Source organism: Lolium rigidum, chromosome 6, assembly GCF_022539505.1.
Source record: "Lolium rigidum isolate FL_2022 chromosome 6, APGP_CSIRO_Lrig_0.1, whole genome shotgun sequence".
Classification (NCBI taxonomy): domain Eukaryota; kingdom Viridiplantae; phylum Streptophyta; class Magnoliopsida; order Poales; family Poaceae; genus Lolium; species Lolium rigidum.
This window is the reverse complement of record NC_061513.1, coordinates 162,362,931-162,435,019: the sequence shown is the minus strand read 5'-3', so window position 1 is coordinate 162,435,019 and position 72,089 is coordinate 162,362,931. Positions and strand designations below refer to the sequence as shown.

The 72,089-nt window shown below is 41.8% G+C and overlaps 2 protein-coding genes across 3 annotated transcripts; both read left to right on the top strand.

Annotated features, from left to right (window-relative positions):
* Positions 1–45,195: 45,195 nt before the first annotated feature.
* Positions 45,196–47,350, top strand: LOC124665533 (cytochrome P450 72A397-like). Its single transcript, XM_047202936.1, has 4 exons — positions 45,196–45,717; positions 46,089–46,333; positions 46,416–46,800; positions 46,925–47,350. The coding sequence occupies exons 1-4, from the start codon at positions 45,196–45,198 to the stop codon at positions 47,348–47,350; spliced, it is 1,578 nt and encodes a 525-aa protein (XP_047058892.1).
* A 2,333-nt stretch (positions 47,351–49,683) lies between these two features.
* LOC124667266 (cytochrome P450 72A15-like) lies at positions 49,684–53,275 on the top strand. Of its 2 annotated transcripts, XM_047204569.1 has the most exons (5): positions 49,684–50,242; positions 50,361–50,605; positions 51,589–51,973; positions 52,084–52,480; positions 52,938–53,275. In XM_047204569.1, the coding sequence occupies exons 1-5, from the start codon at positions 49,718–49,720 to the stop codon at positions 53,114–53,116; spliced, it is 1,731 nt and encodes a 576-aa protein (XP_047060525.1). In that variant the 5' UTR covers positions 49,684–49,717; the 3' UTR covers positions 53,117–53,275. The 2 variants fall into 2 exon arrangements, with proteins under 2 accessions (XP_047060525.1, XP_047060526.1); XM_047204570.1 differs by lacking the exon at positions 52,938–53,275 and having other exon boundaries at positions 52,084–52,682.
* The last annotated feature ends 18,814 nt before the right edge of the window (positions 53,276–72,089 follow it).

The following is a 72,089-nucleotide window of genomic DNA, read 5'->3' as shown; positions in this document are numbered from 1 at the left end:
AATAATGATTAAACGATTAAATTTTTATTAATAATAAAAGTTTCATATTATATTTTTATTGGATAGAGTTTATTTTTAGGAGCATTTTAATATCTCATTTGTATTTTTCTGAGTTTTAACGAATTTCCTAAATATTTGTAAAGTTTCAGTAATTTATAGAATTTGAAATAAAATAGAAAATACTAGACACACCCGGTTAATCTACCCACCCAGTCACTGACTGATGGGGCTGCTGCCAGATCAGCTGCCACAACGGCTTGACCAAGTCAACACCACGGTGGGGTCTCTGGCCACGTCGTCTCGCCGGTCAAACACCGCCGGTCGGGTCAGCGAACGACGGCGACGATGATTTAGGCCACGAGAGGATGGCCAAATGGTTCCGTTAGACGCGTCTTGACGCGCTGAGGACAATGGTGGTCTCGCTGCCAAGAAATGGTCACCGGAGGAACTCCATCGAACCTTACTGCGGGGGCGCTCGCCGGCCAATTTGCTAGATGGAGCTACGAGCTATTAAACGACGTAATTTAAGGACCTAAAGATGTGTGAGATCGACCTGAAGCCGATGAACTGCTCGATGAAGCTCGGGATGGTCGAAGATGACGGTAAGGTCGAGTTTTCCGGCGAACCCGAGCGGAAGGGAACGCCGAAATTCACCTTACTGAGAACGCCGCCTCTCGATTCCTTGATGCTGGTTGATCTACACGACATGGCGGATCCCCCCGTACACACCACGGACTCCGGGGTGGCCTCTATCGACGGTGGCGTCTTGAACTCCGGCGAGGTGCTGCGGATGATTGTGGGCGAATGAGAGGGAACGAGAGATCAAGAAGGGTCGGAGGTGGTCTAGGGTTTCCTGGAAGTGATCCTTGTGCTTTTACAGCTCGAGAGGTAGTCAGCAACGTCGACACGACGACGGTGACTGGACGGGATGCACAACGATGTCGGTGCTGCTTCTGGGCACGAATCTTGGTGGGTTCGGATAAGCACGGACGTGAGAGGGTTAGGATGAGGCTCTGGGATGATTGGCGACATCCGGCCATCCTTATTGACGGTGTGGCCGGCGCCGACTAGCATCGCCGTGGTGGCAAGCGGACGGAAGTGGAAGAAGAAGCTTTTCTTCTCCTATTTTTTTCATGAAGGGTTACGGTGGCTGGACTGACTTGTGGTGGTGTTGGGCTCAGGTTGGGCTGCACTTGGTGGGCTGCGGCGCTGGGCTGCACCCTGGGCTACGTCGGCTGGTAAGCCAGGTAAGGTTTTCTCCTCTTTTCTATTTTTTCCATTTTTTGTTTTATATTTTCTGCTTTCAATTTCATTTGTTGAATTCAAATTCAATTCTGCTTTGCAGGAGTTCCAACCTATTTTAATTAGGACTTAATAGAAATGGTAATTACATGGTCTTGTTGTTCTAAATAAATATTTAACATATTAAGTTTTATTGCAATTTTAATTAAGCATGATTTAATGTACTCATTTTAATTTCTTTTTCTTGTGGAATCAAAACTGTTTGAATTATTAGAGTTGAGAATTCCTACTCCAAGTATTTTAGAGATTGTTATTAGGTCTTGGTTTCTTATTTGAGAATTTGTTAACTTACATATGATTTTATGTGATCACCCTTTTATTAAGGTCTTGTAATGATTATCATTACCCTATTTCAAGGTGAGCTCTAGTAATATATTTTAATAACACCTTGAAATATCTAGAGTAGGTATTACTCCCATCATGGTTTGGTTTTTAGTTTATGAGTATAGGTGGTTGATATAAGTGGTTAATCAACACACATGGGTTTTGATTATAGAACTAGCACTAGGTGTTTTCTTATATTTAATAATTGAAGCATAAGATATAACTAGTGAGCAATTCTAGATTCTAATTATATTTACCTAATGGCACATGGTTTGGAACTCAAATGTGAACTAGGTTTATAGTTGTGATCACCCAAGTGATGCACCAACTAGGATTGAGGTATGGTTTAGGGTTTTACTTGTGATCTCCCTATAATTTCATGTGGTGAATGATATCTACTTATCATATAGGTTTGGGCTTATGGTTTATTCTCCTATTTCTCCATAGCATGTTCATGGCATTATCATGAGCAACTTATTATCAATGGTTTCTACTCCTAATTCTTTAGAGTATATGATCATTACCCAATTTGTAATGATCAAAGGTTTGCTTCCTAAAGTATCTCTCATGAACTAGGTTTCTCACTTTCCAAGATCAAGTATTGTCTTGCTCAACTAGTTATAGAACTTCTTTTATAGTTTCTTGAATGGACATAGTTATGGTTGTCTCAATAGATTATATCCCAGGAGAATGCCTGAGGTATTACTTAGATTTCTTTCCAAGGTATGATGATATAATCATATTTATAAATGGATAGCTATCTCCCTAAAATTCAAGTGTTGCCCCAACTACTTGAGTGTAACACCATAGCTTGATCTCTCTCATATAGGAATAGTTATTCTAGGATTTATGGTGTATTCCTAATATTTCTTTAGGTATCTAGGCTAAGACTCCACTTGGCTATCTTGGTTGGATTAGTCTCCTCCTTACTTTATCAATTCATGGGTATGATCTTCTTCCATTTGATATTAGGTTATCTCACCACTCCAAAGTGAGATGGTTTGTATCCTATTACTTTAGTTCAAGAATTGTCCTTGGTTCTTAAATAGGTAAAGCTAGGATTGGTATGAATGGTCTCTCTTATTTGGGAAGGACTTTAATACTAACCTAGAGTTAGGCTCCATAGAGATGATGTGATCATCAATATCTCTAATTATCATAGATGGTTCTTTCTATAGGAATGTCTTGAATATTATCCTAGGTTTCTTCTTAAAGATGATGATTTGAATACATGGATGTGTATCCAAGGTTTTAGCTAATGGTTTGACATTGCTTCTCTAATAAATAATATAGAAGTCTCACTTCTCTAGGTTTGATTTATGATAATTTGGGATAGAGAAGAATATATATATCTAGAGTTGATCTCCTTGTCATGTTTCCAAGAATTAAGTGGAATGAATACCATGAGGTTCATGGTAGGAACATAGATTGGTTTAAGACATGGAAAAGATAAGTCCAAAATGGTTTCTCCATTTTTACTGTTACTTGGTTTCCAATTAAATGGATGTTCATATGTTATGGCAAGGAATACCATGTTATGATCTTTAATAAGATCAAGTAGTTGATCCTTGATTAATATTTTCTTGTGTTGGTTTTAATTCCATTTGATCTAACCCCTTAGATCAAATCATATCGACCCTTAACAATGTTTTAGCAAAGTCACATTGAGGTTTATAGCACTCGACTTGATGAGCTACTTCAATTCCACCAAGGTCAAGTGAAACTTCAGTTACTCTAACTGTTTTACTTTAAAGCGCGAAAATTCCCCAGATTTTCTATGCCTGAATGCAATGCACACATCTGTTTCCTCTATTTTTGTAACCCCAAATACTGGGATATTACAGTCTCTACCCCTTAAACTAAACTTCGTCCTCGAAGTTTGAACTCTCTCACATTTCGGAGTGTGGATCTGACTTGTGCAGACTACGACTTTTCTCGAACTCCGTATTGATCTTACTAGCTATAATTGAATATATCCCTTGTCCATATTCTTCCTGAAATCTAATAGTGTCTGTCTCTGAACCATGGCTTCTTACTTTAATTCTTTGATTTCTTCCAACTCTATAAGCTTGTTTCCTTTCTTTTAAAGGATTCAATAATTGAGACTTCTTTTGGTGCTGCTAGTCTTAACTGAGGACTAATTTGATAACATGCTCCTAATTGGTAAAAATAGGTCTTTGTTTTCTCCTACTCTCAAAACTGCAATAATGGTAATTGGTAAGGTACTTACGATGGAAATGGTTGTGATGGTTTATTTCCCTAAGAATGGATGAGACTCATTTAGTCCATCTAATCATGGTTTATAGTTGATACCTATAACTATTTTGGGTTCTTCGGGTCCCATGAAAGGAATCATTCTATTAGTCTTTGATTTTGGTATAGTTAAACTCCTTCAGTCTTTGACCTTCTTGGGCTATATTTGATCTCCGGTATTTCCTTCGTCCAACTTCATTAACATTACCTTACTTGAGCCTTCATACTTGTGAGTAAATATTACTCACTTTCTCAAATTATAGTCAAATTATTATTTCCTCGAGGTATGAACCTCGGCTTACAGTCCGACATCCTTCTGAAAGTAGTGTTCAACAATCTTATGAAAATAAGATCGAACTTCCTCTTAGTTCAGACCTTCTTCTTCTATCTTACTCAAAGTATTGAGTCATTATACATCCAACTCAATCTTTACTCTACCCCTTGGAGTTTTCTTATGGTCTTCAACTCCTATTCTTCCAACCATTGGGCTTATGGTTAGAATATTGGTCTAGGTCTAGCTTATGGTTTATACTTTTCTAAAAGTCTCACGAAGAATCTTTGTGGTGTATCCACACAATCGTGGACAACCAACCTGAATCCTTCGACTGAATGATTATATGTCATAATTATTTGGCTGATAAAGTTTTATTTGTTAACCACCTCTTGGTACAAATAATCTAGTTACAGACTACTTGATACCAACTGTGGCTCGTTGTTATCTAAAAATGGACTCTATTATAGGTTTTGATCAATTGGACGAGACATCCTCTACTTTATCTCGCCGTATTGATCCTATACCAACTGTGGTCTTCTGATACCAACTTTGGTTTTCTTATATCTGCTATTGTTTCATATGTCATCTTTCTTCATTCAGGGTTTATTTTGCAAGAAAACCACTAGCTGACACTATGAATATAGTATCCTAAGTGATTTCCCATGCATTCCCTCTTCCATAATGACTATGATTCTACTTATACTTTTCCATAATCACCAGATTTCTCATCTTCATGCTTCTTATGTACTAAAGTACTCCTCTGTTGAGGTAAAGCATGAATTACTGATTGTACTTCGTTCAGAGTATTGTGGTTACTTCCCATAACTTTGCTTCCTTTTTCTGATGAACCTTCATCTTGTCTTCAGAATCTTCAGAATTCGTCACTTCCTCACACGAATACCATTACCCTCTAGATCTATAGCATCAAGTATGAACTTGATATTGCAACATGCACTTGCATATCAAAGTCAAGCTTCATGTATGGATCTAGTAAAACAATGAAAATCCAATAAAATCCAAGAAGATTCAGCTTTGTGCATATAATACACACCATCATAAGCCTGAATATAATAGTTGAGTAAGACATCTCTGAACATCAGACTGAGATGTGTAGTATATAACACCACATAAGATAGGTTTATATCGTGATACTTAGCACGTATATATGGCATTCTACTATTTTTCTTGACTTGTACCTTAATTGCAAAATTTGCAATGATATAAACTTGAACAAATTAGTCCAGAATGGTTGTGGTTGGCCTAATTTCCTTTGGAAGTATTAGCTTTTACTTCAATTTTGTTGAGGACTACTTCACATGATACCTCTAGATTCTAACATCGCTAATCTAAACACATACTAATAGAGTATATCTCCTATACTTCCAAGTGTTTCTATCAATGCCTACAGATTGTAGACTAGGGTTTTAGTCGGAAGTAGAGGGCAAGTAGATCTTGAAAGTTTCAGCCGAAAAGTACTCGACGATGTAAAAACTAGGGTTGCGTAGAATAATGAATTGATCCCCTCTTTGTCTCTCGACCCCCCCTTATATAGGAGGTGGAGTCGAGGGATTCATAATACACAAGTTACAGAGTCCGGGTGGGTTTCCAACCCGTCCCGCAAGATTACAAGTGGTACTTCCTAATACAACTCTAGCTTTCCTTAATAATAACCTGGGCTTCCGAATCTTCTTATTCTTCGAGTTATGGGCCTTCAGTAAACCCCGGGTACCATCTTCGGCAGGCCCATTGGGGATGCCTATGTCACCAGCCCACCGCGTGTCTCGCACGAGCTGGCCGCCTGACAAGGGGTCCCACCCGTCAGCGAGTCATAAAACCCGAAACGGTATGGATCAATCTGGGACGCATGATTAGAATAGGATCGGACGGTGCACATGCATCATCGTCTCCGACGAGAGAGGGTACTGGCCGCGACGAGGGTAGAGGGTTGGCGGCTCACCGGCGCTCCGGCGATCGTCGGCGGGGTGCTGCAGCGACGTTGTGGACGATGGCGATCCTCCTGGTACAAGTGGCGGCTCCTGGGGCGGCGGCAATCTCCTTCTTCTTCCGCGGCGGCTCCGCAGGACTCCGGCGATCAATTGGCTAGCTACCGATGAAATTGGGAAGAGGGAGAGCTCGAGGAGTGGTTCTGAGATGAGAGAATGAGAGTGGCGTGGAGAATTGAGGCGAGGGAGGCCTCCTTTTATAGCGGTGTCGAGGTCTGAGGTGCGCGGGTTAGGTCGAGCATGGCGACGGCGATACAGTGGCGGGGTGAGCTGGGTGACGATGCAGCAGTGTTGGCGACGTCATGGCGAGCACGGCGCGCGTGATGGCACAGAAAATGGTGCGCTGACGCGAGCGGGAGGGCGACGTGAACGCTCAGTACCGTGGCGGAAGTATTCGACGGTGATGACGGCGACCGTCCTCTCCGGCGCAGGCGAGCGTGTCTGGGAGGTTACTGGGATACTGTTGCGTGTGTGTGCGAAGGGAGGGGTCAAGTGGAGGTCAGCAGTGACGAGGGGCGACGATGCTCTGGCGCGCTCTGGACATGCACACGTCGGCGTCCTGGCGCGCACTGGACGTCACGGGCACGTCGTGTGCTAGCTGCTGCTGGCTTCTCCTCGGTCGATGGCTGTGTCCAACGGGTTCAGGGGAGTGAGAGGGAGGTCCAGGACATGGTGGTGCATGGCTGAAATGAGTGGAGAGGGAAATGGCATGGAGGTGCCATGATCACCACGGCATGGCCGTGGTACATGATGATATCATGCACCAACAATGTCTCTGGTGCTTGGCAACGTCTACTGGGTGCAGGAGAGAGCTGGTGATGACATAGGGTTGATGGTTTAGGCAAAAATCCGTTGGTTAAAAGCATGTAGGGAGTTGGCAGATTAGTGCATGCCAAGTGCTCGATGAAATGGCCGCAAGAACAAATTATTTGAATTTGCCAAACTTTTTGGTGGATGTGATTCAATTAATATTTGGCACATGTTGGTGGTGGTGGTGTGCAAAATGCAGCTGGTTTGAGAAAATCCAAAATTGACATAATCTAGAATCTGATTTGATGTTGCATCTTGGCTTGCTTAAATTAAGCAATTGGAAAAGAAATAGTCAAAGTGGTCAACATCAAAAGTGTTCAACTTTATGAGGTCATGGATGAGGTGCAAAGAGTTGGGAGAGTTTGGTTTAGAAATCTCTTAATACAGGGGCTCAAAGTGGGTACCCTGATGTGAATGTCAAAATTGACCATTATCACATTTTGCAAGGTTTTGAATTTTCCTTTTACTTGATTTGGGTTTCTTTGATTCAAAGGGTATTATTTTGAGTTTAGTGATGTTTCCAAACCATTGTCACAAGTTAATATGGCCTAGGTTAAAGATTTGCAAAAATAGCCATAGGCTCATATGTGAGGTTATTTGCATTTTCTCTTTTTCTCCTTTGCTTCCCTTTGATCTTAAAGGATCATGGTTTAGGGTTTTAGAGGTATTGTCAAGCACTTCAAACACATATCATGGCACAACACAAGAATCAAGCATGAACACTATGCATAGCACATTATCCAATTTAAGTTTTTGTTGGTTCCAAATTTTGGTTAATAGAAACTCCTTCTCTTTATTGATTTGAAATTTTTGGGATGTTACAAACCCTTCCCCCTTACAAAAGATCTCGTCCCGAGATCTTAAAGAAAACTAGGAACTAAAGAGATCTGGGAATTCAGTCTTCATATCCTCTTCTCGCTCCCAAGTGGCTTCTTCTTCAGTATGATTGCTCCACTGAATCTTCAGGAACTTGATACTTCTGGTGCGGTTGGTTCGAAATGCCTCCTTCAAGATACGAATGGGCACTTCCCGATAGGTCAAGTCCTTGTTGATATCCACCGATCGTTGATCGATGTTTTTGAACACCTCTGTCTTTTCGGGAACCTCCAAACACTTCCGAAGTAACGATATGTGAAACACATCATGCACAGCTGACATTTCCTCTGGCAGTTCAAGCTGATATGATACTTCTCCTCGGCAACTCAGAACTTTTAAGGGTCCGACATATCTAGGTGCAAGCTTTCCTCTGAGTTGGAATCTCTGCATTCCTTTGAGGGGTAATACTTTGAGATACACAAAGTCTCCGATATTGAAAGTCATTTCTCGGTGTCTCTTGTCGGCATAACTCTTCTGTCTCGATTGGCAGTTTTGAGGTATTCACGGATCTTGTGAACCTTCTCTTCAGCTTCTCGGAGAATTTCTGGTCCAAAGATTTGACTATCTCCGACTTCTGACTAGTTCAGAGGGGTTCGCCACTTCCTTCCGTGCAAGGCTTCAAAGGGGGCCATTTGCAAACTGGCTTGATAACTGTTGTTGTATGAGAATTCTGCGTAAGGCAGGCAGTCTTCCCATTTAGATCCATATTCTAGCACACAGGCTCTCAATATATCTTCAAGTATTTGGTTGACTCTTTCGGTCTGTCCATCAGTCTGCGGGTGATAAGCTGTACTGAAATTCAGACGGGTTCCTAGTCCTTCGTGTACCTTCTGCCAGAATCTTGAGGTGAATTGGGATCCTCTATCGGATACAATTGACTTTGGTCTTCCATGTAGGCTCACTATTCGGGAGATGTATAACTCTGCTAACTTAGGGCCTTGGTATGTGGTCTTGACTGGTATGAAATGGGCTACCTTGGTTAATCTATCGACCACTACCCAAATAGAATCATTTCCTCTACTTGACTTGGGCAATCCAGTGATGAAGTCCATTCCTAGAGAATCCCATTTCCATTCTGGGATTTGTAATGGCTGAAGTAATCCTGCGGGTCGCTGATGTTCTGCTTTGACTCTTTGACAGATATCACACTTGGCTATGTAACTTCCAATTTCTCTCTTCATTCCATGCCACCAAAATTGTTCCTTCAAGTCTTGGTACATATTGGTTCCTCCGGGGTGAATGGAATACAGGGTATCATGAGCTTCCTTCAAAATGACTTGTTTCAACTCCGAATCTGCTGGCACACATAGGCGTCCGTTGTACCAAAGAACTCCTTCTTCATCTTCGGTAAATCCAGGTGCCTTTCCTGCAGCTATTTGGCTCTTGATTCCATCAATGCTGGCATTTCCTTTATGTGCTTCCTTTATCTGACTAATCAAGGTGGGCTGGAGCTCAACGCTCGCTAGGAATCCTTCACTAACTAGTTCTAGTCTAAACTGCTCAAATTCTTGATGCAAACTAGGCTGTTCTTCTGCGATCATGGAGTTCAACTGACTTGGCTATCTACTCAGGGCATCCGCTACCACATTGGCCTTGCCGGGGTGGTAGTGAATTTCCATGTCATAATCCTTGATTAACTCAATCCATCTTCTCTGCCTCATATTCAGCTCCTTCTGGGTGAAAATATACTTCAAGCTCTTGTGATCCGAATAGATCTTGCATTGATTACCCATGAGGTAATGACGCCATACTTTCAAGGCTAACACTACTGCTGCTAATTCTAAATCATGGGTTGGGTAGTTTTGCTCATGTTGCTTCAGTTGCCTAGACAGATATGATATCACTTTGCCTTCTTGCATCAACACACATCCAAGACCAATTTTGGATGCGTCACAATAGACGTCAAATGGCTTGGTGATATCGGGCATGATCAGTATTGGGGATGTGGTTAATCTACTCTTGAGTTTCTGGAAACTCTCTTCACATTTATCAGTCCATTCAAACTTCTTGTCCTTCTTCAACAGTTGGGTCATTGGTCTTGCTATGCTAGAGAATCCTTCAACAAACCTGCGGTAATATCTCGGTAATCCAAGAAATGCACGGACTCCAGTCTGAGTGGTTGGGGCTTTCCATTCCTCAACGGTCTTGATCTTCGCGGGATCTACGGCAATTCCTCCTGCAGACAAGATGTGTCCCAGGAATCCTACTTCCTTTAACCAAAACTCACATTTGCTGAACTTGGCATACAACTGATGCTTCCTAAGGGTATCCAGGATAACTTCCAAATGTTGCTCATGTTCTTCTTCTGATTTGGAGTAGATTAGGATGTCGTCGATGAAGACAACGACGAACTTATCCAAAAAGTTCATAAAGATCTTATTCATGAGATTCATGAAATAAGCTGGGGCATGGGGTTAATCCAAATGACATGACATTGTACTCATACAATCCATATCTGGTGGTAAAGTCAGTCTTGGGGATATTCGTTGCACGAATCTTCAGTTGATGGTAACCAGTCCTAAGATCAATCTTAGAGAACACTTTGGCACCGGTCAGCTGGTCAAACAGGTCTTCTATCTTTGGCAAGGGGTATTTATTCTTGATGGTGACATCATTCAACTTACGGTAATCCGTACATAAACGAGTGGCACCGTCCTTATCCACAAACAAAACTGGGGATCTCCAAGGCGACGCACTTGGTCGAATCAAACCTTTGTACAGCATGTCATCCAGTTGCTTCTTCAGTTCCACTAACTTGGCTGGGTTCATACTATAGGGTCTCTGAGCTATGGGTCATGTTCCAGGTATTAACTCAATGATAAATTCGATACCCCGATCTGGGGGCATACCGGGTAGATCATCAGGAAACACATCGGGGTATCTACAGACTACCCTGATCTGATCCAAGGTTGGCTTGGCTAAACTCTGGTTGCTGGTGAACTTTCTGGGCAGCCTTTCAGACACGTGTTCTACTAACACTCCGGTGCTACTAGTCATGGTCATGGCCTTCTTGGCACAATCAATCAATCCATGATGTTTCGACATCCAATCCATACCCAGTACTACTTCCAAACCTTTTGTTCCCAGAACAATCAAATTTGCATAAAAATCTATTTCATGTATTCTGATAGGCACATCTTTGCAAATTTTTCTAGCTTTTGTAGTTGAACCAGGTATTTGAACTATCATAACATGTTTCAAACTGATTGGTTGAATCTTACTACTGCATGCAAAATCTTCAGTAACAAACGAATGTGATGCTCCAGAATCAAACAACACTCTTGCAGGTACTGAGTTAACAGAGAACATACCCAGCACGACATCGGGTGCTTCCTGGGCTTCTTCAGCATTCATGTGGAAGAGGCGGCCGCTGCGGTTGTTCCGGTTGCCTGGGGTAAACTTCCTTCCGGTTGAGACACGGCGTTGCTGCTGAGCAGGTGCAGAGGTATTGGGGACAGTCTTGGCAAGCTTCTTGGGGCACTCATTGGAGTAGTGACCCACAATTCCACATTCATAACAATTCACAGTTGACTTGTCCTTTGGGATGACGGGGACAACGTTGCTCCCAGTCCTTGGAGCAGTGTTGGTGTTGTTGTGGTTGCCGGGGGCTCTCGCATCGGGGCATGGTTGAAGTGATTGTTGTTGTTGTGGGTGTTGTTGTTGTGGCCTCCTGGCCTTGGGTGTCCTCCATTCCGATTGGGGAAACTCGGACGTGACAGCGGCACATGGGGCTTGTTGTTTCTTGGGGCAAATTCTCCACTTGAGCTGGGGCGATACCTTCGGGTATTGCTGGGCCCACTTTGGTTCATCATGCGGCGCTTGCGGTTCTCATTGGCTTGGTGCATCTTCCCTTCCATTTGGATGGCAGAGTCCACAAGGGCTTCCATATCCGCGAACGGGATGTTCACAAGTACGGTCTGCATCTCATCGTGCAGTCCATTCAGGAATCTCTCCTTCTTCTTCTCGTTGGTGTCGGTTTCATCCGGGGCGTACCTTGATAGAGTGAGGAATCTGTCGCGGTATTCCACCACGGACATCCTTCCTTGTTTGAGTTCCCTGAACTCGTCCCTCATCTTCTTGATTAGGCCCGGGGACACATGGTACTTGCTGAACTTGAGTTTGAAGTCCTCCCAAGTCATCATCTGTCCCGCATTCATTGCGCAGGCACTTGTCCACCAGGCTCTAGCAGGTCCTGACAGGTAGTGGGTGGCGAACAGTACTTTCTCTGCGGCTTCTACTCCCGCAACCTCTAAGTTGTTCTCCATTGTTTGGAGCCAGTCATCAGCATCTAGTGGCTCTTTAGTCTTGCTGAACATGGGAGGGTTAGTGTTCTGAAAATTCTTTAGCTTGGACCCAGGATGGTCATGGTTTCCATGGCCTTGGTTGTTCTGAGCTAGTTGTTGCAGTGCAGCAAGGTTGACTTGTCGTTCAGCTCTCTCAGCTTCTCTATCGGCCATCATCATTTGTAACATTTGCATCATTGCATCCTGGTTGGTGCTGCGGGTTGGAGGGGCCATCTGAACATTGAGATAGATCATGAGATAAGGGGGGATTTTCTATGCCTTGTTTTGGGTAAGTTTAGAAGTTTAAAACTTGAGTACTTGTCAGGTGGAAATCGAACAACACTTTCATTCATTTCAAACAACACACATTACAAGCTAACACATTAATGGTTTTAAGAACCATTTCTCCATTCTACGATACAAGGGATCCTGATACAAACTCACACCTACGCACGTGAACAAGTGAAACTACTCATCATCAACATCTATCGGGATGTAGTCATCTTCTCCGGCCTCCATGAACTGCTAGTCTTACACATCACTGTTCTCATCTTCTTCGAAGTCATCATCATCACTCAGGTAGGCTGCTCCCCCCTGAATGTCGTCACCTTCTTCTTCTTCCAGTTCCCACAATTGAGTCTCCTGGGCTTGGACAGTCTCTTCCAAGGATGCTATCTTCGCGCAGAGACGAGCGATGGTGGAGTCCTTCTTGGCTCGCTGCTGGCGGAGTGTCTTGCGATCCTTGGCAAGCATCTTGATGGTCTCGGTCTGCTGAGACAGGTGGAGATGAGTCTGGTTGGCGTAGACGCGGGAGTTGTCCAGCTCCTTGCGGGTCTCGTGCAGCATAAAGTCCAGGTGCTCCACGTGATACTTCAGCTCGGGGTGTGGCTGCAGGTCCATGGGTCCTCCAATGGAGTCATGCCTCGCAAAGTGAACAAAGCGAGTCCCCTGGATCTGAGTCACATTTTGCCCACACAGACGGGCAAGTGCTTCCTGTAGGGCTCTAGCTAGTCCATCTAGCCAGTTGTTCTCCTTGATGGAAAAATGGATCCTCACTGACATAGGAGGCTCCATCTTGCCTATCAGATCTGTAACGATGATCCACTGCAACTCTCCTCTAGGCTGATCATTGACTTGAGTCCCAAAGAACTCCGGGTGCGGGCGCTCGAGATGCTCAGACAAAGCATCCAAGTCCCTCTCAAAAATCAGGCTCCCGCCATTGCCCAGCTGGTAAAACTTGGTGTTGTTGACTTGCTCCATCTGTAAGTGAATTGGATGAGTAAGTTAGAGAAGGGCAGGTGTGTCAAACTTTTATGTAGAATTACAAGGAAAAGTAGAGCATGAATTTCCCATTTTGAAAAGATCTCAAGGGTAAGAGTGTGAATAAGTTTTTCATAAGTATTCACTTCACTTGTTTTTGGAAACTAAGTTTTTCAGACATCCATTCTAATTAGGGTCTCCTAAGGTCAAACAATGGCTCTGATACCAACTTGTCAACACCCGGATTTTTAAGTCCAGATGTCTATTGTGCCATACATCGCAATCCCAGGAAGGTTGTTTTCTCGAGACATAATAAGTTCATATCACAGCACATCATTCATTACAACACCATAATAGTCTTACATCAAAAGGATCACATGATCCAGTCTCATTACAACAATTGATCTAAGGATCAATTCCATCACACATAGCGGAAGTACGTTGTAGAGTCCATCTATTCCACATGCAACGCTTGACGTCAGGAGATGATCCTATTTGTCATAGGCGTCATGCTATCCATCATCCGGATATTGTTGCTTCTCTTCATAGTCTGGCCATTTGAATAGCCAGGGACACAGCCATGAGTACTTTAAAGTACTCGCAAACTAATACTAGTGTAAGTACTAACAATTTTACTAAGAGAGTTCTAAGCTCTAGGTTCATTTCCATAAAGATTTTAGTTCACAAGCATTTAGTAAACAAAGACTCTTCATTTGCCTAACTTGACTCAAGTGGGAACATTAGTGTCATTCCCACAATTCTGTTGTGATCAAGTCAAATTCACCTTTCAGATTCACCATTCACTTTTAGAAATTATCTGACAACGGAACCGTATGGCCATCCAACTGTCCATAACCGTGGACACGGCTATTCGAATAGGTTTACACTCTGCAGAGGTTGCACACTTGTGCCACAACATTTGATTACATCCGTCAGGGATAGCCCTGAATATTCATAACTCAGTATGCGGATCATCAACCATTAACCTTTCACTTACATATCCTAGTATAGGCACCTCCCCCATGAGCTTGGCCTCCCAGTGATAGCAATCTGCTAGCCTGGGAACTGCACAGGGCTTGGGTAGGACATTCAACTCTTTTCATGTCATTTTACTTTCAACGGAGGCAGCCTCGGCATAACCTCTATGACGCTTGTTCAGAGGGAACCCATACTAAGACACATAAACTTCCAGCTAAAGACTTACCCATAATCAGGTATTGTGGGGGTACTCTAAAATTGGAATGGTATCGCATCCGAACCCCATCATCAGTTTTTATCAAAATCTCCATGTCATTCAAGTCACCTTCACCATCAAAATCTTTCAATAGAATGACTCATCATTCCAAGGTTTTCAAAGTTAAAAGATTCACATGTTCCCATCTAGAGTAGTCAATTTTAGTTTTAGCACTAGCAACTAATCATGAGGGGTGCTAACTAACTCGGTAGCTCTTTAGGCTAACTTTTATGTTCTTGTACTACTCCATATCTAGACTCAAGTTAACTATAAAAGTAAACCTTGATAGTCAAAGTAAAATCTTTGTAAGATAAAAACTGGGACTTGGTAAGTAAAACACAAAGTAGTATGATATTGGTGCCTTGCTCAAGTAGAGCTTGCATTAGGGTAGCTTGCAAGAGTATAGCTTGCCTTGATTGGTACAATGATCAAAGTTTTCTTCTTCTTCCTCGTAGAAGACCTCCTCCTCTTGGTAGTCCTCGGTACTAGCGTCTATAAACGGATACGAGGTATACAATCACCAAACAATGCTTAAGTACTAGACTTAACACACAAATGGCTCACTCAAGCTATCCTACCATCACAACAATGTTACATGGTGGTTAGCTTTGTTTCTTTATAAGAGAACAATTTCCTCTCATTGAAATATGGATTAGGGTTTCTATTTTTCTTTTGAGAAATAAATTCCTATCATTGAATCTTAGTAAGATTTAATCTCCTGAATTAATAAGTGTGAGATCATGTTGACCAAGGTCAACACTTCACATTTACCATTTGGGAAAATGATTTAAATGAGACTCATCATCTCATGCAATTTAACTACTACTTTAGGAACAATTTAATATCACTAAGTAATGCAATAAGAGGTTCTATAAATAAGATCTTTTCCTCATATTGTATTACTTGGGACAAAGATTTAAATGAGAGATCAACTCTCATACTATTTCATTAATTAAATGGGATAATTTAAATGGACTAGAAATGGCCACATAGCCACTATTTTGCTCTAGCCCATGATCATGTGAACAACTATGCTATGTTTTTGCATATTCAATTAGAGTATGTGAAATGTGAATTATGAGAGTTGGAATCAACAATCATTTATGGTTGATTTTAATAATTGTTTGAAAATTGAAAAGTTGTTGACTTGTTATTTTTGCTACATGAGCTCTACAAGGAATCTAGATTTGAAACCAGTGTAGTTGGTTAGAGTTTTTCCTAAGCTTTCCAACAATACCAAATTCATAAATTTTGGTTCAGTAGATTTTGTTTTATTAAAATTTGAAAATGGCACCAGTATTGAATTAAAACTAAATGGATTAATTCGAATTTGAACTGTTGGGCCTGCGCGGGAAACGAAGCTGGGCCAAGGGGAGAAAAAGAAACGGGCCGGCCCACTGCGTGTCTCGCACAACCAGGCCGCCTGACAAGGGGTCCCACCCGTCAGCGAGTCATAACACCCGAAACGGTATGGATCAATCTGGGACGCAGGATTAGAATAGGATCGGACGGTGCACATGCATCATCGTCTCCGACGAGAGAGGGTACTGGCCGCGGCGAGGGTAGAGGGTTGGCCGCTCACCGGTGCTCCGGCGATCGTTGGCGGGGTGCTGCAGCGACGTTGTGGAGGACGGCGATCCTCCTGGTACAAGTGGCGGCTCCTGGGGCAGCGGCAATCTCCTTCTTCTTCCGCGGCGGCTCCGCAGGACTCCGGCGATCAATTGGCTAGCTACCGATGAAATTGGGAAGAGGGAGAGCTCGAGGAGTGGTTCTGAGATGGGAGAATGAGAGTGGTGTGGAGAATTGAGGCGAGGGAGGCCTCCTTTTATAGCGGTGTCGAGGTCTGAGGCGCGCGGGTTAGGTCGAGCATGGCGACGGCGATACAGTGGCGGGGTGAGCTGGGCGACGATGCAGCAGTGTTGGCGACGTCATGGCGAGCACGTCGCGCGTGATGGCACAGAAAATGGTGCGCTGACGCGAGCGGGAGGGTGACGTGAACGCTCAGTACCGTGGCGGAAGTCTTCGACGGTGACGATGGCGACCGTCCTCTCCGGCGCAGGAGAGCGTGTCTAGGAGGTTGCTGTGATACTGTTGTGTGCGTGTGCGAAGGGAGGGGTCAAGTGGAGGTCAGCAGTGACGAGGGTGACGACGCTCTGGCGCGCTCTGGACGTGCACACATCGGCGTCCTGGCGTGCACTGGACATCACGGGCACGTCGTGTGCTGGCTGCTGCTGGCTTCTCCTCGGTCGATGGCTGTGTCCAACGGGTTCAGGGGAGTGAGAGGGAGGTCCGGGACATGGTGGTGCATGGTAGAAATGAGTGGAGAGGGAAATGGCACGGAGGTGCCATGATCACCACGACATGGCCGTGGTACATGATGATAACATGCACCAACAATGTCTCTGGTGCTTGGCAGCGTCTACTGGGTGCAGGAGAGAGCTGGTGATGACATAGGGTTGAGGGTTTAGGCAAAAATCCGTTGGTTAATAGCATGTAGGGAGTTGGTTAATAGCATGTAGGGAGTTGGTAGATTAGTGCATATCAAGTGCTCGATGAAATGGCCGCAAGAACAAATTATTTGAATTTTGCCAAACTTTTTGGTGGATGTGATTCAATTAATATTTGGCACATGTTGGTGGTGGTGGTGTGCAAAATGCAGCTGGTTTGAGAAAATCCAAAATTGACATAATCTAGAATCTGATTTGATGTTGTATCTTGGCTTGCTTAAATTAAGCAATTGGAAAAGAACCAGTCAAAGAGGTCAACATCAAAAGTGTTCAACTTGATGAGGTCTTGGATGAGGTGCAAAGAGTTAGGAGAGTTTGGTTTAGAAACCTCTTAATACAGGGGCTCAAAGTGGGTACCCTGATGTGAATGTCAAAATTGACCATTATCACATGTTGCAAGGTTTTGAATTTTCCTTTGATTTGATTTGGGTTTCTTTGATTCAAAAGGTATTCTTTTGAGTTTAGTGATGTTTCCAAACCATTGGCACAAGTTAATATGGCCTAGGTTAAAGATTTGCAAAAATAGCCATAGGCTCATATGTGAGGTTATTTGCATTTTCTCTTTTTCTCCTTTGCTTCCCTTTGATCTTAAAGGATCATGTTTAGGGTTTTAGAGGTATTGTCAAGCACTTCGAACACATATCATGGCACAACACAAGAATCAAGCATGAACACTATGCATAGCACATTATCCAATTTAAGTTTTTGTTGGTTCCAAATTTTGGTTAATAGAAACTCCTTCTCTTTATTGATTTGAAATTTTTGGGATGTTACAGGTTTAGGTTAGAAGCAATTTAGGGTTCACTCATAAAAATAAAGAAACTAGAATTCCTATTGGATTTAGGGTTTTAGTGTTCACATGAAATTATGAAACCATAATGTTATTTAAAATGGAACTAGGGCTTCATAATTAATATTTAGTTTTTAGGTTAATAACTTCATTATCAAGTGGAAGTTATTAATAACTTTGAAATAAAAATAATATTATTTTGACATTTTATTATTTTTAATGAATTAATAATTAAGATAATTATTAATTAGGTTTAAATCCTTCTAATAAGGATTTAACAAAATAACAAATAAAGAAAATTAGTTTTAATGTTTTATTTATATAACTTATTGGTTTTTATTTATTTTAGGAAGTTTTCCTAATTATTGAATTTTAATTGAATTAAGAATAAAAGAAAAGGCTTAATTAATAATGATTAAACAATTAAAATTTTATTAATAATAAAAATTTCATATTATATTTTTATTGGATAGAGTTTATTTTTAGGAGCATTTTAATACCTCATTTGTATTTTTCTGAGTTATAACGAATTTCCTAAATATTTGTAAAATTTCAGTAATTTATAGAATTTGAAATAAAATAGAAAATACTAGACACACCCGGTTAATCTACCCACCCAGTCACAGACTGGTGGGGCTGCTGCCGAGTCGAGCTGCCACAACGGCTTGACCAAGTCAACACCACGGTGGGGTCTCTGGCCATGTCGTCTCGCCGGTCAAACACCGCCGGTCGGGTCAGCGAACGACAGCGACGATGATTTAGGCCACGGGAGGATGGCCAAATGGTTCCGTTAGACGCGCCTTGACGCGCTGAGGACAATGGTGGTCTCGCCGCCAAGAAATGGTCACCGGAGGAACTCCATCGAACCTTACTGCGGTGGCGCTCGCCGGCCAATTTGCTAGATGGAGCTACGAGCTATTAAACGACGTAATTTAAGGACCTAAAGATGCGTGAGATCGACCTGAAGCCGATGAACTGCTCGATGAAGCTCGGGATGGTCGAAGATGACGGTAAGGTCGAGTTTTCCGGCGAACCCGAGCAGAAGGGAACGCCCAAATTCACCTTACTGAGAACTCCGCCTCTCGATTCCTTGATGCTGGTTGATCTACACGACAGGGCGGATCCCCTCGTACACACCACGGACTCCGGGGTGGCCTCTATCGACGGTGGCGTCATGAACTCCGGCGAGGTGCTGCGGATGATTGTGGGCGAATGAGAGGGAACGAGAGATCAAGAAGGGTCGGAGGTGGTCTAGGGTTTCCTGGAAGTGATCCTTGTGCTTTTATAGCTCGAGAGGTAGTCAGCAACGTCGACACGACGACGGTGACTGGACGGGATGCACGATTATGTCGGTGCTGCTTCTGGGCACGAATCTTGGTGGGTTCGGATAAGCACGGACGTGAGAGGGTTAGGATGAGGCTCTGGGATGATTGGCGACGTCCGGCCATCCTTATTGACGGCGTGGCTGGCGCCGACTAGCATCGCCGTGGTGGCAAGCGGACGGAAGTGGAAGAAGAAGCTTTTCTTCTTCTATTTTTTTCATGAAGGGTTACGGTGGCTGGACTGACTTGTGGTGGTGTTGGGCTCGGGTTGGGCTGCACTTGGTGGGCTGCGGCGCTGGGCTGCACCCTGGGCTACGTCGGCTGGTAAGCCAGGTAAGGTTTTCTCCTCTTTTCTATTTTTTCCATTTTTGTTTTATATTTTCTGCTTTCAATTTCATTTGTTGAATTCAAATTCAATTCTGCTTTGCAGGAGTTTCTACCTATTTTAATTAGGACTTAATAGAAATGGTAATTACATGGTCTTGTTGTTCTAAATAAATATTTAACATATTAAGTTTTATTGCAATTTTAATTAAGCATGATTTAATGCACTCATTTTAATTTCTTTTTCTTGTGGAATCAAATCTGTTTGAATTATTAGAGTTGAGAATTCCGACTCCAAGTATTTTAGAGATTGTTATTAGGTCTTGGTTTCTTATTTGAGAATTTGTTAACTTACATATGATTTTATGTGATCACCCTTTTATTAAGGTCTTGTAATGATTATCATTACCCTATTTCAAGGTGAGCTCTAGTATTATATTTTAATAACACCTTGAAATATCTAGAGTAGATATTACTCCCATCATGGTTTGGTTTTTAGTTTATGAGTATAGGTGGTTGATATAAGTGGTTAATCAACACACATGGGTTTTGATTATAGAACTAGCACTAGGTGTTTTCTTATATTTAATAATTGAAGCATAAGATATAACTAGTGAGCAATTCTAGATTCTAATTATATTTACCTAATGGCACATGGTTTGGAACTCAAATGTGAACTAGGTTTATAGTTGTGATCACCCAAGTGATGCACCAACTAGGATTGAGGTATGGTTTTGGGTTTTACTTGTGATATCCCTATAATTTCATGTGGTGAATGATATCTACTTATCATATAGGTTTGGGCTTATGGTTTATTCTCCTATTTCTCCATAGCATGTTCATGGCATTATCATGAGCAACTTATTCTCAATGGTTTCTACTCCTAATTCTTTAGAGTATATGATCATTACCCAATTTGTAATGATCAAAGGTTTGCTTCCTAAAGTATCTCTCATGAACTAGGTTTCTCACTTTCCAAGATCAAGTATTGTCTTGCTCAACTAGTTATAGAACTTCTTTTATAGTTTCTTGAATGGACATAGTTATGGTTGTCTCTATAGATTATATCCCAGGAGAATGCCTGAGGTATTACTTAGATTTCTTTCCAAGGTATGATGATATAATCATATTTATAAATGGATAGCTATCTCCCTAAAATTCAAGTGTTGCCCCAACTACTTGAGTGTAACACCATAGCTTGATCTCTCTCATATAGGAATAGTTATTCTAGCATTTATGGTGTATTCCTAATATTTCTTTAGGTATCTAGGCTAAGACTCCACTTGGCTATCTTGGTTGGATTAGTCTCCTCCTTAATTTATCAATTCATGGGTATGATATTCTTCCATTTGATATTAGGTTATCTCACCACTCCAAAGTGAGATGGTTTGTATCCTATTACTTTAGTTCAAGAATTGTCCTTGGTTCTTAAATAGGTAAAGCTAGGATTGGTATGAATGGTCTCTCTTATTTGGGAAGGACTTTAATACTAACCTAGAGTTAGGCTCCATAGAGATGATGTGATCATCAATATCTCTAATTATCATAGATGGGTTCTTTCTCTAGGAATGTCTTGAATATTATCCTAGGTTTCTTCTTAAAGATGATGATTTGAATACATGGATGTGTATCCAAGGTTTTAGCTAATGGTTTGCCATTGCTTCTCTAATAAATAATATAGAAGTCTCACTTCTCTAGGTTTGATTTATGATAATTTGGGATAGAGAAGAATATATATATCTAGAGTTGATCTCCTTGTCATGTTTCGAAGAATTAAGTGGAATGAATACCATGAGGTTCATGGTAGGAACATAGATTGGTTTAAGACATGGAAAAGATAAGTCCAAAATGGTTTCTCCATTTTTACTCTTACTTGGTTTCCAATTAAATGGATGTTCATATGTTATGGCAAGGAATACCATGTTACGATCTTTAATAAGATCAAGTAGTTGATCCTTGATTAATATTTTCTTGTGTTGGTTTTAATTCCATTTGATCTAACCCCTTAGATCAAATCATATCGACTCCTTAACAATGTTTTAGCAAAGTCACATTGAGGTTTATAGCACTCGACTTGATGAGCTACTTCAATTCCACCAAGGTCAAGTGAAACTTCAGTTACTCTAACTCGTTTTACTTTAAAGCGCGAAAATTCCCAGATTTTCTATGCCCGAATGCAATGCACACATCTGTTTCCTCTATTTTTGTAACCCCAAATACTGGGATATTACAGTCTCTACCCCTTAAACTAAACTTCGTCCTCGAAGTTTGAACTCTCTCACATTTCGGAGTGTGGATCTGACTTGTGCAGACTACGACTTTTCTCGAACTCCGTATTGATCTTACTGGCTATAATTGAATATATCCCTTGTCCATATTCTTCCTGAAATCTAATAGTGTCTATCTCTGAACCATGGCTTCTTACTTTAATTCTTTGATTTCTTCCAACTCTATAAGCTTGTTTCCTTTCTTTTAAAGGATTCAATAATTAAGACTTCTTTTGGTGCTGCTAGTCTTAACTGAGGACTAATTTGATAACATGCTCCTAATTGGTAAAAATAGGTCTTTGTTTTCTCCTACTCTCAAAACTGCAATAATGGTAATTGGTAAGGTACTTACGATGGAAATGGTTGTGATGGTTTATTTCCCTAAGAATGGATGAGACTCATTTAGTCCATCTAATCATGGTTTATAGTTGATACCTATAACTATTTTGGGTTCTTCAGGTCCCATGAAAGGAATCATTCTATTAGTCTTTGATTTTGGTATAGTTAAACTCCTTCAGTCTTTGACCTTCTTGGGCTATATTTGATCTCCGGTATTTCCTTCGTCCAACTTCATTAACATTACCTTACTTGAGCCTTCATACTTGTGAGTAAATATTACTCACTTTCTCAAATTATAGTCAAATTATTATTTCCTCGAGGTATGAACCTCGGCTTCTGGTCTGACATCCTTCTGAAAGTAGTGTTCAACAATCTTATGAAAATAAGATCGAACTTCCTCTTAGTTCAGACCTTCTTCTTCTATCTTACTCAAAGTATTGAGTCATTATACATCCAACTCAATCTTTACTCTACCCCTTGGAGTTTTCTTATGGTCTTCAACTCCTATTCTTCCAACCATTGGGCTTATGGTTAGAATATTGGTCTAGGTCTAGCTTATGGTTTATACTTTTCTAAAAGTCTCACGAAGAATCTTTGTGGTGTATCCGCACAATCGTGGACAACCAACCTGAATCCTTCGACTGAATGTTTATATGTCATAATTATTTGGCTGATAAATTTTTATTTGTTAACCACCTCTTGGTACAAATAATCTAGTTACAGACTACTTGATACCAACTGTGGCTCGTTGTTATCTAAAAATGGACTCTATTATAGGTTTTGATCAATTGGACGAGACATCCTCTACTTTATCTCGCCGTATTGATCCTATACCAACTGTGGTCTTCTGATACCAACTTTGGTTTTCTTATATCTGCTATTGTTTCATATGTCATCTTTCTTCATTCAGGGTTTATTTTGCAAGAAAACCACTAGCTGACACTATGAATATAGTATCCTAAGTGATTTTCCATGCATTCCCTCTTCCATAATGACTATGATTCTACTTCTACTTTTCCATAATCACCAGATTTCTCATCTTCATGCTTCTTATGTACTAAAATACTCCTCTGTTGAGGTAAAGCATGAATTACTGATTGTACTTCCTTCAGAGTATTGTGGTTACTCCCATAACTTTGCTTCCTTTTTCTGATGAACCTTCATCTTCTCTTCAGAATCTTCAGAATTCGTCACTTCCTCACACGAATACCATTACCCTCTAGATCTATAGCATCAAGTAAGAACTTGATATTGCAACATGCACTTGCATATCAAAGTCAAGCTTCATGTATGGATCTAGTAAAACAATGAAAATCCAATAAAATCCAAGAAGATTCAGCTTTGTGCATATAATACACACCATCATAAGCCTGAATATAATAGTTGAGTAAGACATCTCTGAACATCAGACTGAGATGTGTAGTATATAACACCAGATAAGATAGGTTTATATCGTGATACTTAGCACGTATATATGGCATTCTACTATTTGTCTTGACTTTTACCTTAATTGCAAATTTGCAAAGAGATAAACTTGAACAAATTGGTCCAGAATGGTTGTGGTTGGCCTAATTTCCTTTGGAAGTATTAGCTTTTACTTCAATTTTGTTGAGGACTACTTCACATGATACCTCTAGATTCTAACATCGCTAATCTAAACACATACTAATAGAGTATATCTCCTATACTTCCAAGTGTTTCTATCATAAGACTATGGTCATGATGTGCTTGTCACACTTCCCATTGTTTTGGAACACAAATCTTGCGCTATTATTGAACACCTGACTTTGTATTGTACGCACCTTAATTATTTATGATGTTCTAATCCATCACATCATGACTCTCAAGTGAATCCTATATGATTACTATCTCTACCATGTAAGTAGACATATTTTTATTCCTATCACTCTTTCTTACCTCCTATGATTGACTCATCATGGTCTATATTACCTCATATAACTTATATTTATCACTTACTATGAGTTGTTTCACAAGCTTGGATAAATTTTTACTTATCCATTACTTGTCTTGGTATACATCTTCTATTAAGACATCCTCCTTATATACGTATTTTCATTACTTGATATTACTCCTATTACAGGTCTAGATAATTCTTACTTAACCATAACATGTGTTGGTACACATCTTCCAATAGGATATCTTCCTTATGGTTGTATCCTCTCTTTGGACTACCATGTATTGTATACCAACTCTGGTCTACTCATATATTATTTTTAGGATCTTAATGGTGTGCTACTTACTTGGAATTAGCTAACTAACTTTACTTAGGAAAGATATGTAAGAAAGGATGACTCAAGTGTGTCAGGATTATTCTCAAGTGAATATCCATCTCAAGTCATAAGAAGGATTTGGTTTATCTAAGACAACTACCTATAGACACTACCAATCCTATAGGTCTCCTTTAAAGGGTTTTAATCCTAGGGTCAAAGCATTGGCTCTGATACCAACTGTGGTGACCCGGCATACCACTGCATGGTGTAGTATGCAAGTCTGATATAACACCAATGAAACACCGTTCCACTAGTACTATATCGCTCAGAGTGGTACAACAGAAACATATGCGGGTCCAACGCATGTCTATAGATTTACAACACTGACTCTTTACAAAATATCCACACAGCCTCCTACTTTACAATGAGGTAAACTGCAAATAAACTCCAGAAGAGCGACTCATAGTCTAATCTTATCACGAACTCTATTTATCGAGGTTTTGACCAGCTATAGAGGCTATGACTATATTCTAGCTAAATAGGAGCTAGGATCAGGGAGCTAATTCCCTTCTACTGCTAATCTAGGTTTTCTCCATGGTGGATGTGGTATATGACTCTTCCGGCAGGTTCCTGTCCCTTGAAGTAGTTGTTGACTCCTCGGTTCTCGAGTTAAACTGTAGCTCCTCCTTCGGTTCCTCCATATCTAAGCAGGGGATTTAAGAGTGGGATGAGTACGAGCGTACTCAACAAGTTCATTATAGGAAAGAGGTGTTTAATGCACTAGCTACAGCATTAGACCAAAAAGTCTAATACCAATGCAGGTTTTCATAACCATTTCTTCAAAAGGTTGCTTTTATTCCGAAGAGCTATGTCCGTCAGCCTTTACCTGTTTACTAGAACTTGATGGAGTTCCTTTCCGGCAGCATTCGCAGTTCCATAACCCAGAACAGGGAGTGACATGTCACGATTTGTTACACTCTGCAGAGGTGTGTTGCTTTACCCATAATAGATCTTAACCTTGGTGCCAACCGGGCGCGCAACCCGTCCACACTTCCTTTGGTGTGAGGCCCGGTATAAGGTCTTAGTCAATCATACTCCTCCGCTACCTGGCACACCCACCCTTTGTTGCAATTCCGACCTTGGGTTCTCGCCGCCGACGTATCCATAGGATACCATCCGACCTCAACTACTATCGAGCATCCCGGCCCGATACCTTCGCCGGTCGTTGCAACCCATCATAGACCGCATTACCGTGGGGACTTAGGGCTCCCCAACCACTCCGCTTGTCCCTCGGGATTCAAGTGACTACGGTAAGCGCATCCGTTGATGTACAAGAGGTGGAAGTACAATTGACTACTCCGTCCCACTCCAGATCTTATGGTTAACACGAGTTTTACGGCACAAGAATCACTGGACGACATTCGTTGTTAATCCTAGATGGATATAGACCCATTGCAATGGAACCTCCACCATATCAACACATACCATGGTTCCATTGCCCACCACATAGTCATATTTATAGTTATGAAAATAGTACTTTTGCTTTTTATGCAAGAGTGATAAGTATAGTACTTTGCAAGTAATTTGGTAAAAATACTCAAATGACATGAGCAAGCGATGAACTTGCCTTTCTTGACTGCAAGATTATGTAGGCAAGGTCTTCGATACGCAATAACTCCAAAGTATGAAATAGCATCATCGTCCGATAAGGATGATGTTTAAAAGATTGGCAAGGATGCCATAATGCATAAGTATGAGATGCAATCGCTCTAAGCGTGACCTAACCCCGATGATTTAGGATTAGTGAGTGGTAATGATTAGTTCAGGGTGTGTTGCACTTTTAGAGTGATTCACAAAAAATGTTCTTATTAAGGTTGATTACTTGGTATCATAAACAAGTAATGCAATATATCACAGCAATAATATTAATAACACACAATAATAAGATTTGGTACAATCCTAACATGTAAGGAACAGTTGTTAGTTTTAGTACTATATGGCATGGTTAATGTTTATTTATCATATACTTCAAAAGAATAACTTTTGAAGAACATGTTCCTTAATAAAGAACAAGTATGATTTATAGGGTTGTGGAGTTCTATGGTTTAATATGGGTTCCAACTAGTTTCTGGAGTAAGGATTAGGTGGATCATAACAAAGTTGGATTCATCAATAGCTAGAACTTGTAGGGTTGAGTTAAGCCTAAGCATCTTAAGCAATTAATTGCACATGGGTGCTATCAAGGTTGGTTATATCTTACTGGTGATACATGGCTATTGTCTATAGGTCCTATTAGGCAGGGTTGATGGCTTTTCCTTATTTACCTCAAAAGAATAACTTTTGAAGAACATACTTGTTAAATAATAAGAAGTGTTTCAATTAAGGTTGAGGTTGTCTAGGGTTTGCTATTGGATCCACTAAGTAGGAAATAATTGGCTCCTAAATAGGATGGTTCATAATTATGAAGTACTTGTTGTAGGGTTTAGTGGACTATGGTTATGTAATGATAAATATTGGACATAGTTGCTATTGGATTTCATCACAATGGTGTGATGCTAATTAAGGTTAATTAAGGATGAGATCCTTGGTAATAGGGACTAGGGTTGATCCTACTTGATCAACTAGATCTGATGAAGATGAACACATGGGATACCCATCTGTTAGTGATAGGTCTTCTACATTTTATGTGGACATGACAAGTATTTAGTTGCTATTATGGTTCTCTGAATGGAAATAAAATATCATATTCACATGTTCTAACCTAGGGTTTAGGTTAGAAGCAATTTAGGGTTCACTCATAAAAATAAAGGAACTAGAATTCCTATTGGATTTAGGGTTTTAATGTTCACATGAAATTATGAAACCATAATGTTATTTAAAATGGAACTAGGGCTTCATAATTACTATTTAGTTCTTAGGTTAATAACTTCATTATCAAGAGGAAGTTATTAATAACTTTGAAATAAAAATAATGTTGGATTTGACATTTTATTATTTTTAATGAATTAATAATTAAGATAATTATTAATTAGGTTTAAATCCTTCTAATAAGGATTTAACAAAATAACAAATACAGAAAATTAGTTTTAATGTTTTCTTTATATTATTTATTGGTTTTTATTTATTTTAGGAAGTTTTCCTAATTGTTCATTTTTTAATTGAATTAAGAATAAAAGAAAAGGCTTAATTAATAATGATTAAACAATTAAATTTTTATTAATAATAAAAATTTCATATTATATTTTTATTGGATAGATTTTATTTTTAGGAGCATTTTAATATCTCATTTGTATTTTTCTGAGTTATAGAATTTCCTAAATATTTGTAAAGTTTCAGTAATTTATAGAATTTGAAATAAAATAGAAAATACTAGACACACCCGGTTAATCCACCCACCCAATCACTGACTGGTGGGGCTGCTGCCAGGTCAGCTGCCACGATGGCTTGACCAAGTCAACACCACGGTGGGGTCTCTGGCCACGTCGTCTCGCCGGTCAGGTCAGCGAACGACGGTGACGACGATTTAGGCCACGGGAGGATGGCCAAATGGTTCTATTAGACGCGTCTTGACGCGCTGAGGACGATGGTGGTCTCGCCGCCAAGAAATGGTCACTGGAGGAACTCCGGCGAACCTTACTACGGCGGCGCTCACCGGCCAATTTGCTAGATGGAGCTACAGGCTATTAAACGACGTAATTTAAGGACCTAAAAATGCGTGAGATCCACCTGAAGCCGATGAACTTCTCGACGAAGCCCGGGATGGTCGGAGATGATGGCAAGGTCGAGTTTTCCGGCGAACCCGAGCGGAAGGGAACGCCCAAATTCGCCTTACTGAGAACGCCGCCTCTCGATTCCTTGATGCTGTTGATCTACACGACGTGGCGGATCCCCTCGTACACACCACGGACTCCGGGGTGGCCTCTATCGACGGTGGCGTCATGAACTCTGAAGGAGATATGCCCTAGAGGCAATAATAAAGTGGTTATTATTTATATCTTTATGTTTATGATAAATGTTTATATATCATGCTTTAATTGTATTAACCGAAACATTAGTACATGTGTGATATGTAGACAACAAGAAGTCCCTAGTATGCCTCTTAAACTAGCTTGTTGATTAATGGATGATTAGTTTCATAATCATGAACATTGGATGTTATTAATAACAAGGTTATATCATTATATGAATGATGTAATGGACACACCCAATTAAGCGTAGCATAAGATCTCGTCATTAAGTTATTTGCTATAAGCTTTCGATACATAGTTACCTAGTCCTTATGACCATGAGATCATGTAAATCACTTATACCGGAAAGGTACTTTGATTACATCAAACGCCACTGCGTAAATGGGTGGTTATAAAAGTGGGATTAAGTATCCGGAAAGTATGAGTTGAGGCATATGGATCAACAGTGGGATTTGTCCATCCCGATGACGGATAGATATACTCTGGGCCCTCTCGGTGGAATGTCGTCTAATGTCTTGCAAGCATATGAATAAGTTCATAAGAGACCACATACCACGGTACGAGTAAAGAGTACTTGTCGGGAGACGAGGTTGAACAAGGTATAGAGTGATACCGATGATCAAACCTCGGACAAGTAAAAATATCGCGTGACAAAGGGAATTGGTATCGTATGTGAATGGTTCATTCGATCACTGAAGTCATCGTTGAATATGTGGGAGCCATTATGGATCTCCGGATCCCGCTATTGGTTATTGGTCGGAGTGAGTACTCAACCATGTCCGCATAGTTCACGAACCGTAGGGTGACACACTTAAAGTTGGATGTTGAAATGGTAGAACTTGAATATGGAATGGAGTTCGAATATTTGTTCGGAGTCCCGGATGAGATCCCGGACATCACGAGGAGTTCCGGAATGGTCCGGAGAATAAGATTCATATATAGGAAGTCATATTCCAAGTTTGGAAATGATCCGGTGCATTTATGGCAGGTTCTAGAAAAGTCCGGAAGAAATCACCATGGAAAGTAGAGTCCCGGAGGGACTCCACCTTGCATGGCCAGCCAACCCTAAAGGGGAGGACTCCAAGGTGGACTCCCCTAGGGTGGCCGGCCAACCCCCCTCATGGAAGGGGGAATCCCACCCCAAGTGGGATTCCCACCTTGGGTAGGTTTCCCTACATATGGGAGGTTTCATTGTTGGGGTCTTATTCGAAGACTTGGATACCAACACTTGGGGATTTCCACCTATATAATGAGGAGGAGAGGGAGGGGCTACTCACTCTTGGCCGCACCACCTAGGGCTGCCCTTGGCCGGCGCCCTAGCCTCCCCTCTCTCCCCAAACCCTAGCGGTATCTCTCCTCCACCACATCCCGCACGCTTAAGCGAAGCTCCGCCGGATTTCTCCACCACCACCGACACCACGCCGTCGTGCCTGTCGGATTCAAGAGGAGCTACTACTTCCGCTGCCCGCTGGAACGGGGAGGTGGACGTCGTCTTCATCAACAACCGAACGTGTGACCGAGTACGGAGGTGCTGCCCGTTCGTGGCGCCGGAAGCGATCGTGATCAAGATCTTCTACGCGCTTTTGCAAGCGGCAAGTGAACGTCTACCGCAGCAACAAGAGCCTCATCTTGTAGGCTTTGGAATCTCTTCAAGGGTGAGACTCGATTTCCCCTCGTTGCTACCGTCTTCTAGATTGCATCTTGGCTTGGATTGCGTGTTCGCGGTAGGAAATTTTTTGTTTTCTATGCAACGTTATCCTTCAGTGGTATCAGAGCCGTGTCTATGCATAGATGGTTGCACGAGTAGAACACAATGGTTTTGTGGGCGTTGATGCTCTTGTTATCTTTAGTTTGAGTACTTTGTATCTTTGTGGCATAGTGGGATGAAGCGGCCCGGACTAACTTTACATGACCGCGTTCATGAGACTTGTTCCTCGTTCAACATGCAACTTGTATTGCATAAGAGGCTTTGCGGGTGTCTGTCTCTCCTACTATAGTGAAGATTCAACTTACTCTTCTATTGACAACACTAGTATCACCGTTGTGGTTCATGTTCGTAGGTAGATTAGATCTTACTCGAAAACCCTAAACCACGTAAAATATGCAAACCAAATTAGAGACGTCTAACTTGTTTTTGCAGGGTTTGGTGATGTGATATGGCCATGATGTGATGATGAATATGTATGAGATGATCATTATTGTATTGTGGCAACCGGTAGGAGCCTTATGGTTGTCTTTAATTTCATGTTGAGTAGTTTTTCAAAGTAGTTGTAATAGTTGCTACATGAGGTGAACAACCATGAAGACGGCGCCATGAACCTTGACGCTACGCCGACGATGATGGAGATCATGCCCGTTGATGATGGAGATCATGTCCGTGCTTTAGAGATGAAGATCGAAGGCGCAAAGACAAAAGGGTCATATCATATCACATATGAACTGCATGTGATGTTAATCCTTTTATGCATCTTATTTTGCTTAGATCGCGACGGTAGCATTATAAGATGATCCCTCACACTAATATCAAGATAATAAAGTGTTCTCCCCTAGTATGCACCGTTGCACAGTTCGTCGTTTCAAAGCATCTCGTGATGATCGGATGTGATAGACTCAACGTTCACATACAACGGGTGTAAGCCATGTTGCACACGCGGAATACTTGGGTTTGCTTGACGAGCCTAGCATGTACAGACATGGCCTCTGGACAACGGAAACCGAAAGGTTGAACACGAATCATATGGATGATATGATCAACATGTTGATGTTTACCATTGAAGCTACATCATCTCACGTGATGATCGGTTTTGGTGTAGTGGATTTGGATCGTGTACCACTTAACAACTATGAGGGATGTTGTATTAAGTGGGAGTTCATTAGTAATTAGATTAAAACATGAACTAATTATCATAAACATAGTCCGAGTAGTATTTTGAATTAATTTTGTAGTATTGGCATCCGTTTTCTACCATGCGCTAGTCTTGTAATTGAGATAGTAATACTCGTTAAAATCTGACAAGAAACTTTACGGATTGGTACCGTATTGTTAAAGAATCAAGAATTGATTAAGTCCTATTGCAAACTTTTAGTAAACCTCACATTGTTGATTCAAAGAGCTATGGTTTCAATTAGTACCTAAAGTTATCTTGTCTCCGTGAAACTTGAAGTTCAAATCTGTTTGAAAAGTAAGGAGCTGAAAATTTAGTTTTCGAAATAATCAAGGTATGAGATATATGTGATATCTAAGACCTTATTGCAAGATGATAGAATATATTTTGGTGAGACTACATAAACTCATAAGTTTTATGGGAATGTACGAAGGTTGAAGACGCAAGGCGTCCCAATCCTCCAACTATTGGGGCACTAACGATATTCGCATATCCATGAAGTGATTGTCCTTAGTATGCACCGTTGCTAAGACTCGTCGTTTCGAAGCATCACGTGATGATCGGGTGTTATAGATTCTACGTGTGCTTACAACGGGTACAAGCCAGATTTGCACATGCGAATACTAAGGTTAAACTTTATGAGCCTAGCATGTACAGACATGGTCTCAGAAAGTTGTCATGAATTAATGGATAAAATTATGAGTGAAATTGTTCATCGTATTACAAAGTTACTAATAGTAAAATCTGGAACACTTGTCATATGATGATTAACTTCAAAATAAGAACCTCAAGGTTATTGGTATTAGACCAACAAACCTAGAAGTTATTGATGTTGAAGTGTTTTTCTGAATAATGAGGAAAGCTAAAAGAGAAACTGCAAAAGATATTTTGGCAAAAAGAAAAGAAAAGACTAGAAAGTCTAGCTCGGGTGTATGTAAATGATATACATGTTATGGTTGTATTCCTAGTTAAGTCACACTAAGAAATTCTTGGGTATTAGTACTATATTGGTTGGTATGAAGTGTCATACAAAACAACGCAATACAAGAATACAATGGCCTAAGTGATCTGACAAGGAATATGATAGGAATGCACGACTGGAACAAAATAAAGTGTTATTATGTTCGTCGTTAGCATTCTATCTAGCCCTTAGAATTTATAATAAAGAACTTAATAATTGTTATTTTGCTCTGGTCAAATGAAAACTATGAGTTGTTCAAATTATGACATTACTCCATATACGATGGATAAGTTATTATAAATCTTAAATGGTGAAACACACATACATAACACTGACGCTAAAATGCCATAAGGCAAATGATTTGAATTCCACTTATTTGTGGAACCGCCATTTAGGTCATGTTAGAAAGGAACGCATGAAGGAACTCCATGCAAATGGATTTTTGGAGTCATTTGATTTTTGAATCATTTGGCGCTTGCAAATCTTTTCTAAAGAGAATGATTAAAATACCGTTCATAGGCCAAAAGTTGAACGGGCAACTAACTTAGTGGAAAAATACATGATGATGTATGTGGTTCATCGGGCATAGTTGTGTGCGGGAGATTCTTCTACTTCATGAAAACTTTCAACAATGAATTGAGTATATATATGTGGATATATTCAATAAGGAAGAAGTTTGAAACATTTGAATGGATTCAAATAAATTTCGAGTATGAAGTGGAAATCATCGTAATAGAAATCAAATATCTATGATTGGATCATGGTGAAAATATTTGAATTATGAGTTTTAGCGAACATCTAAGAGAGTTATGAAATTGTTCTACAACTTACGTTTCTTGGAGTATCATAGTGATGATGAAGTATCCAAGAGATATATCCAAACTTTGTTGGATCAATGATGAGATAAATTATTGATGCCATTATATTTTTGTGGATTATGCTTTAGTGACTACCGCTTTTACATCGAATAGAGCATCATCATGATCCGTTGAAATGACACCATACAAGTTATGGCATGGGTATAAACCCTAATAGTCAACCAAAATCGGATGAATGTCTTTGTTGGTTATCCCAGAGATTTAATTGGGAATTCTTCCCACGAGACAAAGACAAAAGTGTTTGTCAATGTTTCTTATTTCCGAGAAATTGTTTCGAGTGAAGTATTTGAGTGGGAGGACAATATAATGTGATAAGGTTTATGAACCTGAGCATAATGATCGAGTAGCGCAAGCATCGGAATTGGTTTCGGAAGCGGCCACGACGATCATGGCTCTCATGACTACAAAGTGTTTTAGCCATGGAGATCGAAGTACATATTGAACCTTGTAGGTATGGTTTACTTTCTGATCAAATAAATGATTTGTGGACAAAGGATTGATTTTGAACAATGATAAACCAACTACAAAACAAAGAAGTTATGATGGGCCCTGACTCCGTTAAAATGGCCATGCGCCATGAAATCCAAGATAGATGAATACTTTATGAAAGTAAATGGATCTATGAAATTGATAGACTTGGATGAAATATCCTTGAAGAAAGCTTGACTTATCGAAAAATTGTTTACGACAAAGTTCAAAGAGTTGAATACGATAAGATTAGATCTTTCGTAGCAATGCTTATAGTCTATGTGGATTATTCTAGTAATCACTACATATTTCTTTTATGAGATATGCTAGTAGGATGGCAAAATACACTACTTAACGAAGTATGTATACAAGATACAACCAAGAGTTTTGCTGGTCCGTGGAATACTAGATAGGTATACAAGCTTCAATTGGATGAAGTAAGTATCACGGAGTTGGAATCTTCACCGGATGAAATAGTCAAAGAGTTTTTGATTTCATCGAGAGACGATGAAGAGGCTTGCATTTGCAAGAAATTAAGTGGGAGCGCTAAGACACATTTATAATACTTTATGTAGGTGACATATAGTTGGTTATAAATGATGTAATTATATACTTGATTAAAAAGGTTTCATTGAGAATTAACTTCAATGAAAGGATATGGACTGAAACAAATTTAGTGTCAAGATCTATGAAGATATATTGAAACACATAAATAAGTTTAAGTCAAAGTACATATGATGGATATTGAAGTAGTTCAATATAGAAATATTAAGAAAATGTTCTTGTCATGTGAAGGTTTAACAAGACTTGAGTGTATCCGACACTCAATGAGTAAAAACACATGAGTGATTATAGATCACGAATAATATGTACACAATCAGATATCATGTGCTATAAAGTGTTATGAGCATATACCGGAATGATTCATATGATGATCATTGGACGACAGTAAGAATATCCTTGAGTACTTTAGAAGAACTAAGGATATATATATATTTTTTGTATGAAGAAATGACAAACAAATCGTCTGTAAGGTGTTACACCGATATTGGTTTTGTCACATATAAAATATAATTTCAATCTCAAATTAGACTAAGTGTTGTTTAAAAGGTAGCACAATGAGCTAGAAGTTGTCTATGCTAGATTTAGAAGAGTTCTAAATATTGTGACGGATTCTACAAAAGAAGGCACAGTATGTCATTATTTTGACAATGACAAAGGATGTTAAGTCAAGAGGTTCTTTGAGAACTTGGTGTAGTTCCGATAGAGTCAGAACTTTGAAGCTATATTGTGTGTGACAATATTAGTGACATATTTCGGACAACGGAATTAAGGTTCCACCAGAAGATCAAACATATTTAATGCCAACTCATTTGGAAATGAGTGATGCGTTGAGACGCAAATGAATTACAAATTACATACGTTTCGAGCGTGTCGGATCCGATGACTAAAAACCTCTCCCGTGAGCAATACATGATAAAGTACCGGAAGGCCAAGGTGTTATATCTTTACAAATGTAAACTAGATTATTGACTCTAGTGCAAGTGGGAGATCGAAGGAGATATGCCCTAGAGGCAATAATAAAGTGGTTATTATTTATATCTTTATGTTTATGATAAATGTTTATATATCATGCTTTAATTGTATTAACCGAAACATTAGTACATGTGTGATATGTAGACAACAAGAAGTCCCTAGTATGCCTCTTAAACTAGCTTGTTGATTAATGGATGATTAGTTTCATAATCATGAACATTGGATGTTATTAATAACAAGGTTATATCATTATATGAATGATGTAATGGACACACCCAATTAAGCGTAGCATAAGATCTCGTCATTAAGTTATTTGCTATAAGCTTTCGATACATAGTTACCTAGTCCTTATGACCATGAGATCATGTAAATCACTTATACCGGAAAGGTACTTTGATTACATCAAACGCCACTCGCGTAAATGGGTGGTTATAAAGGTGGGATTAAGTATCCGGAAAGTATGAGTTGAGGCATATGGATCAACAGTGGGATTTGTCCATCCCGATGACGGATAGATATACTCTGGGCCCTCTCGGTGGAATGTCGTCTAATGTCTTGCAAGCATATGAATAAGTTCATAAGAGACCACATACCACGGTACGAGTAAAGAGTACTTGTCGGAGACGAGGTTGAACAAGGTATAGAGTGATACCGATGATCAAACCTCGGACAAGTAAAAATATCGCGTGACAAAGGGAATTGGTATCGTATGTGAATGGTTCATTCGATCACCGAAGTCATCGTTGAATATGTGGGAGCCATTATGGATCTCCGGATCCCGCTATTGGTTATTGGTCGGAGTGAGTACTCAACCATGTCCGCATAGTTCACGAACCGTAGGGTGACACACTTAAAGTTGGATGTTGAAATGGTAGAACTTGAATATGGAATGGAGTTCGAATATTTGTTCGGAGTCCCGGATGAGATCCCGGACATCACGAGGAGTTCGGAATGGTCCGGAGAATAAGATTCATATATAGGAAGTCATATTCCAAGTTTGGAAATGATCCGGTGCATTTATGGCAGGTTCTAGAAAAGTCCGGAAGAAATCACCATGGAAAGTAGAGTCCCGGAGGGACTCCACCTTGCATGGCCAGCCAACCCTAAAGGGGAGGAGTCCAAGGTGGACTCCCCTAGGGTGGCCGGCCAACCCCCTCATGGAAGGGGGAATCCCACCCCAAGTGGGATTCCCACCTTGGGTAGGTTTCCCTACATATGGGAGGTTTCATTGTTGGGGTCTTATTCGAAGACTTGGATACCAACACTTGGGGATTTCCACCTATATAATGAGGAGGAGAGGGAGGGGCTACTCACTCTTGGCCACACCACCTAGGGCTGCCCTTGGCCGGCGCCCTAGCCTCCCCCTCTCTCCCCAAACCCTAGCGGTATCTCTCCTCCACCACATCCCGCACGCTTAAGCGAAGCTCCGCCGGATTTCTCCACCACCACCGACACCACGCCGTCGTGCTGTCGGATTCAAGAGGAGCTACTACTTCCGCTGCCCGCTGGAACGGGGAGGTGGACGTCGTCTTCATCAACAACCGAACGTGTGACCGAGTACGGAGGTGCTGCCCGTTCGTGGCGCCGGAAGCGATCGTGATCAAGATCTTCTACGCGCTTTTGCAAGCGGCAAGTAAACGTCTACCGCAGCAACAAGAGCCTCATCTTGTAGGCTTTGGAATCTCTTCAAGGGTGAGACTCGATATCCCCTCGTTGCTACCGTCTTCTAGATTGCATCTTGGCTTGGATTGCGTGTTCGCGGTAGGAAATTTTTTGTTTTCTATGCAACGTTATCCTTCAAACTCCGGCGAGGTGCTGCGGATGATTGTGGGCGAATGAGAGGGAACGAGAGATCAAGAAGGGTCGGAGGTGGTCTAGGGTTTCCTGGAAGTGATCCTTTTGCTTTTATAGCTCGAGAGGTAGTCAGCAACGTCGACACGACAACGGTGACTGGACGGGATGCACGACGATGTTGGTGCTGCTTCTGGGCACGAATCTTGGCGGGTTCGGATAAGCACTGACGTGAGAGGGTTAGGATGAGGCTCTGGGATGATTGGTGACGTCCGGCCATCCTTATCGACGGCGCGGCCGGCGCCGACTGGCATCGCCGCGGTGGCAAGCGGACGGAGGTGGAAGAAGAAGCTTTTCTTCTTCTATTTTTTTTTCACGAAGGGTTACGGTGGCTGGACTGACTTGTGGTGGTGTTGGGCTCGGGTTGGGCTGCACTTGGTGGGCTGCGGCGCTGGGCTGCACCCTGGGCTATGTCGGCTGGTAAGCCAGGTAAGGTTTTCTCCTCTTTTCTATTTTTTCCATTTTTTGTTTTATATTTTCTGCTTTCAATTTCATTTGTTGAATTCAAATTCAATTCTGCTTTGCAGGAGTTTCTACCTATTTTAATTAGGACTTAATAGAAATGGTAATTACATGGTCTTGTTGTTCTAAATAAATATTTAACATAATAATTTTTATTGCAATTTTAATTAAGCATGATTTAATGCACTCATTTTAATTTCTTTTTCTTGTGGAATCAAATCTGTTTGAATTATTAGAGTTGAGAATTCCGACTCCAAGTATTTTAGAGATTGTTATTAGGTCTTGGTTTCTTATTTGAGAATTTGTTAACTTACATATGATTTTATGTGATCACCCTTTTATTAAGGTCTTGTAATGATTATCATTACCCTATTTCAAGGTGAGCTCTAGTATTATATTTTAATAACACCTTGAAATATCTAGAGTAGATATTACTCCCATCATGGTTTGGTTTTTAGTTTATGAGTATAGGTGGTTGATATAAGTGGTTAATCAACACACATGGGTTTTGATTATAGAACTAGCACTAGGTGTTTTCTTATATTTAATAATTGAAGCATAATATATAACTAGTGAGCAATTCTAGATTCTAATTATATTTACCTAATGGCACATGGTTTGGAACTCAAATGTGAACCAGGTTTATAGTTGTGATCACCCAAGTGATGCACCAACTAGGATTGAGGTATGGTTGAGGGTTTTACTTGTGATCTCCCTATAATTTCATGTGGTGAATGATATCTACTTATCATATAGGGTTGGGCTTATGGTTTATTCTCCTATTTCTCCATAGCATGTTCATGGCATTATCATGAGCAACTTATTCTCAATGGTTTCTACTCCTAATTCTTTAGAGTATATGATCATTACCCAATTTGTAATGATCAAAGGTTTGCTTCCTAAAGTATCTCTCATGAACTAGGTTTCTCACTTTCCAAGATCAAGTATTGTCTTGATCAATTAGGTATAGAACTTCTTTTATAGTTTCTTGAATGGACATAGTTATGGTTGTCTCAATAGATTATATCCCAGGAGAATGCCTGAGGTATTACTTAGAGTTCTTTCCAAGGTATGATGATATAATCATATTGATAAATGGATAGCTATCTCCCTAAAATTCAAGTGTTGCCCCAACTACTTGAGTGTAACACCATAGCTTGATCTCTCTCATATAGAAATAGTTATTCTAGGATTTATGGTATATTCCTAATATCTCTTTAGGTATCTAGGCTAAGACTCCACTTGGTTATCTTGGTTGGATTAGTCTCCTCCTTACTTTATCAATTCATGGGTATGATCTTATTCCATTTGATATTAGGTTATCTCGCCACTCCAAAGTGAGATGGTTTATATCCTATTACTTTAGTTCAAGAATTGTCCTTGGTTCTTAAATAGGTAAAGCTAGGATTGGTATGAATGGTCTCTCTTATTTGGGAAGGACTTTAATACTAACCTAGAGTTAGGCTCCATAGAGATGATGTGATCATCAATATCTCTAATTATCATAGATGGATTCTTTCTCAAGGAATGTCTTGAATAATATCCTAGGTTCTTCTTAAAGATGATGATTTGAATACATGGATGTGTATCCAACGTTTTAGCTTATGGTTTGCCATTGCTTCTCTAATAAATAATATAGGACTCTCACTTCTCTAGGTTTGATTTATGATAATTTGGAATAGAGAAGAATATATATATCTAGAGTTGATCTCCTTGTCATGTTTCCAAGAATTAAGTGAAATGAATACCATGAGGTTCATGGTAGGAACATAGATTGGTTTAAGACATGGAAAAGATAAGTCCAAAATAGTTTCTCCATTTTCTTGTTACTTGGTTTCCAATTAAATGGATGTTCATATGTTATGGCAAGGAATACCATGTTATGATCTTTAATAAGATCAAGTAGTTGATCCTTGATTAATATTTTCTTGTGTTGGTTTTAATTTCATTTGATCTAACCCCTTAGATCAAATCATATCTACCCATAACAAGGTTTTAGCAAAGTCACATTGAGGTTTATAGCACTGGACTTGATGAGCTACTTCAGTTCCACCAAGGTCAAGTGAAAATTCAGTTACTGTGACTATTTTACTTTAAAGCGCGAAAATTCCCTAGATTTTCTATGCATGAATGCAATGCACACATCTGTTTCCTCTATTTTTGTAACCCCAAATACTGGGATATTACAGTCAGCCTGGCGGCAAGTGGCGAACGTTGGTGCTGCTCTGCGCTCTTCGGCCATGTGGACGGTGAAGGGGTGGCTACGGAGGTCGCCCCGATGGGCCTCCGGAATCAGATCCGTACGGTTGTTGATCTTACCTGTGGTGCTCCTCCCACCTCCATGGCCCCGGACCCCCGGTGGTTTGGTGGGGTTGGTCGGCTGTGGGCTCTGAACCGGGGAAACCCTTGGCCGACGGTAGACCGACGACGCTGACGACAGCGCCCCTTCTTGAAGGTGACATCGAGGTTGTATCCCCTCCCTCCCTGCCCTTCCTATCTCGGGTGAAAACCTAAAACTTCGGTTGGACGGCAGCGGAGCGTATGGGTGGAGGAGCTCGGGGGTGGTTAGTAGGTTTTGTCTGGTGTGTTGTGGTGTAGGCTGTGGGTGGCGGTGATGTTCGTGGGTGGCGGCGCGGCAAGGCGAGTGCTTGGAGTCCTTCTCCCGGGCACGGGCTTCCGATATCCATGCATACTCAGGGAGAGCGGTCTACCTCCAACAGGTCTGACGCCCTTCGATCTGAGGCGAGAAAGCGGGGAGCTTTCTGCAGAGGTGGAAATGGATGGTGCTTGGGTTTTTGCATGGCCTCTAGAGGTTGACAAGGGTGCGAGTTCTCAATGGCGGTCTTCTTCACCAGCTTCGATGCCTCTTCAGACGGATCGCAAAGCTGGACAAAGGACACGAAGCTCAAACTGTGTTTCATTTCTTCTCTTGTATGCTTGTTGTTTTTTCATCTCCTGCTAGCTGTTTTCAGCACCCAGCATGTAACAACTTGCCGGCAACGACCTTATTAATTTAAGGTAGGGCTACGGCCTTAGAAAAGAAAAATTAAATGAAACATGTTCAAACTGGAACCTACAAATTTCACCAGCTTATTCTCACACACGTCTGCAATTTACGTGGGGGCTGGGTTACTTGGACAGGACAACCAGCTTATGCACAAGGCTAAGCCATCCCATATTCACCATGTACCAGGCGAGTTCTTGGCCTCATCAAGGAACATGGTATCGTGAATCGATGGATCTACATACTGGCAATTATCGACTTTGACTTCGCATTAGTTGTCATTGGTTTGAAGATATATGAGGACAGCTGTTTGCCTGGTCATGTCTTTCCTGTGAAGGCTCTTCTGGGGTTATTGCTTATGCTTTCACATTCTTTTCTGGTCGATTCTTGCAGCTGAGGCTCCTGATTAACATACCAAAAGAGTCTAGTATATCACCCTTTTTTTGGAAAATCCAAGGGAAATTCAAGTAAATGGATGTATCAACATTATCAAGCAGAGGTGTTAACATGTCATTTAAACACCTGTCGAAACCTAAATCCCTTTGAAAATCAAAGATTGGCTTTGGTTGATTTGGCAAATGCGGTTGTTATTAAATACAACATGACTAAGAGGTTGGGAATACCAAATGTTAGTTCTGCAATGAAGAAGAGACAATCCATCATCTGTTTTTCCAATGTACAGCAGCCAAGTATGAAGTATGTGCGGAGTGTGGTTCCAAGAAGTATTGGAGCTGGCAATCGGCCAGGATCCTTCTCTCAGTACCTGGATTCCTAAACACTTGCTTATTAGCAGACATGCATAGATTACAGGCCTATCTGGAAGCTTAGGAACAGAGCCTGTTTCGGGAAAAAAAAAAAAAAAAAAACTTATAAACTCACCATTGGATCTAATTTGTTATTCATGCGTTTTCATCAAATATTGGGCAGGTCTCCATTTGAATGAGGAACAAGGAGTGCTGGGGTCTGGTGTGGAGATTCTCCAAAGGAATGCGTTGGATGATGCTGCGACTGTACCTTTTTTGGGGACGCGCCTACTGGGAGATGCTCTTCAAGGTGATGTTGGTGATGAGAACAAGGATTAAGCTGGCGATGATTCTTAATATATTGGAAGAAGGTGGTCTTGGTAAAAATGGTGGTTCAAGCTGAGAGCCTTTTGCTCGCTGCTCTGGTGGGTTTAAAAAGTTTCATGATGTTTGCTGTGCTCCATGGATCCGGAGGTTCGGTTGTAAGGTGGTTCTGGGTTCTTTACATCGCCTGAACATTAGCAGATGCTGTCTCAGAACCTCTAGTTTGTAAGATCCAGAACTTACTGTTGTTGTTCAGTAATGATTAATGTCACCCAGCACAGTTTTGGGGGTCATGTGAAAAAAAAAAAACTAGTTAAGCATGTTTCTTACACCTTACGTATATAATTCATGAAGTTGAAGTTTTTTCATTTTTTATAGAACTAAATATATCCCAAGTTCGATGACGGCAACCTTGTTTTCACAACTTCTACCAAGAACCGTCTACCAAGAAACTTCTACCAAGAACCAGTTCTTGAACTTGAACAAATCTTTGAGTAAACACTTGGGACAAACAGCACGCACCATAACCAACAACCTCAATACTAACCATGGGCCATGGCCAGTCATACATAAAGAATGTACAATGACCACTCGATCACACATCGCATACAACGTTTGGTTTCTTTTCATTGGAATTATTTCCAATCAGCAGAATGACCATAAAGAATGTACTGACCACTCAGTCATACATGCAAAACCAGCAACATTAACCAAATTTGTCACACATCCAAAACCAGCAACATTACCAGCCGTGCATCTTTGCAATAAAATAGGAATCAGTTACAGTAAATGCTAATTTGGCATATGCGTTTCTGCATGAGTTCAGTTTGAACTCAGTTAGTTTTTTAGTATAAAAGCACACTCAATTAGTTTAGTAAGTATAAAAGCACACATACATACCTGCAACGATGCAAGTCTGAACTCATTGCAAGCAAACAGAAAATGGCTTTGCTCATGGATTGCGATAAGTGTCTGAAAGATTAAAATATTTTTTATTTTAGAAAAACGACAAACCAATAACCTTACATACAATAAAATTAAAAATAACCGCAACAACTCTAGAAGAATGCCATAAGAATTGTATTATTGCAAGTTGGAAGACTTCACATACCCACCTACTAGACTGAAAATAACACCAAAGAACTCACAACTTAATCACTACCCTATTTGGTCTGTCAGTATTCATGTCTCAATCTCAATGTAGTCAAGCATAAGTAAGACCAGAGTTGACTGGGGAAATAGGAAGTAGCGTTAGATGAACAGGACACGCAGTGAAGCCAACACTCCACTAGATACATAATAACTGTTTCATACAACAAGTGCTTAAAAGATGCTAATAGATTACAACATTTATAGAAACAAATATTACAGATCAGAGACAGCAGCATTAGCTTTATATTATCAAATGAACAAACAAATAATAACTTTGTTCTTGTTAATCGAAGGTGATTGCAGGAGTTCAGGTGCCAGGAAGGTAGAAATATTTAGTTCTAGGGAGCTTAAAATCTAAACGTTATGCACCCTGCGGAGATCATCATTCGGATAATCCACACTAAGCAGAAATAGGTACTCCCTTCAGTCCAAAGTAACTGTATGAACTATGAAAACCAAGCAGTGGCTTGAGCCCGTTCCCAGTTCTGCTATTTAATTCTCTTCCTGAAGAACTGGGTAATATCAGGTTGTAAATTTTACCACACCATTGGAGAATGCTATACAGTGTAGGTACCTATGTGCTTGTTTTACCCAACCTGCAAACTAGCCTTCAAATGTTTCCTGCGAAAGCATAGCCCAGGCCTAAACCGTGTAATAATAAGCATAAGTTTGAATGACTACACATGATACGGATGTACTACACACTAAAATACGTCTAGGTACATCTGAATCTAGACAAAGTCACAACACTCATTTTGGAACGGAGGGAGTAGGCAGGAAAGGTTTATCCTGAAATCCTATGATGAAGGTGAAAAAAATTACAAGTCACTATGTTTGCAATGACCATGTGATTAGCTCAGTGACATTTAGGACCACACCACCACATGTTTGAACCCTCATTGGGAACGGGTTGAATACACGGCATTCTGTCAACATAGAGATAATGGCAAGAGTGCAGAGAAAAATATTTCTTCAGCCCAGGTTTAATATTTACCGTATTCATCTTCGACCTTTGGTAGTCGGTGCAGGGGAGTCCGCCGCCAACCAGCTTCTCCTGGCCGACCCCGCCGATAACAAGCCTCTTCTTGCATACGTCGCTAACCACCGGAACCCCCTCGCCACCCTCTTCACCGCGGCCTGAGTTCGAGCGCACGACGGCGATGGAGGTGCCAGACAGGGCCGGCCCTGGGGAGGGTCTGGCGGGGCGGCCGCCCCGGGCCCAGAAAATTTGGGGGCCATATTTTCTGTATAGGCATACTATACATTGCAGAAAAAAGAGAGCAGTTTTACGATTTTAGAGGGCTTAGTTTTTCTTTTCCTATTGGTTTCCAATCAGGCTGGTCGCCCACGATAAATCCGTTCCATCTATCAATATGTGAAACATCACCAATTTGCCCGAGCCTGACGCCTCGATTCCCTGCCTGCTCTCTCGCGGTTGATCGCTATCGCCCAGGCCGCCTGGTTCCTGCCCTCGCTCTCGCCGATCGCGACCTACCGACCGCGAGACGATCTGCTGACTGCTGCCCTCCTGCAGACTAAGGTCCTGCCTGCTAGTCCGCCGTCCAGTGGTCATCGCAGTTGGAAGTCCCAATCCGGCCGTCGTCAATCGGGCAATCATTCAATCTACGTATTAGATTAAGATAGAAGGTAAGAACGCCCGCTGCAGTTCTCTTGGAATTCTAATATATGCTCGCCTATAATCCGGGTTCTGAATTTTGATTAGCAGTTGTTGTTTTTAATTGTAGGAGCGGGGTTAACTGGTTTTGCAACACTATACATCGACAAGAAATTAATGGACGAGTTTGATATTGATTCCATCGTCACGGACTTTGCTTCTAGGAATTGGCGGAGAAAATTTTAAGGTATCATGTAAACATTGTTTTATATGAATATTGAAGTTGTGTATACTTAAAAGTATTTATTTTTCATCATCTCATACATGCGAAAAAAGTAGTAAGAGGGACCCAAATTTTAGCTTGGCCCGGGCCTCCGAAATCTCAGGACCGGCCCTGGTGCCAGATACATGTATTGTGCTGGAAGGTAGCGCATCCGGGAGCCGCAGCCGAAGGAGGAGCGGCGACCATGGCGAGCACGGGCGGAGACAGGAGGGGCGAGCAGGGGCTAGTGGCCGGATCGCCGGAGTCCGAAGATAAACACCTGATTAACTAGCCCATGTCCATAGCGTGGCCTTGTTTCCTTGATCAAAATTCGCTCTCCGATATATATCCCAGAAAGACCGAGCAATCTGAGTTCACGTGGGGTCCATCCCGCTCGTCACCGACCACGCCGATCCCGTCGGAATTTCTTCCCCACCAAGTTCCTTACGAGCAAGGCAACATGACCGCCGGCAGGCTGACTGAGCGCACTCATCTTACACTAAACTTGAACAAACCATAAACAAATCGGCACGATTGTTGGACTACGGCACCTCGGCGACACGTCTATATAACCTCATATACCTAATTAATACCGTCTCCAGGAAAAGTCCACTCAAATCAGATTCTGTAGTCTATACTAGCGAAGCAAACCTGCATGCTCCCATTTCTCTCTAAACCTTGAGAGCAATGGTTCTTGTACTGGCGCTGGTCTCGCTGCCATGGGGCCTCCTGGTGTGCAGCCTCCTGTGCCTCGCCCTCCTGCGGCAGGCCGCCAAGCTGCTGGACATGATGTGGCTGCAACCGCGGCGGCTCGAGCGGGAGCTCCGGGCACAGGGCCTCCGCGGTACGTCCTACCGCTTCCCCGCCGGCGACATTAAGGACTACGGCCGGCTGAGCAGGGAGGCCTGGTCGAGGCCCCTGCCGCTGCGGTGCCACGACATCGCCCCCCACGTTGCGCCTTTCCTCTACAACACCGTCCAGGAACACGGCAAGACCTGCTTCTCTTGGTTCGGCCCCGTCCCGAAGGTGACCATCGGTGACCCCGACCTCGCCAAGGACGTCATGTCCAATAAGTTCGGGCACTTCGAGAAGATGAAGTTCCCCGCGCTATCCAAGCTGCTGGCCGAAGGCCTCGCCAGTATCGAGGGCGACAAGTGGGCCAAGCATAGGCGCATCCTCAACCCTGCATTCCAGCTCGAGAAAGTCAAGGTAAGCTCAAATATGGCTCAATATCATGCGACCACAATCAGAGTTTTAAATAGCTGGCTATGCCCGCATAGCCCTTCAAAAAGGTACAAGACCCTAAGTGGACGCATGTATCCAAATTGAGAGATGGGTAGTTGTGAGAGAATTCAAATTTTGGTCAGATGGCTAACGCCATCGACTTGAACATAGGAAAACATCCATCGAGGTTGGTAGTATGAACTGACTACACGTTTTAGTCGGTTTGTCTAGTTAAAAATCAAACTTATGTAACTAAGGAGAATGGCCCCGAGCCCCCGATTTATTTTGGCCTCGATTTAGTACTATATTAAAATCCGATGGACCGTAGAATTGATTGTTCCAATGTGTGACTGCAGCGCATGATTCCAGCATTTTCGGCGTGCTGTGAAGATCTCATTAGCAGATGGGCGGAGTCTCTCAGCTCTGACGGTTCATGCGAGCTGGATGTTTGGCCAGAGCTCCAGAACCTTACTGGAGATGTCATTTCTCGCACCGCATTCAGCAGCAACTACCTTGAGGGAAGGAGGATTTTCCAGCTGCAGTCGGAGCAATCTAAGCGTCTCATGACGAACATTCAGAAGATTCTCATTCCTGGCTACTTGTTAGTTACTAATTAAACTTCATTACCATCTGCAATTTAATAACAAGTATATTTCAAATGCATCCTAATTTGGCACTTTTAGGTCTATGCCAACCAAAAACAACAAAAGGATGAATCAGATCAACAAGGAGATTGAATCTATACTACGAGGTCTTGTTGGCAGAAGAGTTCAAGAAATGAAAGAAGGAGAAAGCACCAAAGACGACTTACTTGGTTTATTGCTAGATTCAAATATGAGACACGTGGATGAGCATGGAGAATCCCAAGTGGGAATGACAATTGAAGATGTCATCGAGGAATGCAAGTTGTTCTATTTTGCAGGAATGGAGACAACATCGGTGCTACTCACGTGGACTATGATCGTACTAAGCATGCACCCGGAGTGGCAAGATCGTGCGAGGGAAGAAATCATGGGTCTATTTGGAAAACACAAACCAGAATACGAAGGCCTAAACCGACTCAAAACAGTAAGCCCTTACTACTGAAAATATTGCAATTTATTGATTTGCTGAAGTCCATGATTTACCGTGTTGACCACATAGATTGTTGGATTCCATTTATAACTCGTTCCTGGTCCTTTAATTTGTATAGGTGACCATGATCCTATATGAGGTTCTCCGGCTATACCCACCAGCAATAACATTCAGCCGGAAAACTTACAAGGAGATGAAGATTGGAGGCGTTACGTACCCTGCTGGAGTGATGATTGAGCTTCCTGTGATGTTCATCCATCATGATCCTGACATTTGGGGTAGTGATGTCCATGAGTTCAATCCCGAGAGGTTTGCCAACGGGGTCTCCAAGGCATCCAAAAATCCAGGCGCTTTTCTCCCTTTTGGGTGGGGGCCACGGATATGCATCGGCCAGAACTTCGCATTAATAGAGGCTAAGATGGCGATTTCCATGATCATTCAGCACTTTGAGTTTGAGCTTGCACCGTCGTATACTCATGTGCCACATACCGTGATAACAATGCATCCAATGCATGGGGCACAAATTAAGCTTAGAGTAATATGATCATTGGAAATTATTTTTCTTGTATTATATGCATGATTTAATACGCATTATATTTCCTGTTTGCAGGTTTTGATTTCATAGATTTGGTGATATGAATATAAAGTAGTTGTAAAATGGTATATGCTAGTGTTTTGTGACGTTACCTGCATAATGCTTATTTATGATGAACGAGATGCCAACTTGTGCGCTTTCCCAAGCTAAAAATGTTGAAGGAGAAACAAATATAACGCAATCGCAATAGTTTTGCGACAGACTATTATGTTTTCTTGGGTACATAAGTATCCGTCCACATTTGTCCTGTTAGATGTTCAATCAATATGCAATCATCACATTTTTCAACCCACTTCATATAGTGTTAATCACAAACTAAATTTATTGGAAGTAGTAGTTGATAAATTATCCCCTTAAAAACCGAATATAGCAATCTATGTTGGAATTAATTGTAGGACAACGTAACCGAGCTGAAAAATATGCGAAATGGGTTAGTATTTTGGGAAAATCAAACATTTTATTAAAATTAGGTTAGAATTAATTATCAGAAATAACTCTGGAACAACGCAAGTGTTTCAAGGCATTTCTAAACGCCGACACACATGACAAAAGACCAGGTAGGCAACACATAGAACCCACCAACAATTAATAAACACGTTGAGGAAAGCGCCCCGGCCGAGGAAGGCACAAACTTATAATCCATGTTGCAATAAACACGTCATGGAAGGGCACCCCCCGCTGGCACAATTTATCAAACTGGGTATCGTGGATAGATCAGGTGTGGCGCATCTACTTGATGTGTTGAACATATTTTCATGTCTCATTATTTAATCGCATTCAAACAGAAAAATCATCCATGTCATTCAAATTGTAATTTCCATTTTGTTATGATATAAAGTTTCATTTTATTGAGGTATAAAGTTTTTACACATTACACTACAACCACTTCTTACGAATCAATTCCTTGGATATTACCATTATTTTTGTTAGAACAAGCTGCTGATGTCAAACTTTCAGCAGAAGAACCCTTGAGTTTGCTTAAGAGAGAAGCTCTTGACTTACTCTCTCTTGAGTACATCCTATAGCTAACAAACTAACTATAGAAAATATAAAATATTTACACTTCTTCGTCAAAGTGTATACCTATTTAGGAAAAAACTCCTGGTTGTTCTTGGAATCCTTGAGCACTACCCTTTATGCATGCCATCCTCTTTGGTACACTATTGACCTCCACGCGGTTCTGCAAGGCATGCTCTGTGTGCCATACACTGATAACCTCATCATAGATCTGCTCATCATCCTTCCCAGCCGTTCTGCCCACCGTATTCCTCACGGAGGATCTGGAGAAAGGATCGATAAACATGATTAAAGAACTAGAAGAAGAACAAGATGTAAATGATATGTAGAAGGGGCAAAGAAAACATGCCCGCGGGTTGAGTGACCTGATGGAGGAATCCCGCGAGGCTTGAGCATATCAAGTGCCATCATAGCCAGAGAACAACCTACAACTCTTCATCTTGCGGCTCCGTGGGGATTGGGAAAATGTGGAGTTGGGCAAGATTTTTCTTGTCTTATATTGGAAATATGAGTAGAGAGTAGGGAGTGTGATTAGGATTTGTGGTGTACGTCCTTTTGTAAGTTCGGCACAACAATATGTGCATGGTTATTGGAAGAATCCATAATGTGTTGAACAAATATCCATTTCACTATAATTTAGGAGTCCACACCACCAATTATTCATTTGCAAGTCAGATAATCTCCCTCGTGCTTGGGGTGTGCTGGTTGGATGTTTCTATTTTGTTTCTTGTTGAGGGTGGTGCCTCCACCTTTCGATAAAAGAGTTGAACCATTTTGACCTTTCTTCTATAAAAAATGTATCACAAGTAGTCATCAATCTCTTGATTTCTTTAACCGCCAACAATGTTATCTGTGGAAAATATACATCAAAATAGAGAAAACAATTGTATCAGAAGCGGCGTAGCAACAAGTCACAAATGGGGATTTCTTTGACCGGTCTTTTCCAGATTGGAATTTCTTCTCCTCCAAGCTTGTTAGGAGCATATCCATTAGTCTTTAACTCCAAGAAATCGGTAAAAACGATGTGATGAGGAGACTAATCCAATCCAGTCATACCTCTATAATTGATCGAGAGGAGTCATCATACCTCTATATATTATTATAACATGATGCCAAACCAGTCTTACACTCCAAGAAATGTTAAATGTAAAGGAGAGGCTAGCTGTTGCTACTCCAACTCAGTGACAGGTAGATACCTCTATTTAACATTGTGTCGATTACCGTACGGTATTCACAGAGTCAATGCACACTCGCATCAGCTAATTCTAGTCACGTCCCTCCCACATCTCCTGAGAAAGAATGGTTTTTGAATTCGTAGCCACTGCCTCAGTGCCATGGAGCTACCTCCTGTACGGGGTCCTGGGCTGCGTGCTTCCATGGCAGGCAGGCCTGCTGGTGGACCGGCTGTGGTGGCGGCCGCGGCGGCTGGAGCGAACGCTGCGCGCGCAGGGCATCGGCGGCACGACCTACCGCTTCCTGATGGGCGACCTCAAGGACTTCAGCCGCCTCAACGATGAGGCCTGGTCCAAGCCCCTGCCGATCGGCTGCCACGACATCGTTCCCCGCGTCATACCCTTCCTCTACAACAACGTCCGGGATCATGGCAAACCCTGCTTCTCCTGGTTCGGCCCCGTTGCCAACGTGGCCATCACTGACCCTGAGCTTGTCAAGGACGTGCTGTCCAACAAGTTCGGCCACTTCGAGAAGCCCCAGTTCAAGGTTCTGACCAAGCTGCTTGCCAACGGCCTCACCACCCACGAGGGCGAGAAATGGGTCAAGCACAGGAGGATCCTCAACCCTGCGTTCCATCTCGAGAAGCTCAAGGTCAGCGGGTAGACAATTTTCATTTCAATTTTTTCTGGATGCCTACATGTGCCGTTTCAACTGGATTTTTTTTTTTTGAAGCATGATACGACATGTTTGTTTATGAATTATTTTGCAGCTCATGCTACCAGCTTTCTCTGCAAGCTGTGAAGAGCTCGTTAGCAGATGGAAGGGGTTCCATGGTTCCGACGGCTCGTGTGAGGTGGATGTATGGCCGGAGCTCCAGAACCTCACCGGAGATGTCATTTCTCGCACAGCTTTTGGTAGCAGCTATCTCGAAGGAAGAAGGATTTTCCAGATACAGTCCGAGCAAGCTAAGCTCTTTGTTGGTGCTCTCCAGAGGATTATCATTCCTGGTTACCTGTGAGTTATCATGTGATTCCTCTAGATTTCTTATCGCTTTTTAGTAACTTGAATTTCTTGAAAATCTCAATCATTTAGGATTCACACTAATAAGAACTTCTTTAATGAAAAACGTTCGGATCTGCTCCAACATCATACACACAACCAGGGGCAGATCCTGTGGGGTTGCAGATCGTATACTTAGTTACCTACTTAAGGTAGAAAACACGAGGTCTGAGAATAATTATTTCTTATATATTATGCTTAAGGCTGCAGGTCGTATACTTACTTAAGGTAGAAAACACTGAAAGTTCAATACTGACATAACAAAAATAAACTCTTTTCAAATTTCTGTATTAACCATAGAATTTGAATCAAGAGCATCTGATTGTCTATCTTTGCTTAGATTAAGTATTTTTTGGTCCTTCGTTCACATACTCAAAAGTAGAATGCAAATGTTAATGTACCATAATTTTGAAATTCTTGGCTCTGTATATATTGTATAACTCAAATCATGTATGGCGGAAAAGAAAAGAATCTGAGTACAAAAGCATATGCCTGGGGGGCAACTTCTCATACTGCAGACCCAAAACGATGAGTCTCACAACCAATAGATAATCATATTGTAAATGCTAGACTATACTAAGCACACAATACTAGGAAAAACTGAATGCCAAGCTTGTGGGCTCCCTTCATTAGTAGACTGGATATGACAAATCATCAAAAGCATGCATAAACAAGATAACGCCCAATAGATAATTATACTGGTAACCATATTCACGACTAGAATCTTAGAGTGCACTCAATCAAATCAAAATTGATAGAACTTTATAAGTGTAATTAGACATATATATATATATATAACCAGTAAATATTCAAAATTAACACCTAACTGAATAAAAGTGTTCATAAGTGTACTTGACTTCATGTACACACGGTTGACAATAATTGTGTATAAACATCATCCAGTTATTATGGTAAGGGAAACTGCTGATGTACTGTAGGTTATTGCCGACCAAAAACAATAGACAGATGCGCAAAAACAACGATGAGGTCGAATCAATCTTACGAGGTTTAATTGGAAAAAGAATGCAAGCCATGGAAGAAGGTAAAGGCTCTGAGGATGATCTACTAGGCCTATTGCTAGAATCGAATAGGAAGGACATGGACGAAAATGGCCAACCTAGCCAAGGAATGACAATGGAAGATGTTGTCGAGGAGTGCAAGCTATTCTACTTGGCTGGAATGGAGACAACATCTGTACTGCTTACATGGACGATGATCGTGCTAAGCATGCATCCAGAGTGGCAAAATCTTGCAAGGGAGGAGGTCCTAGGTTTGTTTGAGAGAAACAAACCTCATTACGACGGCCTTAGCCGACTCAAAATTGTAAGTGCTACATTTGGTTTTGCTTCACTAGGTGGCTTAATTGTGTAAGGATTAATCGCAGAAATTCCCAATGGGGTTACAAATGTTTGGTGTCTTTCCACTAATTGCAGGTGACCATGATCCTTCACGAGGTCCTTCGGTTATACCCCTCAGCTACCGTGTTTAGCCGAAAAACTTATAAGGATATGGTTATTGGAGGCGTCAGATATCCTGCTGGTGTGTTCATTGAGGTGCCTGTGTTGTTCATGAACCATGACCCGGATATATGGGGAAGTGATGTGAATGAGTTCAAACCTGAAAGATTTGCCCAGGGAATTTCCAAGGCATCAAAGCACCCAGGTGGATTCTTATCATTTGGTTGGGGGCCACGGGTCTGCATTGGCCAGAATTTTGCACTGCTCGAAGCCAAGATGGCATTAACCATGATCCTCCAGCATTTCGAATTTGGGCTCGCACCATCATATATACATGCACCACACACCGTGATGACGTTGCAGCCGATGCACGGTGCGCAAATTAAGCTTAAAGCTATATGAACGCACATAGTTTCAAGTAGTTATTGCTATGTTGGTTGTGAAATGTGAGTTTTGTATGAGTGGATAATAATGTCGTCTTGATGTATTTTGTTTAGGCTTGATATTGTACTTATATAAACGGTTGTACTATCTTATTTGCCACCTAGGCATCCTAAAGTTCCCCTGATAAATGAGATTGGTGTATCCTAAGACAAACTAGTCTTGGCCACTATGTTGCCTTGCATCGCAATAGAACCAATTTGCATAGGATTCTTGATTTCGGGTTGTCTTAATTGCATTTTGCTTTATGATCCTTTTCATTATTGTGCATAAAGATACTGTTGCTTCTCTTAGTGCAGCACATTTACCCCTGTTTTTTTCATTTTGTACGCTGTTGATTCAACTCAATGGTACAGAATTCAGTTCATGTGACATTGTCTGTTTTGTAGATTGTAGTCTGGGCTTCATGATGGAGCTGACCATTGTAGCGAGGTTCCAACCCAATGGTCACTATTATATTAGTGCCAGGAACATGCCCAGCAAGGAGAGCCGGAGATACTGTGCTTGCCATACTGAATGTGTACTCATAGAGCAGCTAGCGAGTAGCGATCTCACTGAGTCAAATTAGTCGAGCCGTAGTACATGTGTACTGTGTACATATGTCTGCTGTGCTTATTGCTGATATTTTCATGATGAGAAAATGAGACTGACAAATGGGCAATAATATTCAGATGAATTCTTTCCTTGGCCAAAGATCAATCTATATAAATTCTTGTAGTGTGCATGTGTCATTTCTGTTGCATTTAACATAGCTAGCGAGGGGGGGGGGGCACGACCTGCTGCTCGTCACGAGGGTGCTGCCGCCCGGACCGGGGAATCCCTGCCAGCGAGCGGTTGAGGAGGGCCACAATCTCGGGCCCTGCGTGCGTGAGGAGGGAGGCTTCGCGTCGCGTGGTCGAGGTGGAACTCAGGCCGGTGATGTGGGATCTCCAGCCGGCGCCGGCGAGGTCGCCTGCCCTCTGCAGAACGAGGAGCGGGAGATGTGCGAGTGCGGTTGTGTGGATTGCGGAAGTTATGCTGAGTGTGGTGTGAAGAGTTGACAGCGGGGGTGAAAGAAACTACAAGATTGTTTTGCAAAATAGCCACTTCCGACATTTTTTTCGATTGGAGGGAGTAAAATTTAAACTTAGTTCAACATATATAGTTCATACAACCATAGCTAGATAGTTCGACATCGACACTGACACTTTGACATCATATACACTTCGTCACTCGACACTGACCATAGTTGGAACCCTAATCCCAAAATCCATCACTGTCTGATTCCGACTGGGCGGCCTCCTCGGCATCTATCTCGTGGACCAGGTTGTCCCACCAATCGGAGTCCATGTCCATGCTCGATTCGACGGCAACGGTGGATGGACCGACAGCTGAAGAGGACGCAGACGCCGCCAAAGAGGAAGCATCGGCACGGGCGGGAGTGGCACCACTGGCGGCTGTGTGCTGGGCGACAAGCTGGGCGTAGTACTCGAGCTCTGCCGCCATGTGTTTCGGATGAGCGGCGCGGAACGCAGCCATGTCCGCCTCATCCGCCTGCTGGATCAAGAGGCGCATGTGCTCGCGCCGCACCTACCGCTCCTCCGCGAGGCGCACAACCTGAAACAGTGACCGAGGAAGTCGGCCTCTGCGTGGGTCCCAACTGCTGGGGACTTGACCGCGCCGCGGGGGCCGTCGTGGTGCCACACCATCGCGTCGTATGCACAGGCGGCGAGCGCCGGCGTCTTGAAGGTCCCCAGCAAGAGATGGACGCCGGCGCACGTGATTTCGACGGCCCAGCGGTTGGAGGGGTGCAGCCGGACGGCGAGGTAGCCAGCGGAGGACCGGACGTGGCGCGGCGGCATCTCGGCGATGGATTGGCCGATTTTCGTGGGGAAACGGCGGCGGGGTGTGGGTGGGCCTGATCTACGTGCATCACGTTGGGAGAGGGGCAGGGATGACATCTGCCGGTGGCAATCGATGGCGGCGCAGGTGGAAGCGAAGACAAACTGTCGCGCGCTACGAGACAAAATGACGGTTGGGGGAGGCGCGTGGCCGGCTGGGGTTTTTATACCACCTCCCAAAGTGGTGTATATTTGCACCGTCCGGAGTAAATTATACACCTCAAATATATTGGGACCACCTTTTTTACACCTACACCATCTAATATAGCTCTTTTTAGCTCACAAGTGGTCTATATGACAGGTTTTTTTACACCTACACCATCTAATTAAGATGCTTTTATTGACGAGAACCAAGAACTTCAGCCAGGGCCGGCCCTATATTTTGCCGGGCCCTGGGACGAGGTGGGAGCCCCTAAAACTAATATACATGTACGCATATTGAGATACAGATATATGTGTCTAGTTTTAGTTTTAAAATAAAAAATAAACATCCAAATGTCCATTCATAGTGAAATTAATGTCTATAAATAACTGTTAAATTTTTATCATCATCTTGTTGGGTTCAGATTCTTGTCTTTGATTATCGTCATTGACATCAACTCTATTTGTTACCGAAAATACCTATTTAATGCATCTTTTTGTGTGTTTAATAAGTTGATTCACTCGTTTACTTTTATTCCTTTTCAGGGCACCAGATTTATATTTCTGCAGTGTGATGCCTAAAAGTATGAAGAAATTAGCAACTAACATCACACAAAAATGAGAGTAGTTTTGAGCAGGAACAAACAATTTCGAATCACTAAACAATTTACATCCTGCTCTTTATCTCACACACATAGAAAAATTCACCATCGTCTAACCCATGGTATGATTCCCCATTGTTGTAGATATGATCTAGTGACGAGCATATACGGATGCGATTTCGATCACTAAACAGATAATTAACAAGAATCTATCAGACTAAAGAACAAGTGGAGTAGAATTAGTGAATTACCGGAGCGAGGAGATCTCCACTGCGATGTGCTTCTGCCGATCTGCGAGTCCTGCAGGCGAGGCGAGGCCGAGGCGATCCAGCCGATCGAAGTGGAGCAGGGAGAGGGAGTCGATCGCTCCGTCCGTTCCCCTCCCTGATCATTTATTTGGTCACCGAATTGCTACGTTTCGTTTCGTTGGGCCTTTTAAAGATTTTCTTTAGGGTACCGCTAGGAATCGGATGCCGATATCCTTCTTCCGATCGGACCAACTTCCAACCGTACGATGTGAAGCAATCTGGCCGCAAGATTTTGAACGAACCCCCGCACTATTCCTTCCGTTATTCAAGCGTCCGGTTGCATGCTTCCATATTCTATGGATTGCTTCCTAGTACTACTCACGTACGTATGTCATGCCATATCTAACGCTAATTAATCGGGATTCTAATTAAGCACTACCCCTGATTTGAGTTCTGGCCCGATTCTCAGGAAACTACTCTAGCTAATTTCGCGCTTGTTTCCTTTGTTATCAGAGTCGGCTTCAACTGCAAATGAAATATGCTTTGACCCAAAAAAAAAAAATCTCATAAATTTATTTATTTACATCAGTGGAAGAAACGAAGCACGTATATGTGTGATAGAACAGATTGTATTTAATTTTGAAGCAACACATGTTATACAGAAGCTATTATCTTGTGGTAAAAAAATTAGAAGCATAATTTTATGGTGGTTGAATCATGATCAAAGTACTACTGAAGCATTCAGATGACTTGTAGGAAGCAAATCATGCTTCCGATTTGTTTGCGTCAATCATGCTTCCCAAATGATTTAACAGTTGTTCTCTGTGAGACCCATTGTATTACATGAAAGCTTCCAAGCTGAACTAATTTTCTATATTTTGAAGACATTTCTTCTATGCCAAACTTTTTTTTGTTCCAGAAGCATCGTAACATTGGTTCCATCAAACACAAAATTCCTTTGAACACAATGTATTTTGCTTCCATAAAAATAATAAATAATTCAAATTACATTTGCTTCAAACGAATTGGAATTGGGGCTTTGCTAATAAATAAGGAATAACATGCTCCCTGCAAATCGACAATTTGCTCCCATGAAGAGTAGTCACAAAACGTTTCCAATGACTGCAACATGCTTCCTATTTTCTTCCATACGACCTAGGCAATGCCGCTGCCTGTGATGCATCTTCTCAGGATCACAAATGCTTCCATTTATTGCGGTACACGTTTCCTACTTTTTTGGTTCTGTGTGAACTGGAAGATGCATAGATGTTGCCGCCCCTTATATAGCTTCTCAAGCAATGTGGCCATGTTGTTTGCTTCGATGCACCTCCACAAACCATGCGACATGGACGATGCAGCCATGTTGTTGTCCCCAACATAGCTCCTCAAGTCCCACACTCTCCGAAACATACTATCTTCATGTCGGTGACATGCTAGGATAGCAGGACGCGATTATGATCATGGAGCAACACACCAATCTTCTTCCAACACTGTTACTAGTGCTACAAACCATCCACCGTTGCAGACTCATTTGTCTATCACCATGACTCGCCGTCATGCTAGTGCTGCCTCATCCTTCCCCGCTGACTAGCATGTCAGCAGACCTCAATCAAGGCGCCAAAAAACTACTCTTCAGCATATACAATCTGGATCATCATCCGTCATGATTTTGGAGATGTGCTGCAAAAAAATATAGCGAGCAAAACTTCACAATGGAGGACACATATGGATATCAATTGGGAAGCTAGGACACACAGAAGCATCACATTTCTTGAGAAGGAGCATACCAAAATCTGTGTTGAAGCAGACAAATTTGGAAAGTATAATATAATAATGTTTTTTTGCAGATAGCACATTAATAATAAACAGGAAGCATGGACATGGGAAGTATCAAATTTCTTGATAAGCAGCATAAAAATTTCTATGTTGAAGCAGACTAATTTGGAAAATATAAGATTCAGAAACAAGATCTGCACGAAGCATAAACATACCGTGCCATGGAAGCAGAAAATTAGCTTGCATCGACAACATGATTACAATGTTAGTAAACAGAGATATAAGAACCTAATGGATGTATGATATGATCACATATCTGTTATATAGATCGGATGGTAATTTATACATAAAGAAACACAATGATTTAATGTTCAGAAAATGTAGAAAATAAGCACACATTTGAACCTAAGGTCAGCTGCTATTACCTTATACTCAAATCGTGTAGTCGTTGAAGGGATCGACACCCCTTGGGTGGTGGAAGCAGCCTTGACGGCCTAGTTGAGCTGACTCCCACATCTACACCGCCAGTTGCCGGACGATCATGCATCGCCGACGTCTTTCCGCAGTGGAGAGTCAGACTCAGACTTGCTGGTGCAAGAGTCGGAACAGGAGGAGACGGATCGGAGGTGTCATCCTGGTCGGCCCGGCTATGCCTCCTCTTATCCTAGACCGCCGGCGGCTGTCGGCCAGGCAAGCCCCGTCGAGATCCGGGTCGTGCGTGCCTGCTGCCGTAGCCTCGTACAGCTCCAGTGAGATCGAGGCGCATACATTGGCCGGGGTGGGAGGTTTCTGGCGGTGGGGAGGGGGCTGGTGGCAAGGTGGAGATTGCAGATGCGGCGGCGGCGGCGGAGGCGCAGTCTGCGCAATTTCTGGGATCAATCTGGGAAGAGCCATGGCAATATTTGGGGAAGGAGGTGTGGAAGGTGCGTTATCATCGGGTAATTTTCTTTTCTTTTTGTGGGGAAGCCTTGATGCATGATGGCCATACGATGGAATTTGGAATCAGCGGCGTCCGATCGGTCCGATTTTCTGCTTTCCATCGGACTGCGATACATAGTGTTTACCTTTTCTTTAGCCCAACAAAGAAGGTAAATACTAACTATCGCAGGCCGATGGGATGCAGTTAATCGGACCCATGGGACGCCGTCCATCTTGCGTCTATCAAACGGTCCACACTGGATTTGTTTCTAATGATTAGCCCGTTAACTACGCACGTCACCATCTGACCATCTGTATTTCCAATTACCTGTCTCGCCTCGTCCAGATCGGCTCCCCAAATTGATCCGCCGCACCACAGGCTTGCCGGGACGGGATCCTCTAACTTTGAGGAGCAAAGTCAGGTAAGCTACAGTGGCCTGACTTTTCTTCTTCCAAATTGCATGATTAAGGGCAAAATGATTTAATTTATTCTACATAATGCAAATTTATGTTATGGATTTAGAGTAACTACATACGGACAAAATTATGATGTAATAAAATTTAGTTCAAACTTTTTACGTCTACAGTAATTATCTACAGTAATTGATTAGAGCATGTAATATGGTGATTAGGCTATAATACCCTGACTTTACAACGTTCTTTTCTCTGACTTTGCTCTTCAACGTTAGAGGAGCCGGTTCCAGGCTTGCCGGCCGCCGCGCAACACTGCTATCTCACGCCGTCACATGACCATGCTGCCACGCCGTCGGCGCTTCAGCTCTTCCAATCGCACTGCACCCTCCCATCCAGACCAAGACCCGCGTCTTCATCGGGTCAAGTCCTGCGTCGACACACATTAGGATCTACCCGCGCGCGGGGAATCGTCGGTGGACATTACTGACCGCCGGCGGCCGAAGCATGCAGTAGGTGCCGGAGGCGGCTCAGCCCAGCCTTCAAGCCTACACTTCGGTCAAAGCACCGGGCCGTAGGATGCTTCGACAGTCTCGGTCCCCTCACCGACTCACAATTAGGAAGAAGGTAATTCAGATTACCTAGGTCACAATGTACTCATATTTTCCACACATTTTTAAGATAAAATCCATGTAGTATTCATTTATATATGTATTTTTGTAAATGTTTCTGCTCCCACGCTGTGCAATTTGATTGCTTTGACTTTTGTTACTTCTAAATAACCATGCTTCATATTTAAATTACCCATGCCATGCTTCCATGTTTCGTACTTAGTCAACTGAAATTATGAAAATTTCTTGTGCTTACTAGTAGAGACGTAGAGTATGCTTCATCTCTAATATGCTTCCATACTTTTTGTAATCTTTGCTTTACATATGTACAACGATAAGTGTCCACCCGGGGGATTGGAAGCCTGATCCCCTACCTCCCTACCGTCCAATTAACCTGCACGCTCCTTCTCATCCCGGCACCAAAACAGATCGAGAGAGAAAAATCCCCATCCCCATCCCGGACGGTCGTATCTCCCATCCGCCCATCGGGCACGGCTTCCCCGAGCAGCATTGGCAGACCGCTGACAACCGCTTCTCCACCCCCTGCCGGTAGCACCTACGGCTGGAAGCAGCACGGCTTGCTGCTTGTAGCACCACCACCCAATCGCCGGCAGCATCGCCGCTGGGTGCTGGAAGCAGCACGGTTTCCTGCTTGCAGCACTCCCGCCCCAATCACCGGCAGCATTGCCGCTGGGCGCCGACAACACCGCTGGCCATGGTTGGTAGCTAATATTCCTACGATCGGCAACACCTCCTGACATGGATCGCAGCAGCACCGCCTAATGCTCGCAGCATCACAACCTGCGACTGGTAGCACCACCCGCATGCTGTCGTAGCACCATGCCCGTTGTGAACCAGGCAGTTCCTAAGCGCTCGTAGCATCGACCTATTTGGCCGCGCTTCATTAAAGCCCCGCAGCACTTGGTAGCATCAACACCGTGTTGTGGTAGCACCATGCATCAACGCCGGCAGCACCGCATCTCAACATTGGTAGCATCGACATCCTTCGCATCCCTTCCTTGGCAGCCTTGGAGCATCCAAGGCTCTCACCATGCCCGACCGCCACTTACATCATGGCCAACCACCTGCGAGCGATGCTCCTTGCAGCACTGCAAGTCCCCCATGCTTCCAGCGGCGCCGGCTGCCCCGATTTGTCGCACCACAGCATGACGGTGGCGCTCCAACGAGAGAGGATATGCGGCAATTTAACTGTTGTGTTTCGACCATAAACACGCTATGTTCATATGCATGAATATAATGCTGCTAAATATCAAGGCTTCCTATTGATATCAGGTTCTGCTCACATTACGTTGCATATCATTTTTTTACCATGCTTTCATTTTTTTAATATTGTAGTTTAACTGTTTACTCTAGGCATACTATTATGTATTTACATACACTTGTCTCATGTTTCTTGCATTTTCATCCACATGTTGCCAGCAAGACATGAGTTTTGTTGAGGCAGCATGAAATCGATGTTTCGAAATAATCATGCTTCTTATGTACCATACTTCTGTTTCAATCTTGAAAAGTTTGCCGCAGTAGAGCCATTATTCTACCACTTTGTAGCTGTATTTTTCATTGTCAGAAGAACTGTATTTAAATGATGCCCTCATGCTCTTCATTTTATTTGTTTCCTGCAGTGTTGTGCAGCTCTTTTAGACTGCCCATCTTTGTGAAAGGGTACAAACAACAATGGAGATCCCTTGTTCACCGACTGGTCTTTGGAAGCTCAAATTTTTGGAATTTTGAAGCAAGCTGAACCAGCATGAGAAACAAGTGGTTGAAGCATATGACTTTTCCTTTCAAAGATATAAATTTCGTGTACATAAGAAATGAAGATGCTTAGTACCTAGGAAAAAAAGAAACTTCGGAGAGTTCATCTAGTTTCCGCAACTTTTGTGCAGTGTTGTGTTAAAAAGAAATTGCGCATTTGATAAAGAATGTGTAGTACTGTAGGAATTGGAAAATGTGTAAGGTACTTGCAGCATGATCATAGATGTAGTAACAAGAGGATTAAGTTCTTCCTTCTTGTTAATATATATGCTATGCAGCAAAGGCTATCTATCAGTGAGTAGTGAGTAGCGGGGAGCATATTTGTAATGTTTTTCGAAACGTTCTTAATGAAAGATTGGATCATATAAATAGCTGTGACTTGAGTGACATGAGGTAGCAAGATTATGTGACATTAGAAGAATATTTTCTTCAAAAACCGAACAAAGGTTCCTGGTTGGAAGCAAAATGGTTATATGAAATAGTATATTTTTGTTTCCTAAAACTCTGGAATTAGTTTCCTTTGAATTATGTACCAGCAACAGTAGAGTAAGATTATACATCTAAAAAAAACATTATAACAAGATTATGGAAGAAAAAAGTTTCACGATCTGCTCCATTGCTTCCCAGCATGTGAACGATCATTTTTCTTCTATAATCAGAACGTAGGTGATTACGGAAGCACGTATTGCTGCGAAGATTGCAAATCCTGGGAGCACTTAGCGGAGGATGCAGATTTAAAGAAGCACGCTGGCGGATTGGATGTCCATGCCGGACGTGCGATACGGGAGCAGTTAATTCCGGGACGTGTGATACGTTTTTACTACCTAAATACACGCGGGGTTTGTTTCCAGATCGTATGTCGCTCGTGCTTCCAATCCAACGACCTGCGACTGGTCCGATGGGAAGCCAATATCGGTATCCGATTCCTAGCGGTGCCCGACAAAGAAACCAAAGTATATATAGAGGAGAAGATCCGGTGAAGGATTAAGTTTAGGGATGGCAATGGGTACCATGACCCACGTACCCACCGGGTAAAAACCCAATAAGAGTACGGGTATGGGATAAATATTACCCATGGGTTTATAAATGAAAAAATAGTGTACCCATCGGGTAGAGCGGGTACAGGTATGGGATGGTAGAACCCATACCACATACCCATTTACCCATCTAAATTTAACTAGTGGGTCATCGTAATATTCTAAACTGCTTAATTTCCCCCTAATCACGCCTTAATGTTGCTAAGTTGAACCTCACGCTTTTCGGTCTAACAATATCTGGTAGGTTACTGAGAATTAGACCCCTATTTAGGACCGCTTCATTTTCTCTCATATTTTTTTTATCAATTTGATGTGTTGTTAGCATGGGTATTTTTTTCCCGCGGGTACCCCTTTACCCTGTCGGGTGACGGGTATGGGAAAGACTTATACCCATTGACAGGTATGCGTATGGGTGACGGGTAAGATTTAAGGCGACGGGTACAGATATGGGATGGCTCTACCCGTACCCATACCCTGCGGGTGCCATCCCTACCGGTGATGGGCCCGCCCTGGGCGTGGGCACCTAGGCGGCCTAACCATCACCCCTTAGCGATGGTTTATAACCATCACTAAAGGGAAACGTTAATGGGCCTAGTCCATTAGTCGGTTATTTCAAAAAAAATCAGATTCGAAAATTGGCTTAGATTCGAAATTTGCTTCGATTTAAAAATTGTTCAGATTTGAAATTTGCTCAGATGTGAAAATTGCTAAGATTGAAAATTCAAATACAATTTAGACTATGTTCAGGATAAATTTGAGTTTACTATTAATTCTTAAATTAACTAGGTGAACTTCTACTCAAAACAATATCCCTCGCATTGTCTTAGTGATTACACGAACCAAATCCACTACACCAAGTCCGATCATCATGTGAGATGATGTAGTTTCAATGGCGAACATCAACATGTTCATCATATCATCTATATGATTCATGCTTAACCTTTCGATCTTCCGTGTTCCGAGGCCATGTCTGTACATGCTAGGCTCGTCAAGTCAAACCCTAGTTTCCGCATGTGCAAATCTGGCTTGCACCCGTTGTATGCACACGTTGAGTCTATCACACCCGATCATCACGTGATGCTTCGAAACAACGAGTCTTAGCGACGGTGCTAACTAAGGACGAACATTGTATTATCTTGATTTTTAGTGAGAGGGATCATCTTATAATGTTACCGTCGCAATCTAAGAAATATAAGATGCATAAAAGGATTAACATCACATGCAATTCATAATGTGATATGATATGGCCCTTTAGTCTTTGCGCTTTTGATCTTCATCTCCAAAGCACGGACTTACCTATTCTTAAACATGAGCTTGATGAAATTTTCCTTCGTCAACCTATTCTTAAACATGACTTACCGGTTGAAGATCTAGGTACAACACCACCACCAAAGGAAGATCATGTTTTTGATTTGAAACCGTTACCTAATAATCTTAAGTATGCTTATATTGATGATAAGAAAATATATCCTGTTATTATTAGTGCTAAGCTTTCAGATTTTGAGGAAGAAAGGTTATTGGAAATATTGAAGAAACACCGAGGAGCTATTGGCTACACTCTTGATGACTTGAAGGGGATTTCTCCCGCTATTTGCCAACATGCCATCAATATGGAAGATGATGCAAAGCCTGTTGTTGAACATCAGCGTCGTCTAATTCCTAAGATGAAGGATGTGGTAAGAAATGAGGTATTAAAACTTCTTGAAGCTGGTATTATATATCCTATTGCTGATAGTAGATGGGTTAGTCATGTGCATTGTGTTCCTAAGAAAGGAGGAATAACTGTTGTACCTAATGATAATGATGAGCTCATCCCTCAAAGAGTAGTTGTAGGGTATAGAATGTGCATTGATTATCGAAAAGTTAACAAAGTTACTAAGAAGGATCATTACCATTTACCTTTTATCGACCAAATGCTAGAAAGGTTATCTAAAAATACTCATTTCTGCTTTCTTGATGCTTATTCTGGGTTTTCACAAATTGCTGTCAGAACTAAAGATCAAGAGAAAACCACTTTCACTTGTCCCTATGGAACTTATGCTTATAGGCGTATGCCTTTTGGTTTATGTAATGCTCCTGCTACTTTTCAAAGATGCATGTCTGCTATTTTTCATGGCTTTTGTGAAAAGATTGTGGAGGTACTCATGGATGATTTTTCCGTCTATGGGAATTCTTTTGATAATTGTTTGCGAAACCTTGATAAAGTTATGCAGAGATGTGAGGAAACTAACCTTGTTCTTAATTGGGAGAAATGCCACTTTATGGTTAATGAAGGAATTGTATTGGGACATAAAATTTCTGAGAGAGGTATTGAAGTTGATAGAGCTAAAGTTGAAGCAATTGAGAAGATGCCCTATCCCAGGGATGTTAAAGGTATTCGTAGTGTTCTTGGTCATGCTTGGTTTTTATAGGAGATTTATTAAAGATTTCTCTAAAATTTCAAAGCCTCTTACTAATCTTCTTCAAAAAGATGTACCTTTTGTTTTTGATGATTATTGTAAGGAAGCTTTTGAAACTCTAAAGAAAGCCTTAACAACTGCTCCTGTAGTTGAACCTCCTGATTGGAATTTACCTTTTGAAATTATGTGTGATGCTAGTGATTTTGCTGTTGGTGCTGTTCTTGGACAGCGAGTAGACAAAAAATTGAATGTTATTCATTATGCCAGTAAAACTCTTGATGCTGCTCAAAGAAATTATGGAACAACTGAAAAAGAATTAATAGCTGTAGTTTTTGCTTGTGATAAGTTTAGACCTTATATTGTTGATTCAAAAGTTACAATTCATACTGATCATGCTACAATTAGGTACCTTATGGAAAAGAAAGATGCTAAGCCAAGGCTTATTAGATGGGTGCTTCTTTTACAAGAATTTGATTTACATATTGTAGATAGGAAAGGTGCTGATAATCATGTTGCTGATAATTTGTCTAGATTAGAAAATATTGTTTATGATCCTGTTCCTGTTAATGATAGTTTTCCAAATGAACAATTGGCTGTAATAAAGGTGAGCTCGCGAGATAGTCCTTGGTATGCTGATTATGCTAACTTTATTGTCTCCAAGTACTTGCCTCCAACCTTTTCAGCTCAGCAAAGGAGTAAATTCTTTTATGACTTGAGGCATTATTTTTGGGATGACCCACACTTATATAAAGAAGGAGTGGATGGTGTTATGCGAAGATGTGTCCCTGAATATGAACAACAAGAGATATTGAGTAAGTGTCATGGAAGTGTTTATGGAGGACATCACGCCGGAGATAGAACCGCACAAAAGGTTTTACAGTCAGGTTTTTATTGGTCAACTCTCTTTAAAGATGCAAGAAAGTTTATTTTATCTTGTGATGAATGTCAAAGGGTTGGTAATATCTCTAGACGCAATGAAATGCCTATGAATTATACTCTTGTTATTGAACCATTTGATTGTTGGGGATTTGACTTCATGGGTCCTTTCCCTTCTTCAGAAGGTAATACTCATATACTTGTTGCTGTTGATTATGTTACTAAATGGGTGGAAGCCATACCCACGAAAAGTGATGATGGTGAGACCTCTTTAAGAATGCTTTTAGATGTTATTTTTCCTAGATTTGGAGTACCTAGATATCTTATGACTGATGGAGGTTCTCATTTTATTCATGGTGGTTTTAGAAAAACTCTTGCTAAATATGGTATTAATCATAGGATTGCTTCCGCTTATCATCCTCAAACTAGTGGGCAAGTAGAATTATCGAATAGAGAAATTAAATCTATCTTGGAAAAGACTGTTAATAAATCTAGAAAAAATTGGGCTAGTAAGTTGAAGGAAGCACTATGGGCTTATAGAACTGCTTATAAAAATCCTATGGGTATGTCTCCTTATAAAATGGTTTATGGAAAAGCTTGTCATTTACCTTTAGAACTAGAGCACAAAGCTTATTGGGCTGTAAGAGAACTTAATAAAGATCCTAAACTTGCCGGTAAGAAAAGGTTGCTACAATTGAGTTCTTTAGATGAATGGAGAAGTGAAGCTTATGAAAATGCTAAACTTTTTAAGGAGAAAGTTAAGAAATGGCATGATAGAAGGATTATTAAAAGAGAATTTAATGTTGGAGATAAAGTCCTATTGTATCGGCCTCGTCTCAGATTTTTTGCAGAGAAATTACTCTCAAAGTGGGTAGGACCATATGTCATTGTGGAGGTGTATCGTTCAGGGGCAATAAAAATTGGTTCTCTGAAAGGTGATGCCACACAAGTGGTGAATGGACAAAGACTTAAGCATTATATCTCTCGGAGATTCTTATAATGAAGATATTGATGTTATTCAAGTGGTGACTCCGGAAGCTTTCATCAAAGATCAAATTGATAGTTCTGCAGAGTTCGACTTCGAATAGGTAACAGTTCTGGTAATAAAAACTCCGCGTTTAACTTTCCGAGCAATGTTTCTGCTATTTTTAGAAAATATGAAAAATAATGAGATCGAATCAGAGCGGAGGAGACGCACGAGGGCGTGCCCCCATAGGCTGGCGTGGGCCCCACCCTGGCCGCGCCGTCCTATGAGGACAGCCCCTCGGAGTCCCTTTTCCACTCTGGTTCGACCTGGTAGTTTCCTTTTGTCGTGAAATTTTTTGCTATATAATCCCCTGGACCCCCCGAGGTCCGTATATCGTTTTCTCGTCGTGTTTTGTTTCGAGCTGTTTTACGCGGATATTGTTTTCAGATCTAGAGCCACCATGTCTTCGTCGGGAACTTCGAAGGACAACTTCTTTGAGAACGTCGTCAACCCGTATATGAACGAGCTGAAGATGCATCCCAAGGAATTGCTGCTCCTGGATGGAGAGTTGAAGATTGAAGATGTCCGGGGCCCTAAAGGAGAAGGAAGCTTGGAGGACAGGATGGGGAAGCTAGAACAAGAGGTCTTCACCTACAAGAAGATGGCTGAACGCGAAGTGGACATCTTCCACAAGATTGTGTCTGAACTTATTGATGGACACAAGAAGGAGACTGCAAAGCTGTGGGACGATATCCTCTCGCTTCACAACACTACCAACAAACTCCAAGCGCAACTTTATGATGTTCAGAATCAAAACTGTGAGTATGAAAACAGGTTTAAACACATAAGCTATGCTGCCAGTTTCAGGATTCCTGAGACCAAGATGTCGTTTGTTGATGGAGAGCCTCTTCCTTGGAAGTCTGATGACGGGAAGAATTCACCACCACCACCGAAGGAGTAATTCATCATTGGTATTGACACCCCCTTGGTTTGTTCCAAGCCCGGGGGAGTGCCGCATGTATCACATCATCACTATCTTTTACCTTTTTACTAGCAAGTAGTGTCATATCATGAGTAGGGAAGTTATCATATAAGATGGTTTGCAGTGTGGAAGTATCTCTCTTTTAGTTAGTTATCTATGTATCCCTTGGTGTGAGTTATCGTTATGAAATATTAATGAGAAGTTTTATCATTTACTTTTTGCACACCTTATTTTAGTTTGCAATTTCTGCTATATGATTGATCTTGTTATTAGTATTGACATCACTTTGGGAGCATCAAGTAAATCTGTTTGGTTTTGGCAAACTTAGCATTGGTCAATAGCAACAATACTTTGAAGTTTAAGTAGAAAAGAGGGAAATACATGTAAATATATTACTTCATTATCCTTTCTTGTTAGCTAATGAGCTTAGTATTCTCAAGTTAAAATTGTTTGTGCTTACAAGGAAGATGCATGATTGTTTCTATCACATGTATATTTGTTTGTTTCCCACAACTCTTATGCTTGCTAACCAACCTTGCTAGCCAAAGACCTGTACTGAGAGGGAATACTTCGCGTGCATCCAAAACCTTAAACCAAACCTATGCCATTTGTGTCCACCATAACTACCTACTTTGTGGTATTTTGTGCCACTCCAAGTAAATACTTCATGTGCTACCTTTAAACAATTCAAAACTTTATTACTCCTTATTTGTGCCAATGTTTTATAGCTCATGAGGAAGTATGTGGTGTTAAGAAGTGAGCCTAACTCACTTGGTTAGGGAAGTGGATGTACAACCTAGCCACCCAGGTTCAAGTCCCCAGGGACGCGAATTTGGGTTCTTATTATTTTAAAAAATAAAATCACTGTAGGGGCTTCCCCTACCGTATTCCTTTCAAAAAAAAGTATGTGGTGTTTCATCTTTCAATCTTGTTGGGCAACTTTCACCAATGGACTAGTGGCACATCCTCTTATCCAATAATTTTGCAAAAAGAGCTGGCAACGGGGTTCCCAGCCCCAATTAATTAACTTTCATTAATAATTCTCTTCACATGTTTTGCCCTGATTCATCAGTAAGCAACTTAATTTTGCAATAGACACTCCTCCATGGTATGTGAAATGTTGGAAGGAACCCGAGGATTCGGTTAGCCATGGCTTGTGAAAGCAAAGGTTGGGAGGAGTGTCATCCATAAATAAAACTAAAGTACATGTGTAAACAAAAGAGAAGAGGGATGATCTACCTTGCTTGGTAGAGATAATGTCCTTCATGGGAGCCGCTCTTTGAAAGTCTGTTTGGCAAGGGGGTTAGAGTGCCCACTACCATTCGTTGACAACAACAAACACCTCTCAAAACTTTACTTTTATGCTCTCTATATGATTTCGAAACTTGAAAAGCTCTAGCACATGATTTAATTCCTGCTTCCCTCTGCGAAGGGCCCATCTTTTACTTTTATGTTGAGTCAGTAAACCTATTCCCCTCTATCTCAAGCAAGCAATTGAGTTGTTGTGATCCAACCATTATATTGTGATCTATGTAATCATGTCTTTTATTCTTCCTTGTTTAGTACAAATTTTATCTGAATGAATATGACTTTGAGAGTTATCAATGATTATGAAGAGATTACTGATACGTCTCCGACGTATCGATAATTTCTTATGTTCCATGCCACATTATTGATGATATCTACATGTTTTATGCATACTTTATGTCATATTCGTGCATTTTCTGGAACTAACCTATTAACAAGATGCCGAAGTGCCGATTCGTTGTTTTCTGCTGTTTTTGGTTTCGAAATCCTAGTAACGAAATATTCTCGGAATCGGACGAAATCAACGCCCGGGTTCCTATTTTGCCCGGAAGCATCCGAACACCCGAGAGTCGCCGGAGGGGGCCACACAGGCCCCGGATGATAGGCCGGCGCGGCCCGAGGCCCCGGCCGCGCCGCCTTATGGTGTCGTCGCCCCTTCGACCTTCGACGCCGCCTCTTCGCCTATATAAAGGTCCCGGACCTAAAACCTCGATACGAAAAAGCCACGGTACGAGAAACCTTCAGAGCCGCCGCCATCGTGAAGCCAAGATCTGGGGGACAGGAGTCTCTATTCCGGCACGCCGCCGGGACGGGGAAGTGCCCCCGGAAGGCTCCTCCATCGACACCACCGCCATCTTCATCAACGATGTTGTCTCCCATGAGGAGGGAGTAGTTCTCCATCGAGGCTTGGGGCTGTACCGGTAGCTATGTGGTTCATCTCTCTCCTATGTACTTCAATACAATAATCTCATGAGCTGCCTTACATGATTGAGATTCATATGATGATGCTTGTAATCTAGATGTCATTATGCTAGTCAAGTGGGTTTTACTTATGTGATCTCCGGAGACTCCTTGTCCCACATGTGTAAAGGTGACAGTGTGTGCACCGTGTGGGTCTCTTAGGCTATATTTCTCAGAATACTTATTCACTGTTATGAATGGCATAGTGAAGTGCTTATTTATATCCCTTTATGATTGCAATGTGTTTTGTATCACAATTTATCCATGTGCTACTCTAGTGATGTTATTAAAGTAGTTTATTCCTCCTGCATGGTGTAATGGTGACAGTGTGTGCATCCGTGTTAGTACTTGGCGTAGGCTATGATTATGATCTCTTGTAGATTATGAAGTTAACTATTGCTATGATGGTATTGATGTGATCTATTCCTCCTACATAGTGTGAAGGTGACAGTGTGCATGCTATGTTAGTACTTGGTTTAGTTGTGTTGATCTGTCATGCACTCTAAGGTTATTTAAATATGAACATTGAATATTGTGGAGCTTGTTAACTCCGGCATTGAGGGTTCGTGTAATCCTACACGATTAGTGGTGTTCATCATCCAACAAGAGGGTGTAGAGTCTAGCATCTATCTATTTATTCTGTTATGTGATCAATGTTGAGAGTGTCCACTAGTGAAAGTCTTATCCCTAGGCCTTGTTCCTAAATACTGCTATCGCTGCTTGTTTACTGTTTTACTGCGTTACTACTGCTGCGTTAGTACTGCTTGTTTACTGTCCTGGGCAAAGCACTTTTCTGGTGCCGTTGCCACTTGCTCATACTTATTTATACCACCTGTATTTCACTATCTCTTCGCCGAACTAGTGCACCTATTAGGTGTGTTGGGGACACAAGAGACTTCTTGCTTTGTGGTTGCAGGGGTTGCATGAGAGGGATATCTTTGACCTCTTCCTCCCTGAGTTCGATAAACCTTGGGTGATCCACTTAAGGGAAACTTGCTGCTGTTCTACAAACCTCTGCTCTTGGAGGCCCAACACTGTCTACAAGAATAGAAGCACCCGTAGACATCAATTACTATGATTGAGCATATAAGATCTGCCATACAAGCTCTAATATAAAGGCTTTACTCAAAAGACAAGAACAATCTGTTAGTTGTTCCCTGACCAAGAACGAAGTTTGCCATCACCAATTATGATTTCCTATGCACCTTTATTTGTGATTATCCTTTACTTGTTTCAAGTTGAGTTATATGAGGAAGTTGTTCACTAGAATGTCTTGTGTGAATTAATAAATGTGATGCTTCTTGTCCGTATTTTATTTATCGACTCTTCACTCCATAAACATGTGGTCTTGTTTACTAAGTTCAGTTTTGCTTGGGGACAAGCGAAGTCTAAGCTTGGGGGGAGTTGATACGTCCATTTTGCATCACTATTTTGTATCACAATTTACTGTTATTCATTGATATATTTCATATTTAGAGATGATACTTATGTTATTTCACCTATTTTGCATGTTTCATGATTATTGGAGAATCATTCACCGGAGTCAGGATTCTACTGGAAAAAGCACCGTCAGGATACAATATTTCTGAAGATCAACAATTGACGGAAAATATACCAAAGATCTTATTTTCGCGGAAGACGGAGCCAGCCAAAAGGGGAGGCCGAGCAGGGCCGCCATGGGCCCTCCCCATAGGCCGGCGCGGGCCCCACCCTGGCCGCGCCGCCATGTGGTGAGGGGGCCCACGACCCCCCTCAGCCATCTCTCCTTCGCGTACTTGATCTCCTGAGAACCCTAAGGCGAAGAGAGGCATCGAGAATAGACACAGCCGCCTCTGCGGGGCGGAAAACGCCAGAGAGAAAAGAGCTCTCCGGCAGGCTAAAATCTGCCGGGGAAATTCCCTCCCGGAGGGGGAAATCGACGCCATCGTCACCGCCATCGAGCTGGACTTCATTGGGATCATCATCATCATCATCATCTCCACCGCCGACACCACCATCTCCACCGCTGCACCTCGTCTCCGCTGTAACATCTAGGGTTGAATCTTGATTATTTCATAGGGGAAACTCTCCCAGTATTGATTACTCGTTGTTATTGATGCTATTGAGTGAAACCATTGAACCAAGGTTTATGTTCAGATTGTTATTCATCATCATATCACCTCTGATCATGTTCCATATGATGTCTCGTGAGTAATTCGTTTAGTCTTGAGGACATGGGTGAAGTCTAAATGTTAGTAGTGAACTATGTTGAGTAATATTTAATGGTTTGATATTTAAGTTGTGGTGTTACTCTTCTAGTGGTGTCATGTGAACGTCGACTACATGATACTTCACCTTTATGGGCCTAGGGGAGTGGATCTTGTATTCGTTTGCTAATTGTGGGGTTGCCGGAGTGACAACAACCTCGAACCCCCGTTGGTATATCGATGCGGGAGGGATAGCGAGGATCTCGAGTTTAAGGCTGTGGTTAGATTTATCTTAATTACTTTCTTGTATTTGCGGATGCTTGCAAGGGGTTTAATCACAAGCATGTATTAGTCCTAGGAAGGGCGGTGCATTAGCATAGGTTCACCCACACAACACTTATCAAAACAATAAAGATTAATCAGCTATATGAAGCGAAAGCACTAGACTAAATTCCCGTGTGTC

Bases quoted from the DNA above. Each gene is read 5' to 3' on its own strand.
- LOC124667266 (XM_047204569.1), top strand. From the start codon at position 49,718: ATGGTTTTTGAATTCGTAGCCACTGCCTCAGTGCCATGGAGCTACCTC. The intron at 50,606-51,588 runs GTGAGTTATCAT...GATGTACTGTAG, and splicing joins ATTATCATTCCTGGTTACCT to GTTATTGCCGACCAAAAACA. The intron at 52,481-52,937 runs GTGCGCAAATTA...TCTGTTTTGTAG, and splicing joins GACGTTGCAGCCGATGCACG to ATTGTAGTCTGGGCTTCATG.
- LOC124665533 (XM_047202936.1), top strand. From the start codon at position 45,196: ATGGTTCTTGTACTGGCGCTGGTCTCGCTGCCATGGGGCCTCCTGGTG. The intron at 45,718-46,088 runs GTAAGCTCAAAT...GTGTGACTGCAG, and splicing joins TCCAGCTCGAGAAAGTCAAG to CGCATGATTCCAGCATTTTC. The intron at 46,334-46,415 runs GTTAGTTACTAA...TGGCACTTTTAG, and splicing joins ATTCTCATTCCTGGCTACTT to GTCTATGCCAACCAAAAACA.